Source organism: Nansenia antarctica (genome assembly GCF_963989245.1).
Source record: "Nansenia antarctica genome assembly, chromosome: 6".
Lineage (NCBI taxonomy): Eukaryota > Metazoa > Chordata > Actinopteri > Argentiniformes > Microstomatidae > Nansenia > Nansenia antarctica.
The window spans coordinates 42,764,970-42,825,917 of record NC_137676.1 but is presented as its reverse complement, the minus strand read 5'-3'; the positions used below and the strand labels follow the sequence as shown (position 1 = coordinate 42,825,917).

The window sequence follows — 60,948 nt, the reverse complement described above, 5'->3', positions numbered from 1 at the left end:
AATCTCGACACTCTAACTACGTTTTTCAGAGTATGCCTAACCCCCTGATCCCCAACTGCCTGTCCTTCAGGCATCTCCAGTGACCACCACTGTCTCTGAGCACTAGATTTACCACTGGGAGACCATTATATCTCCTGTTATTATTTGCCATAAAAATAAGGCTGAATGGCGATCAACAGTAGGCCTATAAAATGCAGCGGGCTGTGAGATGCACGTCATCAATCAGACACAGCGGCCTGGCCTCCCACACCGGCCCCTCCACAGGGGAGTGGAAATTGATTTTTCTCGAAGTCTCTACGATTAGGGTGTGAAAGAGAGAGAGAAGGGGGGAGGGTAGGGGAGAGAGGGTGATTGAGAAGTTGGAAGAGGGGGAAGTGAAGTGGTTTGCTGGTGGAATGCTGTGCGGATAAAGGTGTGAGTGGGAGAATTTCGAGAGACAATGTTTTCTAAGGTGCCTCTTTAGGCAAAATGTCTCTTCTCTTGGTTTGGAAATAAGCAATTCCTACAGTATTAAACAATAGTCATTTCCAATGGATTGGATGGCGTTCACAGTGAGGCCTGCTATTCATAGTTTTCAGTCACGTGACTGAAGCCCTGGAGGGCAAAACATAGTGGAAATTCCATAGAACTGCAGCACCGACCTGTTATTTTTCCACCTGTTTCAAGCAATGATTGTTTAGATCACCTCTCAAAAGAAGAAAAACAAAGATATGTGAACAAACTACACATTTTGGGCACTTGCGATCCATATACAGCACCCGCCACAGTATTTCAATCACTAAAAACAGTGAAGTCGCTGCCAGAGCTCCAGTTCGGTGATGTTTACATATATCTTGTAAGAATCCTTCCCCTTACACTGCTGCCAGGATGAAAGCATACAAAAGTACAGACAGTTATCTGTTTTTTTCTATCTGGATGGGTCAATAATGCTAACGTTAGCTAGCTAGCTAGCTAAAGGACGGACACAACCAACTCCAAGCTGGTAGCGTCCACAAAAACAAACCATGTCAGAACGATTATGCAAAAATAATGACTAAAAATAGAATAATTAAAATATTCAGTGTTTACTTGAGCTTATCTTTGAAATGTTCGCTGCAGAGACATGTGTACTTTGATGGTTTGCCCTCAACAGGGACTGAGGCACGTCTAATAGCACAAATCCACAATCTTCTCCTCTCTGGGTTTTCTTTTTCTGACGGAATTCTGTAGAAGCACAACCCAGGGTCGTCTCCTCGTCGGTTAGTGCACCCGATTGCACAGCAACTATCCAGCATTTTGTCAAACAACTAATTACTTGGTAAAAACCTGATAAAATAGCTGGCGGGCAGCGGAAGAAAGATTTGTTTTGCCCGCCAGGTGGGCGTTCCTATAAGAATTTGACATCATGTGAAAACTATGAATTAGGGCCAAGGATGTGGTCCCACTCTCCTTCCATCTCTAGCAATCCTTCCTTCTTGTACTTCAGTCGATTGCTTTAGTTGGCCTTTCCCTCTAAAGCTACTGAACATCTGCATGGGCACCACGGATAAAAGGACAGGAAGCCACATAAGTCAAGTGACTCATATCCAATGATGCTCAATAATAGAGCTGAATCATAAATTACAGTTTTTCTCATTTGCTTAAACACATTTGTCCACTCTCACATTTTCAATAGATTAACACACAGGCTGAAACAGAAGCTGACTGGCCAAAATGACACATTTTGTTTGCAAAATGCTCTAACATACATCTGACCTGGCACTGTAACAGTGGCCCTTTGCCCAATGATGTTCCTCCCCCATCTCCTCAATTCAGAGAGGTTGAAGCCGGCTTCATCAACATAAATGAATATGTGCCCCTTCAGCTTCAAGCTCCATTATTCAGCCTTCAAAACCCACCTGTTCACCAAGGCCCCTAGTTTAGTTTTTGCCATTGTCTCTGTGTTTTCCTGTTTTTGTCTGTCTGACTGTCTTTCTGTAAATTTGTGGTCCTTGGGGTCCTTGAAAGGCGCTATATAAATCGAAGATATTATTGTTATTGTTGTTATTATTATTATTATTGTTATTATTATTGTTATTGTTATTATTATTCTCTAAGAAAAATTCTAATTCATGAATGAAGCAAATGATTCCAGTTGCCTGTAACTGTATGGTATGACATTACAATAACAATCCTAGAGCTCTGTACTGCTGCTTCATTCCGACATGGTTTCGTCGACTTTTGGACTCGATCAATAGTAGCCAAACTCACACTGCTGATATTTCTAAATGCTCCCTGATGTGCAATTACTGCTGCCTGGATTTCACACAGCCTGGTCGCATTGTTTGCCACAATCATATCTACAATGGCAGCCTCCTGTTCAGCACTGAAGGCCTTTCCTCTGCCACCAGTGTGTGGTAGTCTGTGGATTCTATCAAATGTCAAAATGTCAAAATTGACATTATCAGTCACATAAATGGGATGAAACAACTGCATTGTTCTGCCAACAGTGCAATACAGTAATGCTGAAATATGCAGTGGTATACAGTAACATTGTGACTAACCTATTCTCTCTAAAAAGTCTGACAGTGGATGCTACAGTACTCCGACTCAGAATGGGTTGGACCCTTTGTCCAGCCTCTTTAAAGGACAAACCGTGATTGATGACATGGTCAATAATTGTTGCCCAAATTTCAGCTCTATTTTCTCCTCTTGCTGCGGCTCCTCCACCAAGCATGCAAACTCCTCTTCCTCTGGTCCCTCTGCTATGGCCTCTTACTCTCCTTTACGTGCCTTTGGCCTTTTTGATCTATGCTTGCAAATGGCAACACAGAGGTGGCATCTTTTATAGATGGATAACGACTGATTGCTGATTGAAGAATTGTGCAAAGGAGTTTCACACAGGTGCATTAGAGATTCTAATTATTCAAGTCATTTTTATCAGATGTGAATAGATGTTTTCCTTTTGTTTAACCCAGTTAATCCAATAGTGACAGCAGCTGGTGAAAACGGGAACAAGTCTGCAACCAATAATAATGTTCAGACTTTTACACATTTTAAATAAATGTCAATGTTTGAAAATCAATGACACACTCGCTAGTCAAGCCAAAACATTGCAATGCAATGGATTCGGTGAGTAATCCCCACTACTCTACACTAACTAGCTAGTAGTGGGGATTACTCATTTCAACAACGGTGACATTTATTTACATTTTTCAGAATAAAAATCAAACATTTGGTTGGTTGCCGACTTGTTCCCGCTTTCACCAGTTGCTGTCACAAGAGCGTTTGGTCTTTCTATGACATCTGTGTTAACTGCTTTGAAAAAGGCTGTGAAACCAATGAAAAAGTGTTAACACATTTGCAAGAGAAGACTTCTGCTGTGCTAAGAAGGTGACAATAAAGATCAAGTGGAACCCATTTCCATTAACCGTGTCTTAGCAATCGCGAAAAACTGTATTGAATTTATTCTGCACATGGCTACAGCACATATCCTACCCCTTTGTACATAGCATGCTCTGAGTCAGTGGTCTATTCTTATCATAGCCTGTGTGTCGTAAGCATAACTGTGGCTGACAGGCAAGAAGACACACTTGTCTTCTGCCACCGGCGCCCTCGTCCTTCTCCCTTCCACAAAGCTTCCCTCCGTTTTACGCAAGTGTTTACGGAACTTTTCTCACTGTCTATCACTGAGACGGTGGGGTCAGGAAAAGGGCAGCCAGATGAGCCAACAGTAACCCAGGTTGTTTCAGACAAGAGTAGATGTGAAGGAAGCCAATCTAAAGGACAAGAGAGTAGGAAATCTATAACAGTGTTAAATGATTGTGCCCTGTACATGCCCTTCGCATTTCTAGCCCCATCTCAGTGAACACGATTGTTCAGACATACCACAGTGAAAACAATATCCTTTGGTTGAATGAACATCATTACAACTGAAGTGGCATTTGTTCAGGAGAGTAGCATTGATAAGCCCATGGCACTGCTATCAGGCAGAACACATTATCCAGGCCCCCTCAGCCATTCAAACGTCTAATTCTTTTGATCAGTTCTTTCCCTCATTGTTCATTGGTCCAGACAGAGACACAAAAGCCAGTCTCTGAGGATCAATTAGTCACTAACTGGAGAGTTAAGAACTGAGGAGGGAGAGTGAGACAAAAGGAACAGCCATGTTAGTGTCGAAGTGAGGTGATAAAGTGACAACGTCTTACTCCCAAGCCAATACCACGACAACAGGCCTTGAAAGCCGCACATATCAGAAATAACTCTCCAAGGAGCAGTCTCTTTCTTCGACTCCCCTCCCCTCTCTCTCTCTCTGCTTCGAGATGTGTTGCCTGTTATTTATTCCTCCTCCATTCTCTCTTTTTCTCTGCCCGCCTTTTCGTGGTTTCTCTGTCTTTCTTTATCGTCTGTGACACTACCAGAGCAAAAACTAGGAGTTCGCTCACAGTGTCATGGCAGGACACAAAACACAGGAAAACAAGTCTATTTATAGGTTGTTGTTTTCCCTAAAGGAGCTAAAAGCGGTGCACTTTCTGCACAGATCTGAGTGAGAGGGAGAGAGGGGAGGGGAAAGAGGGTACTGTAGGTGTCTGGTGTGTGAGAGAGACAAAGAGCGTCTGTTGAGAATGTTTAGACTCAGGGAGAAGTGGATATATGACAGGTATGATGGCATTCACAGTGTGACACTTTTATTGTTTTGACCGTTGTGTAATAGTATAATTTGAGTAAATCAGAATACATTGTGGTTAACTTGCGTTTACTCTCTGTCTGAATTGCATCAGGCATTCAATAATAGATGACATTTTGGACAAGGAGACACAACGATCAGTCCTGATGATATTGCTACGGTTATTCTGACTGTGTGGTTTAAAGGTGTTCATGTGTTTCTCCGTTATTTAAGCTTGGATGTGTATCTACGCTCCTATCTACCTTTTGTACATGACTGCACTTTCCCAAAGCAAAGAGATTCTTGCACTATTTGGAGGCTTGTGGAAGAAGAAATCGGAGGGCAGGCTTGTTGTATTTACATTTACATTTACATTTTGGGCATTTAGCAGACGCCTTATTCCAAAGCGACTTACAACAAATGAAATTATTCGGGAATTATCTATCCACCAGTCATAGCAGGAAAAAGTAATCTATGCTCAGGCCGGGGGTCATTGGCAGTCGTCGTGCTAGAAGACGTGCTTAAATAATTGTTGTTATTATTATTATTATTATTATTATTACACAGGAGAAACAGTTAAAGTGCAGTCTGAAGAGATGGGTCTTCAGTCTCCGGCAGAAGATGGGGAGTGATTCTGCAGTTCTGACAGCAGTGGGAAGCTCGTTCTACCAGCGGGGAGCCAGTATAGTGAAGTGACGTGACCGTGCAGCGCGACTGCAGCATCAGCATAGAGACGGTGGAGACAGTCGGCCAGCAGAGGTGGAGGAGCAGAGTGAACGGGCTGATGTTTGGAGGGTGACCATTGCTTGTAGACAGGGGCTGTTCCTTTTGCCGCCCGGTAGGCGAGCACCAGGGTCTTGAATTGTCGAGGATCACTCCAAGGTTCTTGGCTGTCTGGGAGGAGGTTACAGTAGAGTTTTCAACTGTGATGGAGAAGTCTTGTAGAGGGCAGGCTTTCCCGGGGATGAAGAGTGGCTCAGTCTTGTTAAGGCTTAGCTTGAGGTAGTGGGCTGACATCCATGCAGAGTAGTCAGCAAGACACGCAGAGACATGTGTTGCCACATGTACGTATGTCGGATGGGGGGAAAGACAGGAAGAGTTGAGTGTCGTCTGCGTAGTAGTAGTGGTGGTGGAAAGAAGACAACTTCTTAAGAAGAGGCTTGACTCTGGCTGTCTTGAAGGCAGCCGGGACAGATTCTGTGGATAGGGAGGAGTTGATTACGGTGGTAAAGAAAGGAAGGAGGTCATTGGAAATGGAAGGGAGGGGATTAAGAATGCAGGTGGGCAGGTTGTAATGGATGGAATGGAATAAAGGAAGGGTATCAAACATATGTTTGTTACCATTCCATAAATTACAATGAGTATGAGTGTGTGGGTGTGAAGTGTATGTTTGTAAGAGCATCACTTGAATGGCCCGTCGGACACTTGTTTTTTACACTTCGATAGTTTAACAGTGACCAAATTTCACAATTCATTGAGTCTGCATACCTCAGTGCATAAAACACAAGAAATCTATTATTTCTTCTATTATCGTTTTTATTATTAGTTGTATCACCCAGCCATTCTATGCCTGTGGGTCTCATCTTTAAGACGTGTGAAGTCATGGGAATAAATAACAATACTCAAACCCAATGTGTATTCTTTGTGTGAACAGGTCAGAAACTGCACCACCAAGTTTGACTCAACAACTACATTTTCCTAGCCATTCACCCCAAGCAAGATCTGTCAAGCCTGTTCCGCCTGTTCCTAGAATGTTCTACTCTAGGTGGTTTCTGGGAAACCACTACGTGGTTACATAATGACCATGCAGATCACTCAAAAGCCAAAGCTTTCATAACACCATTACAAAGTACAGTAACATTATACAGTACAATAATACCATTACACAGTACAGTAACAAACTCTACATTTAATACATCAATGAATATCCAATTGGAAACTGGGATGTTTGACAAATGCTAACAATAGCATTCATAAATGTTTATTGCTGTGTTGTGAATAGTTTGTTTATGGAGCTTCTATGTAGTCTATACTGTATATGTCGGGTATTTACACAAGCACATGGACCATTCCATGTGCATAAAGGTGGCCACCAGCCTATTCTATATTGCACCAACAGGAAATTGTATACACCTCACTCTTATTACCCCTACACACGGTCTCCTCCACCCCCTTATATAGCCCTGACAGCGTTGTCACAAAGATGAATTCATCGTCAGCACTGCAGCCAAAACAAGTAATTTGATTGCCCCGACCACAAATTAAGTTAGTGTGATTCAATTTTCGATTTGGGCTTCTCCCGCAGCCATACATCACAGTGGACATATTTCATTACGCAGCAAAACCACAGGCACCCACTAGTGACTCTCCCTCCATAGGAAGACATCATGGGAGCATTATGACAGTTACTCAATAGTACTGCTGGTCTCAGGACAACTGCCTCCTCCTGTGGTACAGTCACAGTTCCACCACACAGCACAGCTACTTATAGAGCCTATTTAGTGCCTTGCCTGACAGAACACACATGTATACAGTATATTCAGCTTTGGAAAAAATTAAGAGACCACTGCAAAAGTATCAGTTTCTCTAGTTTTACTATTTATAATAATATAATAATGATAACCTTTATTTGTGTAGAACCTTTCCTGCAAATGTTGCAGCTCCAAGTGCTTTAACAAAATAACAAAATAATATAAGAATTACTATAAGATTTAAACAAGTAAATACATACAAATATATACAGTATATACAAATATATAGATTCATCAACTAAAATTAAAAGATACAATTAGAAAATAATACAGTAATTTAAAGGCAATATTAAAAAGATGAGTTTTTAGTCTTGACTTGAAAATATTTGTTGAGGTTGCATCCCTAATGTAAACTGGCAGTGCATTCCACAATTTGTATTTGGAATGTAGTATTGTAGTTATAGGTATGTGCTTGAGTAAAATTAACATTTTTGTTTTATTTTATAAACTACTGACAACATTTCTTCCAAATTACAAATAAGATATTGTTATTTAGAGCATTTATTTGCAGAACATTACAACTGGTTAATAACAAAATAGATGCAGTGATTTCAGATTGATTAATGCAAAGAAAACAAGTTCATATAATTTTTTAAACAACACAATACTAATGTTTTAACATAGGAAAAGTTCAGAAATCAATATTTGGTGGAATAACCAAGATTTTCAATCATAGCTTTCATGTGTCGTGGCGTGCTCTCCACCAGTCTTTCACATTGCTGTTGGGTGACTTTATGCCACTCCTGGTGCAGAAATTCAAGCAGCTCAGCTTTGTTTTAATGCTTGTGACCTTCCTCTTGATCACATTCCAGAGGTTCCAGAGGGTTCAGGTCTGGAGATTGGGATGGCCATGACAGGGTCTTGATCTGGTGGTCCTCCATCCACACCTTATTTGACCTCGCAGTGTGGCATGGAGCATTGTGTTCTCCTGGAAAAAAACAATCCTCAGAGTTGGGGAACATTGTCAGAGCAGACGGAAACACGTTTTTTTCCAGGACAACCTTGTACGTGGCTTGATTCATGCGTCCTTCACAAAGACAAATCTGCCCGATTCCAGCCTTGTTGGCCCTCAAATCATAACAATCCTCCACCAAATTTCACAGGGGGTGTGAGACACTGTGGCTTGTAGGCCTCTCCAGGTCTCCATCTATCCATTAGAGTAGACAACCAGGTGTTGGGCAAAGCTGAAAATTAGACTCATCAGAGAAGATGACCGTACTCCACTCCTTAACGGTCCAATCCTTATGGTCTTTTGCAAACTTCAGGCTGGCTCTTCTCTGCTTCTCATTGATGAAGGGCTTTTTTTTTGCATTAGCTTTGCATGACTTCAGCCCTGCCTCTACGAGCCTGTTTCGAACCGTCCTCACCGTGCACTTCACCCAAGCTGCCATTTACCATTCTTTTTTTGCTTTTTTTGCCCTCTGCCGGTCTGGAGCTTTGTTGTCCCCAATGTCTGCTGCTTGACCTTGTTCGTATGAACCGTCATCTTTAAAAATGTAAGGATGGAAGAAACCTGATTCTCACTGTATCCTTCTGCCAGTAAAGCCAGAATTGAATCTTTCTTTTCCTCACAAAAACCTTTCGTTTAAACTCTTTTGGTATGGTCAAAAGTCATTTATTTATTCCAATTACTTTTGAGGTACTACTAGCACTGTTTTTGCCATCCAGCTGGTCCTATTGCAAGAGGATAGTGATGACCACAGCAGTGGCTTTTATACTTTTTTTTTTATATACAGTTTTTTTAATACCTCACCAAGTAGAATGAGGTGTGCGCCTGTGTTGGAATTCAACAGACACTCAAATGGAATGGCTGCCATATATGTAGACATGCTGATTTAAGAAAAAATTGGAGTGGTAAACAGACAGTACTCTCCTTCACCCATCTGTCCCATTACATACTGTATGTATCCATCCACACGCACGCACGCACAAACACACACACACACACACACACACACACACACATGCACACACAGAGACAAACCCGGTAGCCTGCATTACTACATGCTTCTCTATAATCAGAAGAGAATAGAAATCTGAAAACATCACACACCACTCTCCACCCTCTCTCTGCGTCCTCCTAAAGGACCTGTGTTGCGTTGTTGTAAATGAGAGAGAAGACAGAGTGCTCAATCACTGACACCACCACCACCTCCTCGTTCCCCCTCCGTACAATTCAGCTGACAGCTCCCTAATAAAAGTGCAGACTCTTCAAGGTAACCACAGAATTTGAGGACAGCATATGAACTCCCTCAATGAGCAGAGTGTACCGTAACACATTATGCACACAAAATAAGACGATTTTTACGGCATCTTTAATGTAACAGGAGAAGTTGGCTGGCACTAGTTGTGGTTTTCTGAGCCTCTTTCCTTTTAGTATATAAAGCAGAGGTTGTGTGTGCTTTTGTTCCAGCTCAGCACTAATATGCTTGCGCTCACTAACTAACATATCTAACCAGCAAGGTGGGAATGGGACAGGTTCTAGGATCTGGCAGGCAGCGAAGTTGAGAAAGACAAAGGACCCTTTTCAAACATTTGTTAAGGCATTGTATCGATCCATCCATACCAGCTAATGCGGTACATCTGGAAACAACAAATCAAAGTTTTGAGAAGGGAGAAAAACTATCTTCCAGGGAGGGTCTCCTAAAGACAGCCACCGTCTCCTGACAAATCACACGTTTGGGTTGGTGGGGTTCAGGATGAAATGGAGGCTCAAGAGAAATAACAATAGCTGAATTTCCTGAGTGTGCGTGTCCCTCCTGTTCTGTCTATAGAATAGCAAGACAATAAGTGCACAGACTGTAGCTGGGAGCATATGCAATTCGTGGGAGGCAACACGTCTGGCCTTAGAGACTCAATAAGGCATTGTTTAACAGCTTTAGTTTTTCATTAATTTGATGATAGTTCCATCATTATGAGGGTTTCCTTTTAGTTCAGTATGTCATTTCAATTCTATCCTAAATATCTCTCAGTTAAAACCAGAAACACAATCAAAGGGACACAGGAAATGCTGTAGCCCAGGAGGAAGGCATTCAGCATCTCCAGATCTGTTAATGCAGGTCAAACATTTGTGGCCATGTGCTCTCACCAACAAATCAAATAATTTTCACTTATCACAATAAGCATCACTCCCTGTGGGAGACCGCCCAGAAACAAAAGAACAAGGAGGTTTAAATACAAAGTCACCAGGGCAAATCATCCAATCAGAGTTGCTAGTAAATTTCATGCAATTATTGGTCATACCTGGGACAAACAACTTATTGACTATTATGTAGATGATGTTGTATGGTAGCAATACTGGGGACGTAGGTTTGAGACTCATGTGAGCTCAAAAGCAATATTGTTGGAATCAATTTAATGGTGTTTTATACTGGTGCCGTGACTCGGATTCGCTGTTACGCAAAGGCTTGTGTAGCTGTGAGTTTAGAGGGGTGAGTGTAACCAGGTTACCAGATCAAGTTCAAATACGCCTACCTGTGTCATGGAATTGCTAGCTTTTCCGTGGAATAGCTGGTTTCCATCAGGTATTTAGGAGATGGTCACATGTGTTAGCAATACAAGGGATTTATGCAATCTCAGAGTGCGAGGAAGTAATACTGTTTTTTCAGAAACTTGATGTCTGTTTCGCACAGGAATGAATTTGACACCTCTTTTTTTGGTGAGCACTCTCGACATCTCTGCTACTGTGTCTTCTGGCTAAAATGAAGATCATGTAATATATTGTGTTTTGGTCCATTTGGTGTACAGGCAGTACTGTATCGTTTTTGACTATGCTCTGATAAGCTCCGTTACCATGCCTTCAATATGGAGGTGTGATTTCTATGTGCTTCCTGTTTTCTGTTCTGAGGTTTCATTTGCACTGTGCATAATGGCAGAACTGTTCCACCTTGCCCTGAGCTGTTAGAGAGATGCCCAGAGCCCACCAAGCATAGACATCTCTGGCAAATGAGAATCTGCTGTGCCTCCCCAGGCAGACAGAGGCTCTAGGATCCCAAATTACCGCTGTAAATTTTGCACAACAGGCTCACACTTGATTATGCCTGAACTGATTTTTCGTTCTCCCCTTTTCATCTCCATCCCATGTGCTTCATTTGTCTGTTTTGTTTTTCTCTCTCTCTCTCTCTCTCTCTCTCTCTCTCTCTCTCTCTCTCTCTCTCTCTCTCTCTCTCTCTCTCCTCTCTCTCTCCCCCCCTCTGTCTTTCTCAAACACACACACATAACACGTTGCTTGTACTGTAACACGTATTGTATGATTCCTTTGCATATTCACCTATTTATTTTCACTTATATTTATTTTCCAAATTCTTATGGAATCCCTTTAATCTTATGATTCAATTAGGATTTGCTATTATCCAGTCAATCAAATTAACTTGATTGAGATGGCCATCATTGCAAATTGAAGGCAAACCATTCACTTGAATTGTACTGTATATAATGTTTCCTTAGAGGTGTTATAACTAGAGCTGTTTTCCTTCCGAGTGCTCTGAGCAACCTACTGTATACTGTATTTCAGAAGAAAAAGGCCATATCAGATCCTGGAGGCATGTGAAATGACAAGGAAGATTAAGGATTACGGTTATTAAAGATTACCACCCCAACACTCAGAGTATAAGTAGGGGTTATTCATCAAGAAGCAAAATCAAATATGTGTTTTAGATACATTGGAAATAGGGTCTCTGATTGTTTTCCCATGAAATGTTAATACGTACTTCCATCCTGGGGACAGGTTGTCATGCTGCTTGGGATATAACAGTGGGGCTGCATTAAATTGAGTTGCAGAGACAAGCTAGCTGCTAACAGACCTTGGAGACTTTGCCTGATGAGTGACTACTTGACAACCAAACAACTCCTTGCAGCTACTTTTGCAATGCATTTTGGGCACAGGTCACACAATGAAAGTAGATATATAGCCGCAGTTAGGGGCTTTTCTTCCTGCAGGAAAACAGCTTTGGGTTGAAGAAAACATTTTACTGAATACAGAGTCCTGTCTTTTAGATATGAAGTTCACATTTTATTACACAATAAATTTGATTTCATATCCAAATTAAAATGTCTTCAAAGGGTTGTGGCTAAAGTCAGCTTAAGTTAGTAGTGGCTTTTTTAAAGTCACAAGGGGTTGTGAAACAGTCTTTGAGAGGGTGTAGGTACGCAATTGAGGACAAAATGAAAGCCAGTTACAATGAAGACAGCAACACTGTGACTTTAATAAATCATTCTCTTTCCAAATTTCAAAAAACGGTAGTCTTCAGAAATAAAGAAACATGGCACTTCATCAACAAACTAAGGCTAAAAAACCAGGAGGAGGCCCAACAGCATGGCCTGCTGCTCTCCTCTTGACCGCAACTTTCTTTTTATCCAGGGCTTGAAGGGCCTCACCTACAATCAGCTGCCAGAGGTCTGATTGCTCCATAGGTTGCAGCTAGTGGTCCTTCAGATCACTGCAGGGTGGACAGCACTGCAATTTCCCTCTGATGGCTCCTGAGTCTTAAAGAGACAGGCATCCATTTCCCAGCCCTGCCTCTCTGGTAGGGCTTTCACACCGCCAAGGAACCGTTCCCGTTCCTGTTCCCATTCCCGTTCCTGTTCCTGTTCCCGTTCCTGTTCCCGTTCCCGTTCCTGTTCCCGTTACGGAACCTCCGAACCTTGGTGCTGTCTGGCGAACCAGCCCACGTTCATACCAGTGTAACTAGAACCATCAGCATCATCAACGTTGGGTGACGAAGGGGCAAACATTTTAGCTAATTCACTGGAAATTACGCTAATATCTTCCACTACAGTATCTGAAATAAACACTATTTTCTATAGAAAAACTTTCTCTTACTAACCAGCTGCTCCGTTACTGGAATAGAAATGGCTTACGAAGTTCACGTTCGCGCGTGTGCGTGTGTGTTTGCTGAGCATGTGAGGAAGATAGAGAGAATGATTAAACTTTTGATCATTTTTTAAATCAATAATGATTAGATTTAGATTAGATTACATTTTGTCTCCTTCCTTCTTGCTAGTCTTAGCAGCCTAGAATATGACACACCCACTGACGACATCACGGTTCTAGTTTTTGGTTCACACAGAACCACTATTTTCTGGTTCCAGCTGCGAACCAACTTTTCAGCCTCTGAACCAAAGTCTGAACGCGCCGGCCGGTTCCAGACTACATTCGAGAACGCAAACCGGAACGGTTCCTTGGCGGTGTGAAAGCCCTATGGGTGTCACACGTTTGAAACAACTCTGAAATATGGATTAAAGTTCCTCCTGGCCCATAGACTACTTTCAAGGTAAGTAAAATAAATGGCAAAATCCTGAACCAACACTTTACGTGCATGGGTACTGTTAGCATATTATATTAAAAGGAGTTGCTTACAACAGCAAATTAATATTTGATTGATTATCTGTAGCATGCCAAAATGTTACAGAGGAAGGGGGTACGGTAGCCACTTGTGATTATACTCAAATGCCAGCCAGACCCAAAGAGTTATGCTGCTGGCAGCAACTTTCTCTCTCTCTCAGTCAGAGTTACCAGAGCATGGATTAGATTAAAATATTTGACTTTGTTTTAGTTTAATCAAATTTAAGACAGAATTATTCATTTATAATTGTACTAGCATGAAGTACAAATGCAAGTGAACTATGATAAGTAACTTTGCAGGGACATTACAGTATATTGTTGACACAGGATAGAGAGGAATAATTTACACTTGACATTAAAGGAGCATGGCAGGTTTGTTGGAAATCTGTCATCTCTGGCAACCTTGGTGAAATTCAGTTTGAATTTCCAAATAACATCCTCCCTAATAATAAAATAGCCACCGAAATGGACTTGTACTGTTGGTAATATCTGCATGAACACACGATTTGAAGAGGGAGGCACCAGATACAGAAAGGTGAAAATCGGAGCCCACTCCCCTAGAATATCCCTGACAGTAACAATGCGTATGCAAACCAAGTGTCGGGTAGGACACCACATTTTAGAAAGCGCTTTTTCCGGACCAAAACAGCGTTCATAAATGAAATATTTATTTAAAGGAATCTCATTCCCTGATTACCACCATTAAACATTGTCATTACAACCATCAGGAAGCTTTTAGAACGCTTGAATGTTCCGTGCTGGAGCTTTGAGTTGCTCTTATACTGTACCTTTGTAATAATTAGATGGAAATCTAGAATAGAAACATATGGTTGTTGTTTTACTATCATCCATTACCAATTTCCTTTTTCTTTTTTGTACAATTACTGGTTACATTTTTACATTCAAAAGGGTTTTCAAACACCCACAGGAAAAATCTAATCTCTCTACAGATATGGAATCATACTGCTTGCTGCCCTATTTTGATTTCCTTCTGTCTGGAGATGTGTCAGAGGCTCCTGGCCTGAGCTGGAAGATGAATAGGATTGCATGGCTCCACTTTGTCATGGTGTCTTATGAAGCACCAATAGCCTTGTGAGACTCCTGAGAATCTCTGCACCCGAATGTAACCCCTCAGGCAAGTCTCCAAGTCCTTGGAGCAAGGACCATAGCTTTTCTGTTATTAGATCCCTTTATTGTGTGTACTGTACTGTATGTGTTTCTGTGTGTGTGTGTGTGTGTGTGTGTGTGTGTGTGTGTGTGTGTCTGTCTGTCTGTCTGTCTGTCTGTCTGTCTGTTTGTCTGTCTGTGTGAGCAAACAGTCAATTTGTCAAACAGTAAATGTTTTTTATGTATTAAACAGTGTGTTGAAATGTGTGGATGACACCTGCCATGTTATCTATTCTGCTAGATTTGTTACTACAGAGGCAGCACGTGAGATGTGTTTGGATGTTCCCAAAATGAGGGGAATAGCAATGACATACCGAACCTGGCTCGCTGTTCTCATGGAAACGCATCAGAGGAGTGGGTAGACATGAAAAACAGACAAGCTAGTGTTACAGTATTGATGTAGACTACCACCTTTGGAGGCTAACAGACGGTTCTGCTTTCCGTATGGGTTTTCAAGGTATGTTTCACCAGTTTGAGGGATTTTCCCCCTGCCGTTTTACATGTGTCTCTCTGTCTGATGAAAGCCGAGTCGGCATTTCGCTCCGAGGGGCCTCAGGCCCGATGAGTTACGAACCCAGATTAAACCAGAAACGCCTCTAGCCCTTCTATACCGTGATCACAATAGCGGCCCTTAAAAGCACTGTTGACGTAGATGCGTAGTAGCATGTCTATGAGGAAGAGGCCGGGTTCACAGCTGGCTTGTAGTCATAAGGCAGGGCATGTACTATAGAGTACAGGGCATGTGCAGTACCATGGACTGTATACTGTCACAACATCTCCTCAAGAGTTAACAAACCAGCAGTCCTCCTAAAGCTGATGAAGCTTTATACTCTACTATCAGCTCCATTGTGACTTGCATCGTTTAACTCTGAATACAGACAAATGTAGCATTCTAAATAGCCATGTCATTGCAATTCTTCCTGAGCTTGTTACTGAATGATCCTTTTTATTTGGGGTATGCACCCACCCCCACCCCTCCCTTTAGGGTGTGTAAAACCTGCATTCTGTCTACTTTCAGAGCAACCTATCGTAAAAAACAACAACAACAACAACAACAACAACAACAACTGAAAAACAACCAAATAAGCACATCCCAAAGTTATATCACTTTAAATGTAAGCTCACTCCCTAATTATTCAATACCACTTTGTTTAATACCCCTTTTAATGAGACTGCTGACAATTTCAATTAATTAATCAACTACCTAAGCCACTTCACCTACCTCACCTAATTAATCAATCACCTAAGCATTCATTACTCTGTTACTCTGTTACCTGTTTTGTACACGATTGCATACTTTCCCTCGTCTGAGGGTTAAATGTGTTCATTACATTGAATTAAATATAACAAATTAGCATTAACATGTGGGTGGTCCTGGTGGGGGGAAGTGATCCAGGGTAAAATAATTGTATTGCTTTTCTAAGTTGATGTTGTTGATGTGGAACGACAGCAAAGCAAATTAGGTCTGCTCATGATGAGTCATTGACATATCTTGTGTAATAAAATGAATTCAAGATTAGAATGCAACAGAGAAACAAAATACAAATTTATACACAGAAAAATGTGACACACACACACCAGCAACTTCCTTTCTATTCATTCTGGTGGGACCGTTTGTGCCAAGAGCTCCCAAAAAGAGAGAACAGGACATTGAGCTCTTAATACTCTTACACAACCCAGTCCCACTGATGTTGCACTGATGTTGTGCTTCCAAATTGGCCTCTACAGAAGAAGTGTTTCAGCAGTTATTGGAAATGCATAATGTGGTACACCAGTTCCAGACACACTCTGCTTGTCTAGCCAACCATCTCCTCATGGACACTCCTTTATTTTCAGTTTTTCTTGATGTTGAAAAGTAGGTCTAGAATTCCTCCATGGCAATCTGGCAATCCTTGGCAATCTTTCTTTCAACTCTCTTTTCTTATGTAGTTTTGTCAAACAAATAATCAGTGGCACATCTTTGGTTATATATAATACAGAATTGTATCTGGTATTCAACTGCAAAGTTTTAAACTTGGGATCGAAACTTTCACCTTCCCCTGTAAATGGAATTAATTAGTTGGAATTAATTACACACTCTCTTTGGCAATCAGTTCTGGACCATTAATGAGCAGATGACTATCGACTGCCATAGTAGAGCTCCTGATAGTCTGATGTGTAAAGACCATTAAACACTGCTAATCAAAGACAAACTCTCCAAGGCTCTGCACAATAAGGTAACAAATAGACAGTGGGTTATTGTTTGTTGTGGCACATTGCATAGCTTGTACAATGAGGCTGCATCTCTATCGTCTGAAGTGGTTTCCTTGCTCTGTCCCCTTTCTCCCACCTGAACAAATATTAAACAATTAGACAGGTAACAGTGTATTCCTGTTAAAGGAAATCTATTCTGCTCTTTTTCCACAAGTTGATGTAGGTCTTTTGGGTCCCCAAAACATGTCCTTGAAGTTTTTTTCTGAAAATACCACACAGATTTTAATCTAAAGGCATTCTAGCATGCCTCTGTTTCAGTCCTGTTCTCAACGGGCTGTTTCAAGGGTCAAGAAATCATTAGCAGTTTTCTGCGGATTCGCTGTGTGGCAGCGTGGCGAATAAACACACGGTTCCTGGGGAAATAGAATTAAAAAACAAATATCCCAAAGTAATGCGAATCAACAACAAGTACAACACACCAATAATCATGGACCAAAACCAGCTAGAGGATGTAGTTAATTTCACATACCTTAGGAGTATAATGTGGACGGAGGATCGGAGGAGGATGTCAATGCCAGAATAGGAAAAACAAGGACAACATTTAACATCTTAAACAAAATCTGGAAAACAAAAAACCTATCACTTAAGACCAAACTAGAAATCTTCAATTCAAATCCTCTCTACTTTACGGATCTGAAACCTGGAAGACAACCACCAACATATTCAACAAACTACAGACCTTCATTAACCGCTGCTTCCGACGGCTCCTGGGAATCTACTGGCCCAACACCATCTCAAACAGCATCCTGTGGGAACTCACCAAACAAGAAACAATAGAAATCCAAATCAGGAGGAGAAAATGGAACTGGATAGGCCACACACTCAAAAAACAAAACAAATCAATCACAAAGCTGGCTCTAACATGGAACCCACAAGGCAGGAGGAAGAGAGGAAGACCTAGAACCACCTGGAGAAGAACCCCAGAACAGGAGATGAAGGCAGAAGGGCTGTCAAGGCAACAACTGGATCGGAGAGCACAAGACCGGAGAGGATGGAGGGGTTTCATCGATGGCCTGTGTTCCCTAGGGAATTTAAAGGCCTAAGTAAGTATGACGACTCGCACGAGCAGAACTCAACTGCGAGAGCAGAGAGAAACTCTCTCGCACGTGGTGGTGACTGTTTTGTGTGCGCAGTTGCCATTCTTTGCCTCTCGTTTGTTGAATTTGTGCACACGGTTGTTGAATTTGTGCACGCAGTTAATGTCTGCGCGTGTGATACTTATGACATAAATCTGATACCATACCATTGCTTCGAGTTCATTATCACAATAGCACATAGGGAGTTCTGCAGTCACTGTTTGTTCAGGAGGAGCAATCAACGGTTGATTGTAAATCTCAGATGATATTAGTATCATTCTAAATACTGGCAGCTGGGACTGGGCTCTCGGGTGCTCTCGGGTGCTACAGTATGGCATGTTCAAACAGTTGGTCCTACCCAAAGGGACCATTTCATCATCGCTGTAATTGGAAATTGGAATATATTACAAAAATAGTACAAATTGGATGTCGTTTTTCTACAGAGAGTATCAACAATACTTTTTTGCGACAATTCTGACAACAATTGTGTTCTTAGGCAGCCCACGGAAATGATCAATACTTAAAAGAGGAAAAACTCCTCTGAGAATTATCATGGGGGGCACGTTTGCGTTCAGTAATTGTGCAGTACCTCGTTGTTGCTCTTGGATTTGTTTGTGTTGTGTTTCAAGGTCTGCTGCATCTCAAAAGGACAGACACTCCTTTCGCTTTTCCAGCAGGTTGTCAACATGGCTTTCACTCCAGCGGAGCAGAAAAAAGGGCCCCTCCATGTGTATGCCGCAGCGGTGCGCCTCGTTTCGCCCAGAAGAAGAAAGCAGGGAGGCAACAATCTACAAACATCTGTGTGGAACGTCCTAGGGGTGGTTTGGTAAACAAGAAGATGACAGTTTTACACTGTATTCTGTGCACTGTATAGACTTATAAAAAAAAAGTAACAACATGTAACAACATGTAAATACAATATGGTTACTACAGTGTGTTAGAACCTGATTACACCTACAAAGTCATAAAAGCAATGTAGTGTGAAACGTTACAGCCAGTTTATTTTTGACAGCCCTAATCATCAAATTTGACAATTGAATCTCCATTCACTAAAATTAACGTCATTTGATACACACACATTTGCCATGCTCATCCTGGCCATGGAAGTGCACAAGGGCCACCTCTCCATCTGCTGAATATAGTGCAGACTGACTGGTCATAGAGTGGTGGGTTGAATTATAGGTATGGCACTCAATGAGCAGGGGAGTTTAATGTTGGTCATTAGAAAGATAGACTGGCATCTGCAGGGCTCTAAATCTGACTGGGTAACATCACGCACGGACAAACGCACACACAGACACAGACACACACACACACACACACACACACACAAAAGCACGCACACACACACACACACACACACACACACACACACACACACACTGCAGGTTTAGTGAACCCACAGAAACTCTGTAGGATCTTGCAGAGGCCTGTTGGTTTTGTTCGTGCAAATGTCTGGGGATAAGTGAGATTTGTTAAACATATGCTGAGTTTAAACAGCTCTGAGAGGCTTCAATGGGAGGAGTGTGAGATCAGTTTTCCTCCATCACTAATGCAAAATGTTATCACACACAATGGTATAACAATGGCCCTGGATCAAAACACATCAGAGGAGAAAAGCAGAATACAAAAATGTTTTGCACACCTCGACACACACACAAGGTGATCACCTGAACCGAATCTTATTTAAGTATAAAAACCACTGCTGTGGTCATCACTATCCTCTTGCAATAGGACCAGCTGGATAGCAAAAACAGTGCTAGTCATACCTCAAAAGTAATTGGAATAAAATAAAATAAAACTACTGACCATGCCAAAAGAAGAAAAATGAGTGAGGAAAAGAAGGGTTGAATTCTGGCTTTACTGGCAGAAGGATACAGTGAGCAGAAGGATACAGTGAGCAGAAGGATACAGTGAGCAGAAGGATACAGTGAGCAGAAGGATACAGTGAGCATCAGGTTGCTTCCATCCTTAAAATTCCAAAGATGGCGATTCATAAGAACAAGGTCAAGCAGCAGACATTGGGGACAACAAAACTACAGACCAGCAGAGGGCGAAAACGACTCTCCACTGACCAGGATGACGGCCAACTCATTTGAATGTCACTCAACAACCATAGGATGACATCAAGTGACCTACAAAAAGAATGGCAAACAGCAGATGGGGTGAAGTGCACTGCAATGACGGTTCTAAACAGGCGCGTAGGGGCAGGGCTGAAGTCATGCAAAGCTAAAAAAATAAAATAATCCCTTCATCATGAGAAGCAAAGAAGAGTCAGGCTGAGGTTTGCAAAAGACCAGAAAGATTGGACCGTAGAGTACTGGAGTAAGGTCATCGTCTCTAAAGAGTCCCATTTTCAGCTTTGCCCAACACCTGGTCGTCTAATGGTAGACGGAGACCTGGAGATGCCTACAAGTCACAGTGTCTCGATCGTGATGATTTGAGGGCCAACAAGGCTGGAATCGGGCAGATTTGTCTTTGTGAAGGACGCATGAATCAAGCCATGTACATGGTTGTCCTGGAAGAAAATGTGTTTTTCTTCTGCTCTGACAATGTTCCCCAACTCTGAGGATTGTTTTTTCCAGGAGAACAATGCTCCATGCCACACTGCAAATAAGGTGTGGATGGAGGACCACCAGATCAAGACCCTGTCATGGCCATCCCAATCTCCAGACCTGAACCCTATTGAAAACCTCTGGAATGTGATCAAGAGGAAGGTCACAAGCGATCAAACAAAGCTGAGCTGCTTGAATTTCTGCACCAGGAGTGGCGTAAAGTCACCCAACAGCAATGTGAAAGACTGGTGGAGAGCATGCCAAGACACATGAAAGCTATGATTGAAAATCAGGGTTATTCCACCAAATATTGATTTATGAACTCTTCTTAAGTTAAAACTCTTCTTAAGTTAAATTAGTCAATAACTCTTCTTAAGTTAAATTAGTATTGTGTTGTGAATTTTTTTTCTGCAAATAAATGCTCTAAATGACAATCTTTTTTTATTTGGAATTTGGGAGAAATGTTGTCAGTAGTTTATACAATAAAGTATAAATGTTCATTTTACTCAAACACATACCCATTAATAGTAAGAAGAAGAATTATTATCAGAAACTAGTATTTTAACCAAAGCACACCAAGGAATTGGGGCAGAAATCTCTTCTTGGCTGGAGTGTGTGTGTGTGTGTGTGTGTGTGTGTGTGTGTGTGTGTGTGTGTGTGTGTGTGTGTGTGTGTGTGTGTGTGTGTGTGTGTGTGAGAGAGAGAGAGAGAGAGAGAGAGAGAGAGAGAGAGAGAGAGGAGAGAGAGAGAGAGAGAGAGAGAGAGAGAGAGAGAGAGAGAGAGAGAGAGAGAGAGAGAGAGAGAGAGAGAGAGAGAGAGAGAGAGAGAGAGAGAGAGAGGGGGGGGGGGGGTCGCTACAGCAAGTAGAGGCAGATGGGAACATTGTAACTCAAGGCAACTCACTCTGCAGGCTTTCTATCCACGGATACGAGGAATATCCTAGGAGTAGCCTAAATACTGCATAGCCTACTAATTGACTCTGAGGGCGAAGCAGCGACCCGACTTACATAACTACTGAATTGCATATTATGCTCACATACTAACAGTTGTTTCTTTTCGCTTGAAGCGAGTAGATAAGCCACCATCGATTCTTTACTCGCCGTCCTGTCAAAACGAGGATTGAAATTCATTGTAAACGGGCAAGCAGGACAGCGTTCTGGGACTTGGTGGGGGTGACTCGCTTCATAATACACCGACATGTCTGGAGCCAGTCAGTCCCAGGATCATTAGCAGGGGGCCGGCGACGCAAAATCGAATTCATACAGGTGAAAAGACTTCCGCAGAGATGCAGAGGACGAATCCTTTTTAATCCACAATTTTGGTCAATCCATCTAACTACAATACAATTGAATTGGGATGTTGTGAATTTTGAAAATTAAGTTTAACATCGTAGTCATATGTTTTCCATATAATGTAATGTCATTTTGTTAAATAACTTTAATTTCTGTCGAGGTTTACCCTACTCTCATCTGAAGGTAGAGTGGACACAGAATAGTGGTGCGTCATTCAGGCGCAAAGAAGCTGCTTGCGGAGATCTGTGGCTCCTTCGCCTCTTCCGACGCTTCTTGCGACCATTGGACGTGGAATCCGCTCGGCAGTCCGAGGATAGACCTGTAACCACCGCCTCTACAGCCTACTTAAGTCCGGGGATGATTATTTACTTCATCGCGCCGACGTCTGATGAGAATCTTCTCCTAAATATTAATATGAAAACCAGCTTTCAAAACTTGCCACATTGACTTCTCCTGTTGTTTAAACTTGTCTTATGCGTCGATCGTTACTTCCTATTGCATAATTGATAAAGAGATAAAGAGGGATTTTTAATGCAGGGATATCTTCTTAATCATAATTTTCAGGGTTTCCCTCCCTAATTTGCCCCGCAAAATGGATGCTGACTACGGGCTATCGAAACACCATTGGAATAAGTCTACACCATTTAGTAATTTCGACCACATTAATATTTGACCATCTAACAAGTGAGAATAAGGGATATACAACAAGACGGGAGGATGCAGACTGGAATGAAGACGCTGTCCGCAGGTGGAGGAGCGTCACTCTGCTGCCTTCTGCTCCTGTGGGTGATCTACTCCCACCTCCTGAGAGAAGGTAAGGGTTTAGAATGCCATGTACCGGTGCTTTCTAACGAAAGAAGCCAGATGGAGAAAGATCATTGTCATACAACTTTGCATCTCAGTGCAAGCTCATCCGCAGTCATAATTCCATCAAACTCTTGACGCTTATTTATTTACTGTGATCTTTTTTTATGTGAACATCTAAATACCTTTGCCTGGTAGGGGTGAGGGTTATTTATATACGTGACACAGATGTTTGAACAAATACTTCAGTGTGCTGTGGGGTATTATTCCCCTGTCACTGCCTTTTAATTTCATACCAGTTTATATTGCCATGCCATGACAACAGTAGTCAAGCCTGCTGAATAATGTATGGAGTGGTGCAATTACACCTTCATACAGTACTTCCACGGAATGGAGGAAAACATTTTTTAACTACACTGGCTACTGCCCTGAACACACTGGCGGACTCTGGGGGGGCAGGGGGGGGCGACGGCCCCTTCTGGTGCCCCCACAGTTGAAAAACGTCTCTCTTAAGTGCCCTTTTGAGTGGCAAAAATGCCCTTTTGAGTGGCGAAAATGAGAGGACGTGCCCTATTGGTGCCCCTCCAATGGTCTAAACTTGACCATGTGCCCCCACTGTTGAAAAACGTCACACTAAAGTGCCCTTTTGAGTGGCAAAATTAGAGGATGTGCCCTATTGGCTGCCCTTCCAATGGTCTAAACTTGACCATGTGCACTGATGGGGTCCCATGTTGTGCAGTAGCTGCCCTTTTTTTATTTTTGCCCCTGCCCTTCAAACAGCCTGAGTCCGCCACTGCCTGAACAACAATGTTTATTTGTCAATAAGTTAGGGGGAGTCCAAGGCTAACTTGGTATGCTCAATTCTCCACAATGAATTCCTTCATGTTCATCTGACATTACCGAAATGTGTCTGTTATCACAATGTCCTATGTCTGTTCTGGTGTCACTATACATTTGTCGTCTCTCTCAAATCTCCAGTATTTTCTTATAGTAACTGGAACCCAATATTATTGACACCATGAACATAAAATAATAAAGGGGATTACCATCACAATCGAAATTAAATGACAGGCCTTCAATTGTGACCCCATTATCACCAAATTCGGGAATAAATGATCATTCTCAGTATTGGTTTGGACCAATACTCTCCTGTAGAAAGTTGTAAATCCAGCTGTAATGGTTAACCTGGTACATGCTGAAAGGTAGTATACAATCCTCCCATCAAGTTCTTCTGCTCTGACTTTCCAGCATAAGAGTCCTTTGATTTCACTTCACAAGTCAGGTCTGATAGGCTACCCATTAGTGTGAGAAAAACACCTTCCCTCTTTCCTGTGAGCCTGTGATAGAACATACAGTACCATAACACCTCACCCTACACGGCCGCTCAGCGCTCCTAGGTCCCACGTCCGCCCACACCTTCCCTGGAGGCCTCGGGAACAAAGAGAGCACTTGGAGCGGGCGGTAGTGAATCGTGTTGTGACTGCATCGCCTCCCTACATAGTTGTACCATCCGTCACAGGGGCAGTGACAGGAAATCAAAGTGCAGTAGCCTGTCCGCTCACGCCATTGGGCCCGCGCCCGCTCAGATGGATGACCTGTCAACACGCTCCACGCTGCTAGTTTAACAATACATTTGGAAACGTCCGGACGTCCTCACAAGTGCTGATGATTCCAGTTCAGCGGTGCGGTCACCGACTTGGCAGCGACCTCTCTCCACATTTTCAACCTCAAATCGCCATGGTGGATCTGGGTCAGAGGAGAGGTTGAAGAGAGAGAGACTTTTGTTAGATTTCTACATTTTAGGAGTTTGTCATTGAAAGTGTTTGCCCTTTAAGGTTTGTGGCTGGTGGCAAATTGCTGGGGTGGGCTGATATTTTCTGTCGAGAGCCAATGTGGGTGCAGGCTGTGTTCCTTTCAAACAAGCAGTGACGCGCCTGATTCAACCAATTCGAATCTTGATTGAATACTTGCTTGTCAAGTTGGAGCATGTGTGTTACTGCTTGGTTGGAACAAAAGCCTGCACCTACATGGATAAGATTGACTACGCCTGACATAGACCTAATGATGAGTTAGCTGGTACCAGTGCAGGCTACCCCATGATGTTATGTTCAAGGCTTAAAATGGGAGGATTTCAGTGTCTAACAGTGGATGGCTTTGATTATGACCTTAGCCATAAATTGTCAGTAAACCAACACTCCTGCTTCAATACGTAATGAAGTCATAAAAACCTTTGGCTGTTTTTGGAAAAAAGAAATGGTTTTTACAGCAAAATCAATTTTGTTGCACACAAAGCCTATATTTCACAGCTCCCTGAATATGAGTTCAGCTGTTTGCTTCTCTTGTGGTTGAGTGCATACTTCACTCACTGTATTTTTCCATTGATATTTTATTTTTTATTATATTTTGGAATGCTTTGGAGTGAAAAATGTGTGTTCACAGCGAGAGAGTTATATCCACTCATTGCTGTGTCCCATTCCATTTCCTGCCAGCTTTGTAATAGAGGTTGTCCTTTGTGCATTTTAAAGGTATAGTTCATCTAAATTACAAAATTAACCTTATGGTCCCTTTCCCTTAAAGTACTAGTTGGGTCAGAATTAAATCACAATCTCGGGGAGCTTAGGTGGCGTAGCGGGTTAAGCGCTGACCATGTAACCGCAGGGTCCCCGGTTCGATTCCGGCCCGGGGACATATCCTGCATGTCATCCCTCCTCTCTCTCTCACCCATCCTTCCTGTCTTAATCTTCACTGTATCTGTCAATAAAAATGAACAATATTTATATATTACATTTGGGAACTTAGCAGTGAACTCACCTCTCTCCATTCTGAGTAAGTAAGAAGTAATCTAGTTAAGCTGGACTACTGATAAGTTGATACCTGTCTTGTTATTAGTAATAGAGTAATAGCTGTCTGTTTTAAGACTATCTAGTTAAAGTTGGACTACTGATACCTGTCTGTTCATTAGTAATAGTGATAGTAATAGTGTGATTGCTGTCTGTTTTCAGACTATCTAGTTAAGCTGTCTGTTGTCAAAACAAAGGCTTCAGAGTCATTCTAGTGAAACTACCAGTTTCTGGACCTAAGTAGGTGCTAATTTGTAGTAGGAGGTGACTCTATCTCCCCTATATAGTGGATTGACCAGGGCCAGGGAGGTCATACATTTGGGAACTTAGCAGTGAACTCACCTCTCTCCATTCTGAGTAAGTAAGACTATCTAGTTAAGCTGGACTACTGATAAGTTGATACCTGTCTTGTTATTAGTAATAGAGTAATAGCTGTCTGTTTTAAGACTATCTAGTTAAAGTTGGACTACTGATACCTGTCTGTTCATTAGTAATAGTGATAGTAATAGTAATAGTGTGATTGCTGTCTGTTTTAAGACTATCTAGTTAAGCTGACTGTTGTCAAAACAAAGGCTTCAGAGTCATTCTAGTGAAACTACCAGTTTCTGGACCTAAGTAGGTGCTAATAGTAGGAGGTGACTCTATCTCCCCTATATAGTGGATTGATCAGGGCCAGGGAGGTCAAACATTTGGGAATTTAGCAGTGAACTCACCTCTCTCCATTCTGAGTAAGTAAGACTATCTAGTTAAGCTGGACTACTGATAAATTGATACCTGTCTTGTTATTAGTAATAGAGTAATAGCTGTCTGTTTTAAGACTATCTACTTTCTCTTCACTCCTTAATCCACCTCCTCCCCTTCCTCCCTGTCCGCCGATGACTTTGTCACCTACTTTGGGAAAAAAGGTGGACGACATCAGCAGCACCTTTCCCCCCCCACCTCTCCCTCCTCCTACTAACGATTAGGGGTGGGCATCAATGATCGACGATTGATAATTGATCGATAAGGATCTTGGTCGATCACAAAATATTTTGCTCGATAATCGTTAATAAATCTGATTTTTTTTTATTTTTTATAATAATAATAATAATGGAAATTAGTTTGTCCACGTTATGTGTGAGAAATGAACTTTGCATTTGCCTTCGCATTGAATTTCGCAAAGGAGTACGGCATGTTGAATTTCGGCATGTTGAATTTCGCAACGCAGCACCTGCTCCGGTCAGCGCCATGGCACAGCTCCTCGGGGAGCAATACGCAGCAGGCGCTGCTGCTGACATCCCCATCGAAACCGAAGTTTCCACCTTTCTGAGGGAGCCTTCTGCGGGCCTGAACTGCGACCCAACTGACTGGTGGAAATTAAACGAAAGAAGGTTTCCTCAGTTGGCCAAATTAGCGCGGACCTACCTCTGCATCCCCGCAACCTCGGTGCCCTCGGAGCGAGTGTTTTCTGCGGCTGGCCTAACTGTCACCAGATTGCGTTCGTCTCTCACCCCTGAACATGTTAACATGATCATCTTTTTGAACAAGAACCAGTAGGCCTGCCGCCTAGTCTCTCGCTGGAGTTTACATTTAAGTTAAGCTGGACGCTCTTAAGGACACTAACGTTTTCAGTCATCCTCCTATTTGTGAGTAACTGTTTTTTTACTGCTCCTATGGTGAGTTACTTATTTTCTATATATTTATTTATAACGTAAAATGTGTTTTTAAGTTAAACAATTTAGGCTACTCACTGCCTTGTTTAAGAGGATTGTTATCTGACTGTAGTGTCTAGTTTGAATGTGAATGAATGAATTTGTGCAATAGCAACACAAATAAAGTTTGTATAAAGTCCCCAAGGAAAACATGCTTGTTATTTCTGCCCTAGTTTTTTTTTTTGATGAAAAAAAAGCTTATTGATTAATCGATAATTGATAGTTAATTCTTGCGATTATCGAAAAAGAAATTTTGATCATTTGCCCAGCCCTACTAACGATGCTAACACCCCTTCCAAACTCTCTCCTCGACACTCGGTCTCTGGCTTGTCATCTTTTTCCCCCCTCTCCCCCGATGAGATTCTCACACTTATCACATCAAAGCGGGCAACCACATGCCCTCTTGATCCCATCCCCTCCCCTCTTCTCCAATCCATCTCCACCAACATCCTTCCTTACCTTACCACCCTAATCAACTCCTCCCTATCCACAGGATCTGTCCCAGCGGCCTTCAAAATAGCGAGAGTCAAGCCCCTCCTCAAGAAACCTACCCTTGACCCTTCATCTGTCCACAATTACAGACCTGTATCCCTTCTCTCCTTCCCTTCCAAAACCCTTGAACGCGTGGCATCTAAACAACTGACTGACTATCTCCGGAAGATGGAACACTTAGACCCCCACCAATCCGGCTTCAAGGCTGGGCACTCCACTGAGACTGCGCTCCTTGCTGTCACAGAAGCCCTCCACTCTGCCCAAGCTTCCTCCCTCTCCTCTGTTCTCATCCTCCTTGACCTGTCTGCTGCCTTCGACACAGTCAATCACCAGATCCTTCTCTCCATCCTCTCAGAACTGGGCATCTCTGGCACCGCACACTCCTGGTTTTCTTCCTACCTGGCGGGCCGCTCCTACCAGGTGACCTGGAGAGAATCGCTGTCTTCTCCACGAACCCTCTCCACTGGGGTACCCCAGGGCTCTGTCCTAGGCCCCCTACTTTTCTCTCTCTACACCAAGTCTCTTGGCTCGGTAATCTCTTCACACGGGCTCTCCTACCACAGCTACGCAGACGACACTCAACTCTTCCTGTCCTTCCCCCCGTCTGATGTACACGTGGCAACCCGTATCTCTGCATGTCTCGCTGACATTTCAACTTGGATGGCTGACCACCATCTCAAGCTGAATCTTAACAAGACCGAGCTCCTCTTCATCCCCGGGAAAGCCTGCCCTCTCCAAGACTTCTCTATCACAGTGGAGAACTCTACTGTAACCCCCTCCCTGACAGCCAAGAATCTTGGAGTGATCCTGGATAACCGACTATCCTGTGCGGAGAACATTGCAGCAACGGCTCGCTCCTGCAGATTCTTCCTCTACAACATCAGAAGGATACGACCATTCCTTACCAGAGAGGCAGCGCAACTCTTGACCCAGGCACTGGTCATCTCCCGCCTGGATTACTGCAACGTACTCCTGGCTGGTCTCCCCGCCTACGCCATTAGACCTCTGCAGCTCATCCAGAACGCTGCTGCACGTCTGGTATTCAACCTCCCCAAATACTCTCATGTCACCCCTCTCCTTCGCACCCTGCACTGGCTCCCGGTAGCAGCTCGCATCCGATTCAAGACCCTGGTGCTTGCATATCAGGCAGCTAAAGGGACAGCCCCTGCCTACCTGAAGGAAATGGTAACCCCCCAAACTCCAGCCCGCTCACTCCGCTCCTCCACCTCGGCTGGCCGACTGGCCCCACCACCTCTGCACAGCAGTCGTGCTGCCCGATCACGTCTCTTCACAACTCTGGCTCCCCGCTGGTGGAATGAGCTCCCCACTGCTGTCAGAACGGCAGAGTCACTACCCATCTTCCGTCGTAGACTGAAGACCCATCTCTTCAGGTTACATCTTAACTGCTCCTCCTGAGACATCTTCTGCCCCTCAGCACTACGTCTCCTAAAGACGTCCGCTTTCCCCTCTACTGTGTCCCTAAGAACTTCTATCGCCCCCTTTGTACTGCTTCTCTGTTCCTCCAGTATAAAAAAATAATTAAAAAATAAAGGTTTTCGAAGAAGGTGGTAGAAGAAGGTTTCTCCTTCTATCAGTGGCCCCGTGCCTGAGCTAGATTACTCTTCCTGCCACGAATGGTGGACTGATGATTCACATGCTTAGCACTCAAATGTATTGATTGTAAGTCGCTTTGGAATAAGGCGTCTGCTAAATGCCAAAAATGTAAATGTAAAATGTAAATGAGTGGAAAAAAGAAAAAATAACTAAAGAAGAATTAAATCACAATCTTGATTTGGCCTGCCATATGCTAACAGCAACAGTGATGCCTCAAAACAAGTGAATACTGTACCTGTAGAACATACTGTAGCATGCTGCTATTTTAATGCAGAAATTGCCACAATATAATTACAATCTAGTTAAAAAGCTTCATGAACCATTTTGAGGTCAAGCAAATGTATTAATGTACATTCAACAGTGATACTAAAACATTATTTTTAAACCAACCTATGTTTTCCATAAGCCCGCAATACTGTATATGTTACCTCAAGGGTTACATCGCTAAATGACTTAATTTCAAGTTTGCCATATTCTATGTAGATGAAGGTTATACTAGTCTCAGACGTACGTAGCCACCCAGGTCATGGCTAAAAGATTCGCATTAATATTTTTTGTCGCTCCAGTGCTCTGCTGGCCTACTTGCATAGGAACAGGAGACCATGGTGGTGGTGGTGGTGGTGGTGGTGACAGGAGGCAGAGAAGGACAGGGTCAGTGACACAGCTGGTGTCCTTCTAAATGTATCTCACTGTGCTGTAGGGATCAGAGTGTGATGAGATGTACATTACTGGAGGTCTGTATGTAAACTCCCAGGCATCCACCACTAACACTCATCTGTCATAGGATTAAACATCAAATAAGGAATATTTATTTGTGTGTGCATTTATGTGACGCAGATGTCTGGATGCGTACATGTTTGTGTATGCGCACACTGATGTCTGTAAGCGTACATTTCAGTCTGTGTGTGTATGTCAGTGGTAAGGTCATTCGCCTGCGCTTCTAGTCAGTCCTGGGAGCTAGGCAGTCTCTCCGCTCCACAGCGGGTGCCATAGCCTGTGGATGTCATCTGGGACCCATGTCCATCCCTCACTCCCTGCCCCATCGCCATATGTGCATTTCATCATCTGAAATAGAGACGAGGCCAAGTGCCTTCACGCCATAAAGTGACAGAAAACCCCTGTCATATGAATTAACTCCCCTCGTATGATGGAACGCCTGCTGTAGCTGAGGGCACATAAAGAGTCTCCCTCTTACTTTCTCTATCATCACCCTCCCTCCCTCCCTCATCCTCTCCCTCTCTCTCATCCCCTCCCCTTCCCTCTCTTTTCTAGGCTTATCGCATGTGGCCCATTCATCTGTTATAGCTATTGAAACATGGGAGACAGCACAGATATGCCTCCCTGCAGCACGGGGTTGACAGAGTAGTGACATGAAAGAAGGTGTGTGTGTGTGTGTGTGTGTGTGTGTGTGTGTGTGTGTGTGTGTGTGTGTCTGTGTCTGTGTCTGTGTGTGTGTGTGTGTGTGTGTGTGTGTGTGTGTGTGTCTGGGTCTGGGTCTGTCTGTGTCTGTGTCTGTTTGTCTGTGTCTGTGTGTTTGCAAAAAAAATAGCTTGAGTCCAGTCAATGTGTGTCTAAGGCCCCTTAATCTTTAGTCAGTGGTTGATGGAGATAAGTGTGGGGTGAGTTATGAAGACTGATAGTGGGGGTCTGTTGGGATTGCAGTGATTAGGACTGGTAGACTGCTACATTAGGTTCGCAATACAGATCGTTTGGTAATGCTGTTATCTAAAAAAAAAAATATTGAGGTATTGATGGGTATTTTCTTGAACTTTAGAGTAATTCAACACAATTTCTACTTACAGAGAAAATCACACGTAATATGGTGGTAATAACAATGGAGCTTGTTTTAATCAATACAAAAGAAACAAAGGAGTCAATATTATCAAATAGTTAAATAATTGATACTAACATTTTATTTTGTAATTTCAAAGTCCTCCCTGACATAATTACAACCCACCACAGTCAAATCGATATTTCAAATGATCTAAATTGTAAAAGGCCATGCAGGGTTCTTTCCTCCTGTGTACCATCATTTACTCTAACCAGGAAGGCTGAATTTGTCATTCTTCTGCTACATTTGCATTGTCAATGTATTTGATTTTCACCAGGAAGGACTTACACAGGAGAGAGGGCTTTTCTGACTCAGATGTGTGTGAGGAGGTTATAGACCAGATAACAGTGTGGTCATCAGCAATGCTGTAAATGCCTGATTGGTGGGTGGGGATGGGGGTGAAATATAGTGGCTCAAGCAACCCTATTCTTGGTAAGATTTCAGACGTTCATTCCAGGGAAAGAAGCTATGCCCTAGCCACTTTTCAAAGAATACATGTTGGGCCTAATGAGGACCTGTTGATCCAGGCTATAGAGAAAGATTTGGATTCAAATTCCACCCCCATTGGTTCAAGTAGTTAACTTGATTTAAGACTTCAGAATATTCTGTGGAGAATGCCCATGATTCATGCTCTCTAACATGCCTTGTAAACGGCATAATCCTTCTTATTGTTTGAAACAGCACTCAAATCTTCTCTATAAATGGCTCTGATACTGTTAGTTGTAAGTGTTAACTAGAGCCATATCCAATTTACAGTGATGAAATGCAATGTCATATTGTAATGCTCCCCCCACCCCCCACCCCTTTGCAGGCCAGTTGGCGGTGGGCACCTGTGAGATTGTGATGCTGAACAGAGACAGCAGCGTGCCTACGCGCACCATCGCTCGCCAGACAGCCCGCTGTGCCTGCAGACGAGGGCAAATCGCTGGCACCACACGGGCCAGGCCTGCCTGTGTAGATGGTGAGTGGACCTACCTACCTACCTTATTATGAGAAGACACAAGCGTGTAATGCCATTCCATTCCAACGCAGATTGCTAAACTTTCAAAGTTCTATGAGAACCTTTGTCTAAAATTGAGGTCAACATGACCCCAACCAGACAAAAATGGCCGGCCATTTTGGTATATTGAACTGGCCTATCTGATCTCCACAGTAGTTTTTAATGCCTCTGCAGACAGCTCCTCATAACACTCCGATGATGCTATTTAACAAAGAGAGAACTCTGATTACAGCAGCAGAAAATGGATTATTACGGACTGCCTGCTTCTGCTCTTTAACGCTCCATTAATAGGGAGTACATTAATAATGGACTGTTACTGGTAGGCTGGCAGACATGAATACCATTATGGAGGGTGGGAAGGCATTCCGTCATTGTATGTCTTCATGGAATTACAGCACTAAGACACACGATGATGATGAAGATATTAGTGTCATCTATGGATTTGTGTCAAAGGTGACCCCATTAAAAGGAAGTCAGTTGTATTGTATATTGAGGTTGATACAGAGAACTTGGAATGCCGGTTAGCGATTCTAGTCATCATGGGTGTTTGTGTCTGCTCTCCCTCTCTCTCCACCTCTCTCTCGCTGCTCTTGTTTTCTGGCAGGCCCAGCTAGTAGATAGTCCTGGTGAGGCGAGGGGCTGATGGTTGGTTGACAGTGTCTGCTAGGGGACAGATGGTCCCATGTGATCTGAGGGAGTGCAGAGACAGTGACAGGAGAGCTGGCTGGCCCACAGGACCCTGCCACAGCTGACAACCCCGGGCCTGCCGCCATCCAGTATAGACGGGACAGGAGTGACAGAGAGGATGGCCACCGCCTCCCAGGTGTCACAGGCAGCTTCGCACCTGCGTATGACACCCCCAGCTGGTTCAGCTCAGTCCTGTTCTTCTGGGTAAAAGCATTTGTCTTGTCAGGAGGACTAGCGTTGTGTAGGAGTTACGCCGCCTATTGGGTTAATATAAGGGGAAAGAGCTGCAGCGCACCCATGGATAGGATAGACTGCGCTATGTATCCAGTAAGTGCTCTTTGGATGTTTTGTCTATAGAATATATATATATATATATATATATATATATATATAGGGATGTGAATTGAGAACCAGTTACACATTTTTTGATGCATCGGTATCAATAACACCTGAGGTTATCGATTCTCTTATCAATGCCGGCATGTTTTGCGCAATCGCCGACAGGCTCATGACAACGTCTTGCTACTTGTAACGTCTGTAAAATTATCATTTAAAGTAAGTTTTTTTTGTTTGTTTGTTTTGTTTAATCACCCTGTCTACAAGAGAGTGCCTTGCTCTAGGAAAACGGTATAGTGCTCTACAGTTACCCAGTACATAGACTGCTTTGCAAACTTGCTTTTTAGCATTATTGCTTTAGAGCCTTGGAAATTGAGTTTTGCTGTCACGTAATACACTTGTAACTACATTTGTGAGTGACTGATAGATCCTTTTCTTTGTTGCACCTTGTGGATTGGCTCTGGAAATCACATTCTCAGGGGAATATTGCAGGGGCAGGATAGCTGAGCTTTTTCATTTGATAAATGAACATTTTCTGGTAAAATAATTGTTTTCTCCTTATTTCTATGCATCTACTTTCAGCTAGAGAATGGTTGTTATTGTGCTCAGTCATCTAATGTTCAATCCAGGGATTCTAATTGCACCTCTGCAGCTGTGTATGTGTACGTACATGTGTCTATGAATAGGTAGTGTGAATGAAATACAGGGCAGCCATATCTGGCTCAAAGCACCAATCTGATATGACTGTTTTTTATGGCTTGCTACCAGGGTCACGCTTTGCAGTCAAATGCCTAAACCACCCATAAGGGACACTATGTCCTCCCTCTCCAACCCTACCTATGTTTCCACTGTCTCTATCCTGACCTGACGTTGTTTTGTGGTAAAATAAAGCACTTGGGAGCAGCACATACTGTGTGCAGGCTAGATAAGTGAAGGATGTTCCTACATCTATTTTTGATTCCACTTTCTCTGAGGACATTCAAGACTACAGTCCCTCTCTTACAGTGTGTCTCTGCGGCCCACCCAGCATCCTCAGGGGCACCTTTGGTAGTAGGCAAGAACAACAGCCTGTGCCAGGTCCGGAGAGGACAGATAACCTTTAGTAGGCTGTACCGTACTGTAAGAGGAACAATCACTGTTTATCAGTGTCAACAAAAGAGAAATGCTAATTCAATGTCATCAGGGCATATTACAGGGAGAACAAAAACAGCATCACTGTTGTTACAATGTTTTTGACGTCACAATGAAATATCTTGTTCGATCTTTCTCATATAACGATTTGGTTCAATATACCATTTTGGTATGGCTGATCATTGATTGTTGGACAGGGTGGAAGAACAAACTCATTCACTTCTTGTCCCCAACTATTATAAATACTGTATCTCTGTACTGTCTGTGTGTGTGTGTGTGTGTGTGTGTGTGTGTGTGTGTGTGTGTGTGTGTGTGTGAGTGTGAGTGTGAGTCTGTGTGTGTGTGTGTGTGTGTGTGTGAGTGTGAGTGTGAGTGTGTGTGTGTGTGTGTGTGTGTGTGTGTTAGTATTAGTATTAGTTAGTAGTAGTAGTAGTAGTAGTAGTAGTAGTAGTAGTAGTAGTAGTATAATACTCTTAGTATTGATGTCCTTTAGATATTGTACATGTATGTGGACATAAATAAAGCATTTAACATGTGTGTAATAACTATTTTATTTATATTTATATAACTTTACCTCTATCCGTCTATCTCCCCACCCCCTGCTCCTCCAGCGCGTATTGTGAGGAGCAGACAGTGGTGTGAGATGGCTCCCTGCATGGAGGGAGAGGTGTGTGGCCTTCTCTTCAACCGCTCAGGATGGACCTGTACCAAAGGCAGTGGTCATATCAAGACAGTCACGGTAAGAGTCATGTATGACATCACAATGAAACATGGAGAACTGCCTTTATCTTTGGGACAGAAATGAAGGGGGACATGTTTGCAGGTATAAAGGTAATGTGTGAGTGTAATGTCATCTGGTATGAATACCGTTTTCATTGTCAATAACTTGAATTTATTGTCCTGAAAATACTGGTTACCAGAGTACTGTTTTTTTTGTTGGTACTGTGTGTGTGTGTGTGTGTGTGTGTGTGTGTGTGTGTGTGTGTGTGTGTGTGTGTGAGAGAGAGAGAGACCAAGAGAGAGAGAAAGAGAAAGACCGACTGTTGTCCTCATTGCCAGGTGCACACAGGGTTTACACCCACCCAGTGACAGTGTTTGATGTATTTCAGTGTGCATTTTACTGTCTGCAAGCTCGGGGAAGCTTCTGCAGATCTCATGCTTCAATTCTCATGGCTACATTATCTGATCTAACAGGAGTTGAGTTAGTATTTACTGTCGGTAAATGGCTGAAATGTTGATGACTTGTTACTTGAGGACCTCATATTAATGGTGAATTACTGTAAGCTGACTTTTGCGGGTAAGAATGTTGAGTATGCCATCATGGATGAAAAGCTGAAGCGCTGACTGCAAGACTTTGAATGGATAAAATGTTCTGGAAGATAGATGATGATGAGAGATGCGTAAAAAGGGCTGAACAGGGGATAGAGAGAGGAGGACAAGATAGTGAGCTAGACAGTAGAAGTAACAGACTGCATTCGGCGAGCAGCCAGCAAGCCAACCATTATGTGTGCGCCATACGTGTGTGTGTGTGTGTGTGTTTTCTGTTGTCATGCACACTCCCGCTGCACCTGCAACCCTTTCTAAATGCAGCAACCCCCTGCCCCTCCCCCTAGAGCCCATAGCAGTGCCAATGCTAGGTTATACACTCTGGACTAACCCACTAATGGAGTTTGCATATGCAGCATGCGCCAAAGCCAGCCAGCCATTAATATGAATAACTCACCAGGGCCCCAAAACAAGCGGGCAATCTGTCTTCGCTAGCGAGCTGCTAAAAGGTTCAAATATGATATTCTCTGGAGTGGATGGCCCAGCGGGGGAGGCGAGGAGAATGTTGCTCCTGGCTTCACACACCTGACGGGAGGTCTTTTTGAGAGACCATGTTGCCATGTTCAGCCTGGCCTTATGCATGGGAGGAATATGTTTGTTGCTGGGTTGGGGAAAGGGAAAAGAAAGGGTGGTCAAGGTGGATGGGTAAATTTAGGCAAAAGAGGAAGACCGTGAGAGTCAGCTGTCTTTTTGCATTGTGGATCAGGTTTGCTAGGTCTAGCTAATTATGATGCTCTCTGTGTGTGTATGAGACCACTGCAGTTAGTGTGTGGGGTGATAATCCTATTATGTTTTTTGCAGAATACAAAAGACAATGCTATCACTGCAAGAGTATTGCAGCTAATGTTCCTTTTAGCAGGAAAAGGTTTGTTCAGGAAGATTTCATGAACTAGGCTTGAGTAATTAAGATATTTGTATATCCACTCTTATTCAAGCGACAGTACAGTATCATATATTTTCTACGCCCACACAGTAATTCTCAATGCTTAGGTATTGTAGGGACTAGAGAAAATTCAGGCATGCTTGAATCCCTCACAGGCCCTCAAAACAAGCAGGCAATTTTGTCTTCACTCGCGAGCTGCTAAGAATTCAGTCATGAATTTTAAAAATACAGTAAGTAGATCTACAAAAGGAACAGCGAATATAGGGGGGTCACAGAGAATTATATCACATTCAGAATATGCTTTCTATATCCTTTGCTAAGTCCCACATAGGCCTGCTTGTTTTGGTGGCTCATCCTCTGACACTTACACAGCACTCAAAGTACCTTTGATATCCCCTGCTCCAAAATCCAAGATGACAGACTTCAAAATGAGCACCGTGCTCAAAGGAATGACAAGGCCCTTGTAAAGGCCCCCATCTGTTTTCATTGGAAAGATATTTCATGTAGTGTAGTATACTGTATAGCTAAGAGTGAGTGCTGTATATGGAGTGATATCAGTACAGAGAGAGGGAGTGAATATTGTATTTTAACAGGAAAGAGGGGGAGGTAGAGATCATTAGAAAGAGGTGTTAAGATTAAAATGTTACATTTTACTCTTGTATGTGTGCCCTTTTCTATTTTATGTTATAATAGTCTTTATGTTATAGCTCCGTTTTGAGAGCTAGTTAGTGTTATGACTTGTGGCTGTATCTGATGTCTCCCAGGGCATAGGTCTTGTAAGCAACTTGTTATTTGTATTCCCATCTCTGGTGCTGCCACTCCCTATTAATTCAAACCACGTTTTCCTTTTATTTTTACCTCGCCGTTGTTATCCCTCTCTTGTTCCTGTCAGGCGCCCTCTGTGAACGCAGCCCTTTTCCCTGTCACTTACAGCACATTTGCAATGTTACCAATTGGAAGTTCTCTCATTGGCTGGTTTTACTCAGCTCTGGGGTTTTTCACCCACAGTACTCATGTATGGTGTGAAAGTATGATTTCCGACCTGTGGAATATATACAGTTTGGTTATAAATGTTCAGAATCCTGCAAATAGAGATTTAGTGTAAATAATGTCTATAGCTATGCTAATCCATGTGACAGAGAATCAGGTCGGCTCTCCAGTACATACTGTTTTCATATCATGTAACGTTCTGGATCATACGTATCTAGCTGAATACCGTCCTGGATACGACTGCACTAGAATCAATCACTGACCCATTGGTTTGTCTCGCAACGTGATAATTCACAGTCACCATGGTAACGCATGCATCTTTGTAATTGTGTCCTGGTACAGATCATCACTATACACATTCATGGCACAAACGCCTGGAGTCTCTACAGTGGACGGGAGAACTGTGAGGGTGGGAATGAGCGTCCTTGCCTGAACTATCACTTGCTAATACAGTGTTTTTCAAAAATAAGCTGCAATAACTGCCAAAAACTATGCAACCGTGTCGTAGGGGGTACTTGGAGAAACAGTTTGTTATGGTGGATTTTTATAGTGTTTTTATATTTGTACAACCTATTTTGTATGACTTCCTGATGAATTTGCCTCTTCAGCCACCAGTATTGTTTAGTGATTCAGTTATGGTAATTAACAACATTAGTCTGTTTCAGTCACTCTCTCTCTCTCTCTCTCTCGCGTGCGCGCTCTCTCTCTCTCCCCAACCGTGAGTGTTTAATTTGTCTTGGGTGTCCTTTGGTTTCCTGTCATGTAATCACTGGGTATTGCTCAGCTATGTGGTTGCCAGTGGAACTGGCCACTCTCTCTGTAAACCTCCTCTCAGGAGGCCCCCCTGACCTTGTTAGCCTTTTAATTAGTGGGAAGAGTTAATAGTGCCGACCACCACTGCCGACTCACCACTTTCCCTGAGTTAGTGTCCAACACAATCAATAGCTAAGAGCTGTGGCGAGAGGAGCACTCTATTGTTAGAGGCACCGTCCCAAAAGTGCCAATGTCGGGTATATCAATATCTGCTCTGTGGTCTAGTACTTTTTATAATAGATAACAAGTCGTTAGAATTCCTCTCACATATCAGTAGAGAATGGTCCAGGCATTCAGTTTAGAAATCAAATCAAGAGAACCTTGGGCATGCTTGCAGGATTTTATTGTGCTCTTATGAGGTTTTCTCCCCCCTTCACCCTTTTCTTGTTTTGATTTGAAAGATGCAGTAGATGTACTTAGCATTTAGATGACATGTTAGAGAAGGGGTGTGATGGATCAGCTCTGCTCGTAAGAAGTGTTTCTCTGATAGTGCTAGGCTGTGCGGACACAGACAGACAGACACAGATAGACAGACAAACAGACAGACAGACAGACACACAGACAGACAGAGGGACAGACAGACAGACAGAGGGACAGACAGACAAACAGACAGACAGACGGGTGGGCTGTGGAATACCAACTCTGCCTACTGCTGCAGGAATCCAGCACAGCAGAGGCTGCTGGGAATGCCAATTCCCCGTTCAAAGGCCCGTCTCCCATTGCAGAATTCAACGGGCTGCACACACCCTATTACTGTCCTGATTATGATTAGCTTAGCCATTATCCCCTCAAACAGTATCTCATTCCCCACATCTAGAAAACTCTAGTGGTTGTATTTGCCCCCCTCCGGCCAAAAGGCAAACAGTTCTTTTTGATGTCCTACCAGTCCAAATTAGACATACTCTTTTATGACTGAAGGGAAATACATAGGGAAATACATAGAATACAGAGAATTGACCATGAAGAGCTTCTTCTTTTTTTCTTTTTTTTTAAGAATCCCTTTAGTGTTACACCATGCAGCAAAAATGTGATTTGATTTTAAATGTGGATCATATGCTGACTATTAAATTCTTTGTGGAGAAGCGCCTTGCCTCTCTTGCGTAGGTGTTGCGCTAGTATTTCTTGGAAACACGAAACACGGAGGACATAAAAAGTGTGAAATGAGGAATAACCTTTCCATCATCTAGCCTTTGATATACAGTAGTTGAGAGTCTTGCCACCTGTGCTTCAAAATGGACATGTGTTTTGCTTCGTGCTATTGGCTATTTTGCTGGAAAATAAACCATGTTAGTTTACAGTGATAAAGGTAAAGTACAATCTGTCCATATGTTTCTCTGCCTGACCATTTTCTTCTCTCTTCTAGCCTTTGCCTAAGGAGCCGTCGTAAGGAGCTCAAACACAGTGGGTAGGTGAGTCTGCCTCAGGACATCTGTCTTAAATTGTGTTTGTCTGTCTTTCACTGCAAGAAAATAAAGTGAATTTGTAGCATTTGATGCCAGTTTGTTTCTACTTCAGCCAATTTAGCCAACAATGTGTCTATGTCCTGCTCTACAAATCAACATTAGGCATGTTACATTTAGCTTGCCCTGTGCCCTGTCGGAAGGGATTTGCCCTTAGGATTTTAGTCTAAAAATCCAAATCCTAATGATGCATTAGGTGAGCGAGCCTACTGTGATAAGGCTACCAGCTTTGATACAATGACATGACTGCTGTTAGAGTCACAGAGCATCTAAACCTCCCCCATCCCTAATCGAAATCACTAAAGCTAGAAGTTAACACTCCTATTTTGGATCAGCATAAAACAGTATAGGCAACCCCATTCTACACCATTGGAAATAATTTCATCTAGTAACAGATAATACACAATTGATGGTATTTTATGTGAGAAATTGGCTTTAAAGCATGAAAAAAGGGTCAAAAAGAAAATCAAATGGAGCAATAGTGGTAGAAGACTAGAAATAACTAAATGTGAATGGTTGCAAATTCCTAAAGCCCAAAGAGGCTACTTCAAAGGACACGGCTACTTCAAATGGCTGTATTGTATAAGTGGACTGAGGAAATACTGTGAAGCTATTATTAGACAGAGAAGGATGGTGTTGCCCTTAGAAGGACAATAACTACAGTAAGACACACTGTGCATTAAACTCCTACTGTGGAAAAATCCTTGAATTACTGTTGTTTTGTTTCAGAGAGTAACCATTGACAACAACAAAAAACCTGAAACAAAGTCAAGAACAATTGCCTAAAACAGGGTGTGTTGGTGAGGTGCCGTTTAGGCGTTGTGCTCCACCAGTAATCAAGTCAAACAGCACAGCACCAGTGTCGTTTTTCTGTATCAATGATGTGTGTGCGAGCAGGTTTGATTGAATTCCAGCTAAAAATATTATTATGAAGAGAAGGGAGTGGGAGCAGCTGAATCTGCATTCCTATATTCTAAGATTGATTTTCCTTCTTCCAAAGAGAAAACAAAATGAATCAGACAATTACCAAGGACAGGCAGAAAAGGGGAATTGAGGTTATCATAAATATTTATTTGCCAGGGCTTCAAATATATGAACATTCGTTGCAGATTTGCAAACTCATTTTTAAGTTTATGAAAGTTTATTATTAATATGGGCAATCTAGAGTGTCAAATCTTTCCATTGTTCCTGTGGCAATACAGTATGTTGGAATGATAGATACTTGTATTACGTCTCTACGTTTTTATGATATGGTTATATTATCATTACATTTTATTTAATTAGGAGTTATTATTTCAACTAACTGTGGAATTCAAGTGAATGAAAAATACTACTTGCGCTACTGATGTTTACAATACTACCTTTGCACATACTGTATATTGCACATTGCACATGTCTCTTGATATAACTTATTGTATACATCTGCACATTACATACAGTACATAAACTACCACACTGTACAAGCTACCTTAACTGTACATAACTGTATATAACTCATAACTGTACATAGCTCATAACTAAATATACCTCTAAACTAAACTGATGTTTACAATACTACCTGCACATACTGTATATTGCACACTTACCTATCACTATCATTGTCATATTTTATTTATACCATGTTCTTATATCACTATTTGCACTTTTGGTTAGATGCACTCATTGAATAGTACTTGTACTCTGCGATGACAATAACGAAGAAACTGTTCAGGTGGCGCAAGGTTTTGGTCTTGATAGACCGGAACCTTTTTCCAGATGGGAGACTTTGGAAGAAGTGGTTACCGGGGTGGGAGCTGATCTAATGATCATGATCTAGTGATGTAATGATCTAATATCATTAGGTTTGCAGTGTTAGAAATAAGATACCTACACACATAGTCTTTACCTCTCATCTATCTTTTAAGTGGTCATTTGGACGTGCTTTTATCTTCAGCTTTCTTGTAAGGTCAACATTAAAAGACAGAGCTGTGCTTAGATAACTGTATGACTAACAGGGTACATTATGTACAGTATGTTAGAAAATTGCTTCTTTCCGCTGTAGTCTTATGTAACCCTTCCTTTGTTACTCCCTCTCACTCAGTGTCTCTCTCCCTCTTTCAATTCAATTCAATGAGGCTTATTTGCATGTGAAACATGTGTTTAATTTGCCAAAGCAAGTGAAATAAACAATAAAAAATGTACAGTAAACACAACACACTGTAAATATTTTTCAAAAGAATAAAAACATTTGAAGTGTAAATGTAAATACACAATCGGAAATGTACGTTAAGCTGCACAAGAAATTTCAAACGTTATATTATTTACTATGTACCATGTTTTAACAATGTGCTAATAGAGTGGGAATGACAAAGGAGTGTATAGTTACATTGGTGTTTGTGCTCCTTTGGTTGCCCTTTTCTAATGGCAACAGGCCACAAATGTATCTGCTGTGCGCACTGCAGTATTTCACCTAACAAATACAGTAGTAGACTATCAATATGTGTGGATCTGTGTGATCTGGGGGAAATGTGTGTTTATTTTATCATAAATTCTCTCTCTCGTTCTCTCTCTCTCATCCCTTGCCCCCCCCCCCCATTGCAGGTTTATTGACATTCATGGCAAAAGGGGAATGGAAGCCGACAACCTGGTTAGATCGTCGTGTCCATTTGCCAGTTTTAGAGCCCCGACAAATAACTGCCCCCTTCCCTCAATAAGTGGACCCCCTTTCATGAGACAATAAATGGTCCAAAATTCTAAGAGATCCCTACATGCCCATGAAAGCAACACAGAACAGCATCGTTATTGGAACTTACATACCACAAACTGAAACAGACATACTACAGTACATAACCTGTATTACTTACAGCACAGCAAGCAGGACATCATTGGGAGTGTATAGGAAATAAGGAAATAAGGAAATTACCTTTCGGCCACATGAAGACATTGTTTTGGTGACTTGGTTTTGACTCTTCAGCAGTTCGTTATATTGACTCCTTTCTTTAGATGATGTGTACAGTATCATGTACAGTATCATGTTTAGATGATCATGTACAGTATTACAGGTTTCAAGAGAAATCATTTATGGTGTTTTCAACCCATTGAAAAAAAGTCTCAGTGTGTTGGTGCACTGATGAAGATGCATGACTTTGGTGGACGGAGGAGTTTAGTGGATGCAGGATTTATCACCAACATTCTCTAGTCACTGTATGGCTATATGATTCTGTACTCCATCCTCCAAAATCACCACAACTCGACATGGCTATCTAAGAGTCAGGTTGCAAGAGAATCTTTGATGAAAAGAGAGAGTGGGGGGGGGGGGGGTCTGACAATCCTATGGGAATATGGAGAACATACGCCCAAGTCACAATTACTATGGAGGACACACTCGTTGATTTGGTATTTGTCAGAAAGACTTGCTTCCATTAAAAACACTTTTACTCAACTATACTTTAAAAACATGTAATGTTTTGGTGCACTTCACCTTTATCAGACCTTCATTCATTAGTATGTTTTAAAGGAGAGAGAGAGTGTCACACCTCACCTTCCTATGCTGTGATTTGGTTGTTTCATACAGTACCTCTGCTGTTGTTGTTGTTGTTGTATAGCACAAACTCCTCCTCTGGTCTTTACCTGGGTATTCCATCAACGTTGCTAAAGGAAAATCCAGACTTATTTTGATACATTTCGCAAGACAATGTAACATAAACCCGGATTTATTGATAAGTCTTGCTAAAGTTATTAAAATAAGCCTGGATTTTCCTTTAGCGACATTGATGGAATACCCCCCTGGTCAGTATACATGGGATTGTTTCAATTCACGATTCCCCAAAAGTCGGTAAAAAAACTAATATTTTACTTACTTAACGTGTGTGTGTGTGTGTGTGTGTGTGTGTGTGTGTATATGTGTGTGTGTGTGTGTGTGTGTGTGTGTGTGTGTGTATGTGTGTATGTGTGTGTGCCTGCCTGCCTGCCTGCCTCCCTGCCTCCTGAGATTCACTGTGAATTTTTTTTTTTTTTTGTAGTTTGACACATCAAAACTGCATTATTGTCAAAGCAAGAACATTGTGACTCTGAGCTAACATTCTTGCACAGATGAATGAATGAATGGACTTTATTGTCATTGCTACAGTACAGGTACCAAACAACGAAATTTAGGATGATTATAGATGTAGACGATGTTAATTCATGTTGTAGGGAATTGTCTTAAATCATCATGACAACTCAGAATCAATTTTCTTCATGCATATATATATATATTTAAACTGGAAAATGTATGTGACATCATGTAAAATCAGTAAATGTATCCATATCAATGTGTAATATTAATTAATTCAAAGTCATTGTTTTAATTGCCTATATTTTGAAATACAATACATTGATGTAGTATGAGTGCCATTCGCAAAATGCAGCTGCTTATGTATACGCTCTCACCATATTTTCATGATCTGTGGACATTATGACTTGAATTTACTTAAAAAGACAATGAGCGAGAAGTGAGTTACAGACATGGTCAGTAGAGACCATACCCAAGGGGGTTATGTATGTGTATCACCGCATCTTAATTTACTCTGTTGCGTGAGACAGTGTACTGCGAGCTGTGGAGGCTGTCCTGATATGATCTGTCAGATGGCAGCAACACCAAAACAAACCACCATGGATGGAACTAACCAGCACAAGCGTCTGAAAAATAGAGACAGAGCGGCTGATTCGAACACCCAAACTGGTTTAACCGAGAGAGGAGAGATCTATTTTTCCCCTCAACGCTCGCAAGCGCGAGCGTGTGTGTGTGTGTGTCTGTGTGTCTGTCTGTGTGTCTGTGTATGTGTGTGTGTGTGTGTGTGTGTGTGTGTGTGTGTGTGTGTGTGGATGGTTGGAAGTATGTGTGGAGTCATCACAAAAGTAATTGTTATCACACTTACCTTTGATTACCCTCAGCTGTACCTATGTCATTTTCTTTCACTCCTTTGTTTTGTAGCCAACACAAATAAAATCTTGATTTGTCTTTGTACGATTTCTTGGATGCAGCGCTGAAATGACATGAGAGGAAATGCAGGTAAAAGATATGAATGGTAGAAAACATCAAAGAAAGAGAACAAAGGCCTGCAAGGAGAGCCTCAGTCACTCTACTCAGTGTGAGCTCCCTAGTCTGCAAGGTACTGTACACTACTTAAAGCTATGGTCGACTTTGGAACACTTTGGGAGCAAAGATAATGTATAAACTCATGGTTAAACCATGGTTTAATTAATAAGGCTTCAATGGCACAGAAGAACATTGTCCTACTTTTGCTGTGGATCTGGGTAAAATAGATAGAAACGTCCACAGTGGGGGTGGTTCAATGTCGGGTCGTTGTCTCCATTTGGTTTAGTGGCAGAATCCTTCCTAATAGTGGATCCATGAATGCACCTAATAAGACACAAACACTTTCTTGAGGCTAAGACATGACAAACAGCATAGTTGAAAAGCATCACAGCATAGTCAATTTGCATTTAAGCCTGTATAAAAGTCTATACAATTATTTATTTACGTTAGCATTGCTCTAAAGAGATGGCAATGACTCTCTAGAGGCATTATTAGCAAGCGCAGAATCATTACTAGGCAGACACTTACAGGTCAATAGGCCTCTATGTGGGGTAAAAGGAATACATTGGTCTATGTCTTCACTGATCCCTCGGCTCCAATCAACTGCTGTATTATTTCCACTGACGCAGCACTGCAAATTAACAGAGACAGGGCACTTCCCCTGTTTTCAGCATGAGTTTGTAACACCACATACTTTCTCTCTAAGTCATATTTACATGCACTTGTTTAAAGCTGCAATCTGTGAGTTTAAATTGTGGAGGTGGGATTTGGTAAATGTAACTCAGTCAATGTCAGACTGAGTCATTTTAATTCTGTGGTAACTGCCTTCAAAATAGCATGTTAGGTGGGCAGCACATCGTCATTCACTGGCAGTTAAATGACTGCTCTACTACAGTTTATAAACAAGTTGCGGAGTTACAGATTATAACTATTAGATACAACAGATGAGAAAAGAAACAATTAATTGGAGTGGACATTGGTCACACTGAAGGTAAAGATCTGCCAATACCTGGTTACAATTGTAAGGAAAAGCCACAATGGCTTTAATTGATTTAATTAACTTTAATTTGATTTAAATAACTTTTTTCACGGCTTCAAAGTGTACAATTAGCAGTATAGGCGGCCTTGCAGTGAAAAGGACTGGAGAAATGGAGAGAAGATAAAGATAAAGGTGTAAAATGGTCATTTTGCTACACAACACAGCTTATTTATCATTATCTGGGTCAGATGACGCTCCCTGGGTTGTGAATTTTAATGTTGTTTCTTTATGGGTCTTAATAATAGAAGATAAAGGTGTAAAAGTGTTATAAAAAAACTGCTTATTTATCATTCGCACGGGGGGGAGGGTTGTGTGTGGGGGGGCAAAGGGCAACACTCACAAAGTGCCCTCCTGGATGGTGTTTTTTGTTTTATATAAAATAATGGTTGCCCCACCCCTTGTTTTGCATCACACCGCACCCCCACGAGCCCTTCTTTGGGAAACAGCATCTGCCCTTCCATAAGTCTGCCTGGCCCTGCTCTAGGTTGTGAATTTTAATGGTGTTTTTTATGGGTCTTAATAAAGTATTTTGCTGCCAGCGTTTTATGCAAAGGTGCACAACATCCTTCACTCCCCTCTCTTAGTGAGTCAAGGAGATGCTTGGTCCGAATTTAGTCAGCGTAGCTGTTATTTTAAGCACAACACAAGACACACACACAAGATAATCTTTATTGCCATACAACCCAGGTTGGTGGAATTTGTTTTATGTACACAATATTTGTTTGCAGTACACATATACACTTATATTTTAACAGTGACAAAGTGAGATCTTCTAGTGTAGTATGATTCAGTGTATTAAATGTATTCTCATATAAACATGAAGTAATAGTTGGCCTATACACTTTCACATAGGCATAATCATTAACGCAAAGAACATTATGTGTTGTTGCTTATGAAATATTTTCCCAATTGTTCTTCCATTCTGTTGGTATACATGGCATCCTAACATCCCTAAATAGTAAGTGTCTCCAACACAGTCTCCTAGTAAATTGCTCTAGCACAGTCTCCTAGCAAAACATGTATGCAGAAACGATTGTATAAGGCGATCGTACAAGTATACATAGTGTATGCACATTACAGTATGTTAAATCTCCCTTCTTCTGTGAGGCATAATGTTGAATAAAATCATTAGCTAATTAAAAGCATGTGTATTAAAATAAACTACTACGCAACACTTTTGTCAAAATTGCCCCAAAGCGTAAACCCCTTGCACGGCAAACCCTATGCAAATAACATATGCTGCATTCAATGCACACCTTGGGGGCCAAGTACCACCAATGCCTCCTCTTCTACCCCTGATATATAGAGATAGTGATCTGGTGACGGTGTAGTAGAGAATTAACTCTGATGAATCTCTGTGAGTGAGATGTATTGGATTTTAGTGGTTGAGTGGCACCATTTAACACTGGGGTCAAAACATGACATGATTGTTTCCGTGCCTCCTCTGCTGATATCTGTCCATCCTTCTCATACAGACATTGAATGAGTCTTTATAAACAGAATGTGGAAGTGATAAACACCTTTGATTGTTATGAGCTCTGATCTTCTTGAAAGTAAAAATAGGTATTTCATTTCTGGTTGTCCTTCATAGTAAGGTCGAGACTCGAGAAGCAAGAAACCTTATTATAAGAGATATCTATCCAACTCTATAATGCCTTTCCTGTATAGTTGATCTCCTAAAATAAGGGATTCTTTTGACTTCTATGTATATGTAATATAATAATACAAAGACAGGGAACTACTTTGACTCTTACCTTGTTGCTTGCTAGAGCCAAGTTATTTTATGTTTCCATATGACTACACTGTGTACCTGAACATTGGTCTCAAACACTAGACACACTACATTGTATGTAGTATTGTATTATTACGGTATATTATATTATAGTGCTGTATTGTAGTATTGTATTATTATATTCGATTATAGTATTGTACTATTATATTACTTTATATGCCATTTAGCTGATGCTTTTATCCAAAGCGACTTACATTGCAGTGAGTGTATGCATTTGTCTGTATGGTCCCATATGGAAACACAACCTAAGCATTGTTAGTGCCTTGCTCTACCAACTGAGTCACAAATAGCCGTCTGAGCCATCTGATAGTATACTCACACCCAGGTTATATCAACCAGGGGATTCATTTGAGTTAAGTATGAATTATCATTTAATTAATTATTTTTTAAATTAGATATTATTATACTGTAAGCCAAGCACATGATGGGTGATTAAACAGATTACATACTTGCCCTCTGGGAGAAACTTGCTTTCCATGCCTTAAACCTCAACAAACACATCCTGTAAATAAGTGAGAATATCTGTAAAGTAAACAAAGTCCAGGCAGTTTGTCATTGTCAAACTTGATTAGCTCAAACTCTTGTTGCTCAATGCATTGTCCATGCAATCTCATTTTGGGAGTGGGTCCCTTGGGGTTTCAGCTGTGACAGATTGAGGGTGTGATGAGAGAGAGAGAGAGAGAGAGAGAGAGAGAGAGAGAGAGAGAGAGAGAGAGAGAGAGAGAGAGAGAGTGTGTGTGTGTGTGTGTGTGTGTGTGTGTGTGTGTGTGTGTGTGTGTGTGTACAAGCCTACAGTAGCTGACTGTCTACGAATCGCAAGTCCCCCATTATTTTCACAGCATCATGCCCAGCCCAATCAATACCCTCGGGCAGGGGTGGGCAATTCATTTTCACAATGGGCCACATGAGAAACCGGGACTATTGTGGAGGGCCGGACCAGTAGGCTGAACTTAATTCTGCTCAATATTACTTTTATCGCTTTATAAAAAGCAGTAAATGATATGGTTTTGACTAGCTGCTACTGGTAAGAATACATGTTACGATAAGGCTATGAAAATGTGGAGTAGGTCAAATATAGAAGAGCAAGAGGACTCATTTAAACACAGGGAAGTAAATGCAGCTATAGTTTTGACCTTTTGCAACATCAGTTTGTGCCTATTATTTATTAACATTACATACATACAACATTACAAGTCACAGTGTGGTATTTCTACCTTCTGAAATGATGGCTAGGACTGGTGATATCAAGCGAAAGGTTCTTTATATACAAATCTGCTGACATACACTTGTGATCACTTTCTTTTTCAATAAAACGAGCTATTAGATATTCACTTTAAATTCAATGTACAATTCACATTTCTCAAAAACAACAAACTGTCAACTTATATGACGTCTTTCTATAAGACATTCTGGAACCTGCAGTTCTTCTTCTTCTTAGCTAATACAACAGAAATGTACTTCTGTCAATCAATCATGTAACATATTTATCAATCTCTTAACTGTGAATCAATCATGTAACATTAATACATCTCTTTTAACTGTGAATCAATCATGTAACATATTAATCAATCTATTTTAACTGTGAATCAATCATGTAACACATTAATCAATCTATTTTAACTGTCTAACTAACTATAAAGTTACAACACACAGAGCTAAGCATAGAAAAAGCAACAAATGCTTTTGATATTTTTCAGTTCTTTTTTGTGTTCAGTGAGAAAAGTCCAGTCTGCCTTGGGCTTGAACAAGTGCACTGAAGTCTGGTTGAATGTCTGAGGTGAAGATGCGAAGGACAGCTGACAGGTGATCATCAGTGAGAGAGGATCTGTATCTGGATTTGTTGAACTTCATCACTGAGAATGTGTAGGTAGATCCAAAGAGAACTAGCATCCTCTGAGCATGCCTCCTCATGTGTGGAAAGTTATTCTCTTTGAGAGAAGAGTCGGTCCAGCAGTGATACTGACTTTAAGTGCTCTGCCAGTAGTGTATCAGACTGCAGGTCAATGAGTTCGAGCTGAACGTCGCTGGGTGTATTATCCACACTGCAGGTTAAGGGAGAACAAATCATGTTCATTTAATTCTCAACTGTTTTGAAGTCTTGAAATCGCCTTGAAAACTCACCATGCAGAGCTCCTAAGTAAGATGAGTACCTGCAGAGGTGATCAGCTGAGGGTGTGACTTGCTTTAGTGTTGGCAAGTGGGTGAGAATGTTGTTCTCAATTTGGCTGGAGAGAAACTGCAACTTTCTCATAAAAGCCTTCACCAAGCTGTACATTTCATGTACAAAAAGGCCCTTGCATTGAAGTTTGGTATTTAGTTCATTCATTAGTGCAGTCACATCTACAGCAAATCCAAAATCTGCCATCCAGTCTGAGAGCTCTGGGATGTCCTTCCCTTTCTTCTCACAGAACGCTTGAATCTCTGCTCTGAGGTCCCATACTCTTTTAAGCACTTTGCCCAGGCTGAGCCATCTGACAGCTGTGTGGTAGCCTATGTCACGATGTTCAGTCTCATGCTCCTCCAAAAGTGCAACAAACTGTCTGTGATTCAATGCCCTTGCCCTGATAAAGTTAGCTATTACTACAGTTACAACATCAATAACATGGTTAATTTTTAGCACTGACTTACACCTCCTGATGTATAATACAATGTAAAAAATACCAATTTCTGTTCAGGGTCCATTTCACTCACTTTGCCTTGCATTCGCTTCTTTCGTATATTTTGGTATCTGTTACTGCTAAAAATGAAGAAGAGTTCTTGAGCAAATTTAAGACTGTTTATTAAAAAAAAACAGGTTACACAGCATGGCCCCTCAATGGAGCTGGTCATCTGAATCGGTCACAGGATATGAAGAAAAGAGGAAGAATCAATGTGTGTACAGGATTTTATACCCCCCCTGTCACTGTCGCTGAGCCAATCAAAACAGAGATATGGTCTTGTTAACATCTGGTAATGATCAGTGTCTCCAGGCTATCCACGTCATTTTAATTTGGTCAGATACAAAGTTTGCCAGTGAAGTCATAGTAGTTTTCTGTCCTGTAAGTAGGATGTTATTATCTTATTATCTTATTATCAGGGGCCATCCTAAGGATTCTTTGGGTTCATGCTGTGTATTATCTGCCATACACTTGGTTTAATGCAATTCACCCTATGGTCTAATACAATTCTAATGCAATTTATGCTATGGGCGTCTTGCTGGCTCGGGCCCTAATGCAATTATATCTACCCATGATGATATTACAGCCTCTGCACATGCTGGTCAAAAGGCCAGATGGGCATGTTCACAATCTATCCATTGTGTGTATTAGAGGGCCATTGCTATGGTTACAGAGCATGAAATACACGACACAGCCCCCCTCGGAACACCCAGAGGGTGTTCCGAAACTAAACGACAGACAGAAAAACTACATCAACCCATAACACAAGAAGCACAATAACACAGACCAACCCAGGACCAGTACTATGAACCAAAGATAACACATACAAAAAATAGAAAACAACCAATAATAAAAAGAATCTTGTAAATAACAATCACAATTAAACCAAACTCAGTTCATCATGCATAATACAAAAACTGAGATACAGAAATTTCCAACGACCGATGTTTCCCTCGTCCTCGAAGCGGCAGGGTCAGAGGTTACTAGCACATGACCCCAGTTGGAGAACAGCCTTTACCGCTGTCTCAGATTGATAACACTTTCATAGTCAGGAGCTTCCATTGTCACGTAACCATTACATCACTTCACAACCGACATCAATCACATGATATAGAAAGAAACAAACAGGAACCGAAGCAAACAATCACAAAACATCACTTAATAAACAAATCATCAAAAGAGGAAACAAAATCAGAAAGCAAAACAGAATCCAGCTTTTGCTCATCAGCTATGTCGGCCATCATTAAAGCATTAACCGGAACATCAGAAATACACTTTCCAAAACATTTGATTAAAATACCAAGTAACATAATACAGATGATAATGACAACAAGAATAATAGCGACGGACCTGATCATATTACCAATACCTGAAAAAGCAGAATCAAAGAAATCCAATGTATTCCAACCGTGTTCTTTACGTAAATCCTCTATACCCTTCTTGTTAGATTCATGGAAATCATACAGAGCGTTACCAGAATCCGAAATATAACTGCAGCATTCACCGCCTATCAAAGCACAAGTACCACCCTGACTGGCCAAAATAATGTCCAAAGCCATTCTATTTTGGAGAGCTACATTCTTAGTTTCAGTCAATTCAGTAGCCAGGGCAGATACTACAGCATCCGAAGCATTAATGTGTTTTTCAAGAACGGATGATAGGGCACTTAATTCAGTCTGAGAGTTGTAGACACCATAATTTGGGAATATTAGGCCAAAAAACTTCTGAGCGGTAGATAACGCCCTACGACTACGATGGGTTGCTTGTTTGTGAAGTACAGACATCTCCTCCCGAGTAACTTTCCTAATCAAAGGTATCAGATGAGCTAAATAACAAAGACCCTCACTCAAAGCAGGAAGCTTAGAGAATGCATTATTATCACACACAAGAAACACACCCTCCGGGAGTTGAAGCTCCTTACCATGATACGAGAAAATGACACCACCTATACAAGACGCGGCCCCTAGCTGACGAATCGCGCTGCCCTTGAGCCGAGATTGAATGTCAATACAGGTTGTAATATTTACGAGAGGCATGACTTTAAGCTGCGTGGTGCCTTTCTGCCGTCTGGTAGTATTGGTATCATGTAATTTCATTTGAGGCACCATAGCACAATCAACAACTTTACATTTCAATCCAGAAATAACAACTGAACCTCTCCACCGTGTAGAAGTCACACTCCCAGAACATGACAGATGAGGACTCAATGCAGTACCATTCAATTGAACGAACATAGCTTGGATAATATATATCTTCTTCGGACCTGTTGGTTGTGACAAATGTGTAAGCCTATCAATAATAACCTTCCCCACACCGCTAGGCCTATGGTGTTTGTTAACTGCTGCTGTCAGACGTTCCAACACACCAATATCCACACCTGCATAGGAAGAATTTAAAGGAACCAGAATCGTGCTGGGCTGACAAGAAGAGCTCTGGTTCTTGCCCTGTAAAACAAATTGGGCTAAACCCTGCCAATTATAATGAAACCATTCTGCTTTAGTTAACGGTATGGGGAAAAACATAGGAGCAGATGTACTTACAGGGACCTGTTGACAAATCCAGCAATCAGAATAATTCATTTTTGAAGCAAAATCTTTCATGATACTAGTGGCAGAATTAGGGTGGGACCGTGTCCCCAGGTGATTAGAATCATACAACAAATAATCGTCAGTAGCGACTACAATCGCCTTCGTAGAAGCCTTCACAGCAACATTTTCAACCTTTCCTGGTAACTCAACGTGAACATATTCATGCACAAATTTCTCACAGTCCAACGAATAGTAGTGTGGAAAGTCAGGAGTGTTCCTACAAACTTTGTCCTTGAAATTGTTGGATTTACTAGACACCTGTTCACCGATATTACGTCTAGCACACCAATACGAGTTCAACACCTTGTCAACATTAGTTAATGTCACACGAGTTTCTTGCGTGTTGATTGAGTGTTGATTAAGTGTAACATATTTAGCATCCAGTAAATACCACTCGTCCGCTTCGGCGGTATAGATCAAACAATCATCAACAGTACAACGTGAATGTGGGCAAACAAAAGCTCTACCTGCTGTGATCATTCTTCTCTGACGTCCAGGCATAACAGTGTGTGAGTGAAGTGTAACATTGTCCAAAGAAGTCAATGGGGTAGGAACACTAAGGGGTATATTAGTCTCTGAAACGGCATGGCTTGAGTTTCCTCCTAATTGGCCTCGGTGTATCACGGGATCTGTCTGGTTGGGGTGTATCACTGACAGGTCTGTGTCTCTCAATGGTACCTTGGTCCGGGCAGCCGCCCGGGTTGCTGACATCTCCGTCTGGAGCATTGTCAGGGTCGGAAGGGGTGACAACAGGGGCAACACCAGGCTTGGTAGAACCCCCAAGAGGGGTGTCGCAGTCACTGGATCCTTCACGATCTCCATTGGCCCACTCATCTCTGGGCTGGACAGGGTCTGGGACGAGGCCCCCGGCATCATCTGCATCACGGCGCAGATACTCACCAACATCTTCGTCAGCCTGGATGTCCAAGCTGTGGACTTCCTCGTCCCCAGGGGTCTCCTCACCATCCTGCTGAGGTTCTCCCTCATCGTCCTCATTGGGTGCCTTGATGCAGTGATGAACGTGATACCAGGTGGGGGACCCCTTGATTTGGATGGCAGTCCCAGTGCACCGAACGACCTCGTATGGTCCATCCCATCGAGCCTCATGCCACTTCCGTCTGTATACCTTCACGTATACTTTGTCACCCGGTTGCAACGCGTCCTTCCTCTCCTGTGCGTTCACCTCCTCTTCACGTTCCTGTTTGTGGAGCACATAAGAAGAGATACTCTTTTGCCGGTTAGTCATGTACTGTACATAGGCTTTCATGTCACTCTCCAAGAGAGCCAAACTTGGCCCTTTCCCACTGGTTCGTGCACAGGGAGCTGTCATTATTCTCCCCATAGCCAGTTCATGGGGAGTCAAGTGCAGCCCTCGAATCTCACTGGAACGACAGGCCATCAATGCAAGAGGGAGTCCTTCCACCCAATTAAGACCTGTATGCTGACAGACCTTAGAAAGACGGTTCTTAAGGACCCCGTTCATCCTCTCTACCATCCCCTGGCTTTGAGGTGAGTAAATACACCCAAATCTCTGCTTGATTCCCAACTTTTGTAGTATAAGCTTTACCGTCTTATCCACAAATTCCTTACCATTGTCTGACGCTATCCTATCTGGAATTCCAAACCTAGGTATGAATTCCCTGCATAGGAACTTTGCTACAGACTGAGCATCCTTTTTTCGAGTGGGGCATGCTTCTACCCATCTGCTGAACCTGTCCACTACAACTAACATGTACCTGTATCCTGCAACAGGACGAATCATGTCCACATAGTCAATCACCAAATGTTTCATTGGCCCGTTTGGGGTAGGGATATGCCCAGTTCCCACTGGTATTCCAGGTCTGATATTGTTTTTCAAACAGACCACACATTGACCAAGGATATGGTCTATTTGTTCCAACAAATATGGAGCCCAAAAACCATATTCCTTGGTGATCTTGCGTCTTACCTCCCCCCTGGCCACATGTGCTAATCCATGGGCTTCCTGTATCAGCATGCCTAATAAATCTGGGGGTGCCACAACCAGTCCCTCATGATTTCTCCATAGACCTGTGTCATCCTGACTAGCCCCCCTTGTTAACCATAGGTTTTTGTCTAGCGCATTTGCCCCACTCTGTAACATCAACAAATCCTCAAGCGTGACCATGCCCTGTAACTGTGCTTCATGTGTGACCAGCAGAACTTTACCTGCTTTGTCTGCTCCTGTAATGGCTTTGGCTGCATCATCTGCAGCCCTGTTACCTTGTGTGACATGTGATGAGTCAGATCTGTGTGCGGCACACTTCACTATGGCTAATTCCCTTGGTTTCATCATGGCTTGTAACAGCTTCATGATTTGGGCGTGGTGTTGAATAGGCGAACCATCAGTTTTCTTAAAACCCCGTCCCTTCCATACAGCTCCATGTAGATGACACACATTATGGGCGTAGGCAGAGTCGGTGTACACTGTCACTCTTCGTCCGGTTCCCAAGTTGCATGCTTCTGTGAGGGCAATCAACTCAGCCAACTGAGCTGAACAAGGCTGAGGAACAGCCTCGGCTTGTACCACAATGAACCCTGAATTTTGGGATCGGACTATGGCATACCCAGCACGTAAACTTTCTCCTACCCGGTAACAAGATCCATCAGTCCAATACTCAACGTCAGCTTCCTTTAAAGGCAAAGCTAGTAGATCTGCTCTAAGCTTAGAGTACCTCATAGCTTCCTTCACACAATCGTGTGGTTCCCCATCTTCTGGGGTTGGCAAGGTCTCTGCTGGGTTAAGTGTGTTACATCTTAGTAATGTTACATCTTCCCTTTCCAACATCCTGTAATAATTCCTAATCCTAGGCATCGTCAAAGTGTACTTGCCTTGATTCAAAAGATTCCTTAGACTGTGGTGGCAGAGAATGGTAATTGGGTACCCCATTGTTAAGGTTGTTGCCTTCTCGTACATAAGATATGCCCCGGCCATTGCTCTGTAGCATGGCGCGAAACCCATTTCTACCTCTGAATATGCGACAGAGTAATAGGCTATGGGCTGTGGACTAGGTCCAATGCCTGTTGGTTGCGTAAGAACAGCGCAGGCATACTTCCCTTTGGCTGAAGAAGAAACATACAATCCAAATTCTTTGGAATGATCTGGAAGCGCTAAAGCTGGCGCTTCTTGCAATTTGTGTTTAATTGTCTCAAACGCCAAATCAGCTTCCCTTGTCCAAGTAATGCAACATTGGAGTTTATCACTACCTGTTTCCTTAATCATCCCCCTCAATGGAGCGACCAGTCTAGTGTAATCCTCCACCCATGCTGAACTATACCCAGTAATGCCCAAAAACATCATCATTTCCCTAACCGTTCGTGGTTTTGGAGCCTTCTGAATAGCTTCCAAGTGTTCATTAGTGACACTGCGATGTCCCTGTGTAATAGATTGTCCTAAGTAAGTTACCTTTTCCTGGCAATACTGTAGCTTCTTTTTAGACACCTTGTGTCCCTTCTCCGCCAAAACCTTTAACAGTTTAACGGAATCCCTGTGACATGTTTCTTCATCTGGGGCACAAAGGAGTATGTCATCCATGTACTGAATGGCAGTACTACTTATCGTCTGCCCTAACCCGTCTAAGTCCTCCTTCAAGACCTGATTAAAAACATGAGGACTGTGTTTGTACCCTTGTGGCATTCTGGTATATTGATAATGTTGACCTTTGTAGGTAAATCCAAATAACCCTTGACTTTCTACACTAAGAGGTATAGAAAAGAAAGCCCCGCATAAATCAATCACTGTAAATACTTTGGCTGTAGATGGAATCTGAGTCAACAGCACATGAGGATCAGGAACTTCAGCTGGATAGCTGACAACTACCTCATTCACAGCCCGTAGGTCATGTACCAGACGATATGAACCATCAGGTTTCGTTACTGGCAGAAGAGGTGTGTTACTTAACGGATATTGAGTTATCTTCAAGACTCCTGCCTCTAACAATCCTTTGATCTGTGGCTCAATTCCATCAATTGCTTCCTGTTTCAATGGGTATTGGTTTTTCCATGGGGGTTTTGCACCCGGTATGAGTTCAACTCTCAATGGACGAGCTGATTTCACAAATCCAATGTCTGTACTGTTCTTTGCCCACAGGTCTGCTGGCACATTCTGTATCATTTCTTCTCTGAGGTCTTTTTCAGGTTGTACAGGAAGGATTAGCTGGTTCATTAGCTTCACAGTCTGCGGATGTCCTATTCCTTGAGCAGAGATCATCAGTTTTGTGAACTGTCCATCAATGCTCCTCCAGATAGCAGGGTTTTCTTTTGTCGTTACAAATCTGGCTTTTTCTGAGTCTGCCATCATTGCCCCTAAATGCTTCTGTTTATAGTGTTCAGATATCATAAGTGTCACATGAGGGATGCTACCCTCAATCTTATGCTCCTGATCTAGATAAGTGTCACTGTTTATCTTCATAGCCACTCCCTGAGGGCCTAGGATTATACAACTTGTACTAAGCTGTACCTGTTTTGGCTGATGCTTCAGCCACTCATCTGGGTTTGCATCTGCAACTTCTCTAAAATACTGGAGTGTACAATGCAATGGATCAGTAGGCCTTCTGGCCTCTGACATGTGTGCCAGGATATAATTGTCCCACATCCTTGCTGGTTCCATTAGGTCTGGGCTAAGCCCTCCCACCCAATACACCATAGATGCGTTGTTGTCCATCATGACAGACAGCTGTCTGTTCTCTTGTGGCACTGTCACCCGACAGCCGTCAGGTGTGCATTTCACTGTACAATTCAATTGGCATAGTGCATCTCTCCCTAGTAGCCCTATTGGCGTGTGTTCTGATACAAGTATTGACAGATCTGCTCTCTGTCCTTTGTACTCTAAGCTTACAAGCTCAGTGGTAGGGATCAGCTGTTTAATTCCCTCGAATCCGATTGTCTTCACATATTTCCCAGACATAGGAAGGTGCGTGGCATCTTCAGGCTTCAGACAGGTGTAGGCTGCTCCACTGTCCACCATCAATTCTAATGGACGTTGGTTGACCGACACCCATATTGTAGGTTCATCTTCAGGCCTGTTTGTCACCACCAGCTGGCACCCCCCTCTCGGATCTTCTGGGCACCCCTATAGCCCAGCTGCTGGGCCTCCGTAGGGGTTCACCACTCCTGGAGCCGGTGTAGCAGGGGGCCTATATCCTCCTTTTTGTTTCCCCCCTGCGCCCCCCTGGTTCTTCTTCCAGCAGGTACGGGCTAAGTGTCCATGCTGGCCGCATTGGAAACATGGTCCTAACATCTTCTTCCCGGCTGCGGTCCATCCCTCTTGTGGTGGTCCTTGGCCAGGCTGGTTGTATGGCTGGTACGGAACCACTTGCACCCCTGGTGGCCCCTGTGGGTATGGATACCCCCCTTGTGGCCCCTGTGGGTATGACTGGGGAGGGACAGTTTGCAGTTGCTGTGGCTGAGCTGGGACCTGTAGGGCTATAGTCTGCACTCTCTCTCTGGTTTTCTTGCCTTCAGTCAATTGTACTTGAGTTAGTTTTCTGAGGGACTCTTCGTCTTGTGCCTTCTGTATCTGAATCTTCTTTCTAAATAATTCTACTTGGTGTGCTACGTTGTCTATATAAACAGCCTTGTTCATGTGTCGTAGCCCCACCACTTCTGCTAACTTGTTCTTAACTGGGGTAGGGAGACCTTGTTGAATCTTTTCCCTGATTATGGCTTTTTCTAACGGGTTATCTTCGGCATCCTTCCCTGTCACACTTCTCCATTGAGAGTGCACACGGGCAACAAAACCCCTGGGATTCTCATCTTCTCCCAGTGGCATCACAATGATATTGTCTGGGTGAATGTGAGTAGGGTATGTCTCTCTGATTGCCTTCCACAGCCTGCCTCTGTTTGCTGCGAAGAGCTCTGGGTCATAAACTGATGTACCGATATATTTATGAAGTCCTGCCTTCGTCAATATTTCCTGCATGGTGTCCAATCCTGTAATAAAGAATAAGAGTCTTTTCAGGTCTCCCATCGCGGCCTGCGTCCCTGTCAGTCTCACGTCCATCTCGGTAGTCCATGGGTGTCCCCCATCTTCCAGGACTGGGAGTTTTTCGATCACTTCAGACAGATCTGTATGACCCCAAGGACGATATTCTATCTTGTTATCTCGAATCAGCACCGGGAAGTTCCCCTGAATTTCCTCTTCCTCCGATGCCTTCCCTCTTGGTCTTAGGCCATAATTGCTTACTAGTGGCTTCGTTTTTTCGTCCCGCCTTGGTGTCGCTGTAGACCTTGGGAGGTTCGGCTGGGATGTATGATGTGATGTCACTTGAGCTACCTGTTCTTCCAGTTCCTCTATCTGTCGTCTGTGACTTTCCTCCTCTCTTAGGATTCTCTCTTGGAGTTTTCTTGCCCTCTTTCTTAACTCCTCCTCATCCTTTTTCACCCTTTCTTCCTCCTCTTCCTCCAACATCTTCTTCTTTTGCTTTAAGCTCTCTTTCTTCTTCTCTATCTTCAGAGACTCCTGCTCATCTTCAGAACCACTTTCTTCTTTTCCCTTTTTATAGCGTCTTGTCCCTCCCTGCTTTTCGGCCCTGGCTATTAGTTTTCTGATCTGAGCACTGTAACCTCCCTGTGCATTGCTGTCAGCACCTGAACATTCGCCATCACCTCCACTGCCATCTTCACTGTCATCTGTCTTGTTCTCTGGTTCGAAATCCACGGTCACTTTCGCTCTTCCCCTCTCTAGTACATTATCACCCTCATCTTTGATAGTGAAGGCTCCGTTCGTACTTAGGACGGGGACCTGAGGGTAGATCCGCTGAGAATTGTCCTCCAGTATCTTGGCATAGGGAGGAGGACTGGAGATTGGAGCTGTGTGTGAGAATGGAATGTTCACTTTCTCTTCCATTGCTTTGGCCAATTCATCTCTTTTTTCTGGACTCAGGTCAGCTGTTTTCTCATTCCAAGCTGATGCTACTTTCTGCCCCACTACCTTGAAGAGGTCTAAAATAGCTAACTCTAACCTGCGTTTATCTGATCTAATCTTTCCTTTTTGATGCGCCTTATGTGCATTGATAAGTATCTCCAATGTTGCGATTACGTGTAAATTAAGGGTGCCCTCTTGTGGCCACGGTTCTTCAATGTCTGCCCAACGATTATTCCATTTCGTTGACATTTTGCTAATCTCCTTAACAAGAGGATTCATTTTTTCCACTATAGCCACAGGGGATGAATTTGCTAATATTCCCTTATCTGTATTAACAGCCCTCACAATTTTACTGGATGCGGCTCCCATGTTAAGCTGATTGATTTATACTGCTCAATATGCTGAAAGTATGCTATAAGGTGTACTTTTCTTACAACCCACCTTCTGTTGCTGTATCTGCTAAACAGATGCTAGTCCAACTTTTAACTGTGTCAACTGTCTACACAGAACATTACAATTCAGAACAACGGATTGTTTCAGTGGTATTGTGTATTATTGACTTAAATGTAATCTATGTGTGTGTGTTTTAATCTAAATGTTTTTCCCTTATTGTGTATGAATGTGTGTCACTTAATTGCTCAATCAATACTAATTATAGTTCAGGTCAACTTAATTATTAAACTACAAAGGCTGTTCAACACAATTATCAAATTACAAAGGCAGGTCACGCTCTAAGTCTTTCTGATCCACAAACCCTTGATTGATCAATCCTCAGATAGAAACTGTTCTGCTATTCTTTAATCAAAAACTGTGAAAAAGAACTTAACTTGAAATAAAAAGATGTAAAACACGAATATTAATTACAACCTGTAAAGAAATCGACTTGTTATTTGGAAGGAATAAAATGATTAATTATTAATTACAATCTGTAAAGAAATCGACTTGTTATTTGAAAGGAATGCATAATTAATTAGACTTAGTCATTGACACTTCATTGATGTAAACCTGTGAAAGAAAACGTTATCATTGGACTATTACAAACCAATTGATCAAAGTTTTGTGAAAACAGAAAATGAAATGATCTGAATAATTAATTCAATCAATTTGTAATTAATTAAATTAATTGAAGTAATGTAATATATTACAATCATTTACAACCATCCATCCATTACTGTATAGGACAATTTCATC

At 42.3% G+C, this 60,948-nt stretch overlaps 1 protein-coding gene across 1 annotated transcript; it reads left to right on the top strand.

Annotated features, from left to right (window-relative positions):
• Positions 1-22,558: 22,558 nt before the first annotated feature.
• On the top strand, positions 22,559-39,666 carry tafa5l (TAFA chemokine like family member 5, like; the record flags this gene model as incomplete). Its single annotated transcript, XM_080534993.1, has 4 exons — positions 22,559-22,655; positions 31,925-32,074; positions 34,879-35,006; positions 39,643-39,666. The coding sequence occupies 4 exons, from the start codon at positions 22,559-22,561 to the stop codon at positions 39,664-39,666; spliced, it is 399 nt and encodes a 132-aa protein (XP_080391119.1).
• Positions 39,667-60,948: the final 21,282 nt, after the last annotated feature.